Source organism: Ranitomeya imitator, chromosome 8, assembly GCF_032444005.1.
Source record: "Ranitomeya imitator isolate aRanImi1 chromosome 8, aRanImi1.pri, whole genome shotgun sequence".
Lineage (NCBI taxonomy): Eukaryota > Metazoa > Chordata > Amphibia > Anura > Dendrobatidae > Ranitomeya > Ranitomeya imitator.
This window is the reverse complement of record NC_091289.1, coordinates 49524584-49590064: the sequence shown is the minus strand read 5'-3', so window position 1 is coordinate 49590064 and position 65481 is coordinate 49524584. Positions and strand designations below refer to the sequence as shown.

General features: G+C 45.8%; 1 protein-coding gene across 4 annotated transcripts; it reads right to left on the bottom strand.

Annotated features, from left to right (window-relative positions):
- Positions 1 to 5608: 5608 nt before the first annotated feature.
- LOC138647690 (protein shisa-4-like) lies at positions 5609 to 35320 on the bottom strand. 4 transcript variants are annotated; one of them, XM_069736889.1, is made up of 5 exons: positions 35168 to 35320; positions 20156 to 20318; positions 19640 to 19761; positions 11666 to 11806; positions 5609 to 8555 (listed from the first exon to the last, which is right to left on the bottom strand). In XM_069736889.1, exons 1-5 carry the CDS (start codon positions 35223 to 35225, stop codon positions 8521 to 8523), a joined length of 519 nt encoding a protein of 172 aa, XP_069592990.1. In that variant the 5' UTR covers positions 35226 to 35320; the 3' UTR covers positions 5609 to 8520. The 4 variants fall into 4 exon arrangements, with proteins under 4 accessions (XP_069592990.1, XP_069592989.1, XP_069592992.1 ...); XM_069736888.1 differs by having other exon boundaries at positions 11624 to 11806; positions 35168 to 35314; XM_069736891.1 differs by having other exon boundaries at positions 11624 to 11803; positions 35168 to 35314.
- Between the last annotated feature and the right edge of the window lie 30161 nt (positions 35321 to 65481).

Genomic DNA, 65481 nt, shown 5'->3' with positions numbered 1-65481 from the left:
TTCCCCAGGTAGAGCCACTTTTGAGCTACAGAGAAGCAGCACTGGACTGTTGCTAAGTGGTCCCAAGTACTTTTTTCTGATGAAAGCAAATTTTGCATGTCATTCGGAAATCAAGGTGCCAGAGTCTGGAGGAAGACTGGGGAGAAGGAAATGCCAAAATGCCTGAAGTCCAGTGTCAAGTACCCACAGTCAGTGATGGTGTGGGGTGCCATGTCAGCTGCTGGTGTTGGTCCACTGTGTTTCATCAAGGGCAGGGTCAATGCAGCTAGCTATCAGGAGATTTTGGAGCACTTCATGCTTCCATCGGCTGAAATGCTTTATGGAGATGAAGATTTCATTTTTCAGCACGACCTGGCACCTGCTCACAGTGCCAAAACCACTGGTAAATGGTTTACTGACCATGGTATTACTGTGCTCAATTGGCCTGCCAACTCTCCTGACCTGAACCCCATAGAGAATCTGTGGGATATTGTGAAGAGAAAGTTGAGAGACGCAAGACCCAACACTCTGGATGAGCTTAAGGCCGCTATTGAAGCATCCTGGGCCTCCATAACATCTCAGCAGTGTCACAGGCTGATTGCCTCCATGCCACGCCGCATTGAAGCAGTCATTTCTGCCAAAGGATTCCCGACCAAGTATTGAGTGCATAACTGAACATTATTATTTGTTGGTTTTTTTGTTTGTTATTAAAAAACACTTTTATTTGATTGGATGGGTGAAATATGCTAATTTATTGAGACAGGTTTTTTAGGTTATCAGGAGTTGTATGCCAAAATCATCAGTATTAAAACAATAAAAGACCTGACAAATTTCAGTTGGTGGATAATGAATCTATAATATATGAAAGTTTAATTGTAATCATTACATTATGGTAAACAATGAAATTTAACACTATATGCTAATTTTTTGAGAAGGACCTGTAGATAGGAAGGTGCACCGAACTGTTTGGCCGCACGAAGGGTGCATTGATCACTTGTACTTCATGTGAACAGTCATTCTGTGCTGATATGAGTCCCTTTAAGAAAAGACGCTCCGGATTTATTATTTTAAGGGAATACAAGACATCGCAGGAGAGAAAACAGGCCAAAAGTCTTCGAGAAAGTCTTTCCAGAAGGGTAAAATAAAAAACCCAAGATCAAGTGTGGATTCAGAATAACATCATGTCTGCAAATTGAGATTTTGGTCTTAAAAACAGATGTACCCTCATCAGACTGTTGGGCCGCTTCATTATTTCATTTTTGCCAGTTTTCTGGCTTTAAAAAGTTAAATATTTTGTGAGTTTTTACCCTGGCTACTTTTCAATAATGTGGCTAATACTCAGATGAGTGTGGCAAACAACATACAAAAAATTAACTACAATTTCCTCCAGAAAATGGCGTAAATTATAACAATCAGTACAAAGCACCTCTTAATAAATTTGACTTACTTTAGTGGACTTTTCTTCAAAATGGACTTAAAAGGTATTGCTGCCTTCCAGGGAAGTTGGCCGCAAACTGTATAACACACTTAAAAATAGACTTAGCAGGTAATCACCATTCCTGGTGCCAGGGCCAGTTCCCACCACCCTTCACTGGGTCGCGCACCAGCTCCCAGACACTGCTCGAGTCCTGGTGATTTTGCTGAAGCAGTGACGTCACAGCAGCACACATCAATGCTCTAATCAATCACTGAGCTCAGAGGCTGTGCCAAGGTTAAGATCATCGCTACAGCAAAAGCACCAAGACCGTAGCAGTAGTTGGGAGCTGGTGATTGACCCAGAGAGGACTTTAGGTATTTTACAGTCTGGGGCACACTTTTCTGAAAGTGGGCAACTCCTTTAAGAAATGACAGTCTTGATGAATGTTCACATTGGTTTAGCATGACAATAAAGAGAATTAATCACTAACGACACAGCATTTATTCTTAGTTAGGCCAGACATCCATTTTCAGTAGGCCAAGAGACATAGGCTGAACATTATTGAATGTTTTTCTTCGGTTGGTCAGACTATTGACATACGAGTCTGAACGTTGACTATTAAAATTGATGTTTGTGAATGCCTGCTGTTTACCGCTTATATAAGCTCCTACAAGTTATCGTGTTGATATCCTTGGAAGACAATGACAAAGGGTCATTGAACAATCGGTTTGCCAATATGTTGATTACCCATTGTACCAGGCCATGCAGTTTGTTGACTGCAAACATTATGGGATAAACTAAGAACCCTCGAACAATGAGAGATGAGCTCCTGCCACCTTCCCCCAATCCTGTGGAAAAATGCCTGACTAACAGCAGTGCACTGCCTGTTTCCAAAAACATTCTATCAGACAGCAGCCAGGACACCATGGCTACATCAAGACTCTCTGCAGAACAGCAGCCAAGACACCATCAAGGGGAACACTGATTTGACATTCTACAGGAAGCCAGCTTAAGGGACCTTGGCCCTAGCTGAAAGAATACAGATCTGTTTAATTTACCATCAATGAACCCATGCAGATGTTTGGGGAAGTTAGGATTGGGACCCTCCAGTCACTTGGCCCCATGGATACGCTTGCAGAAGCCAAGATTGGGACCCACCGGTCACCGGGCTACATGGAGATGTTCAGAGAAACCAGGATGTGATCCTCTGATCAATTGGCCACTTGCCTCAGTGAATTGTTAGCTTCCTAAGCTTGTCGTTATCTCCTCTCGGTGGGTGCCCACCAAACTCAGGATGCCACTTCAACGTAGCTATCCAAGCAAAGGATTTTACAAATGTGCTGGTGATCATTGCAACACATGTGAATTTGCTGCAAATAAGAAAAAAAAAATTGTCTTCCATAAGGCACAGTACACATTCATTCATCAACTGCAACTCAGGCCATGTGGTTTATTGCATTGAGTTGCATCGAGTGCCGTGCAGGCAACCTCAAGTACATTGGTTGTACAGCCAGAAAATGAACAAAAAGGATTGTTGAACATATTGCAAACATCAAAAATAACTATAGTCAGTAGCGTAGCTACCGAGGGGCAAAGGGTGCGGGCGCCCCGGTGCTCTTAGGGGGCCCACCTGGAACGACGCCATTGTAACTATTGGCACGCGCAGCATTTACATTATGCGGCAGAGCAGGGAGAATCGATCTCACTTCTCTGCCGCCCGGCTGCTATGGGGCTCTGAGCAGGCTTTGGGGCGATGCCAGTAGTGGGCCCCCCGCCGTCATCGGAAGATCAGCTCTACCGGCATTTAGCCGATACAGCTGATCGCATTGATGGGAGGAGCGCTGCGCTCCTTCTCCAATCATCCTTCTGTCAGTGTCGGCGTCTGACGTCGCCGACACTGACAGCGGGCGTGATGAGGTCACTGCCCGGCGCCCACTGTCAGGACATCAGCGGGAGCAGCGCAGGAACCAGGAAGAAGAGAGGTATTTATTTATTTTTATGGGGGCTGCTGCTGCCTTATTACAGGGTCTGACTATGGGGGTACTGCATTATTATAGGGTCTATGGGGGCTGCCTTATTACAGGGTCTGACTATGGGGGCTGCCTTATTACAGGGTCTGACTATGGGGGTGCTGCATTACAGGGTCTGACTATGGGGGCTGCCTTATTACAGGGTCTGACTATGGGGGTGCTGCATTACAGGGTCTGACTATGGGGGCTGCCTTATTACCGGATCTGCCTATAAGGGTGCTGCCGCATTAAAGGGTCTGACTATGGGGGCTGCCTTATTACAGGTTCTGACTATGGGGGTGCTGCTTTATTACAGGGTCTGTCTATAGGGGTTGCCTTATTACAGGGTCTGCCTATAGGGGTGCTGCCTTATTACAGGGTCTGACAATGGGGGCTGCCTTATTAAAGGATCTGCCTATAGGGGTTGCCTTATTACAGGGTCTGTCTATAGGGGTTGCCTTATTACAGGGTCTGCCTATAGGGGTTGCCTTATTACAGGGTCTGCCTATAGGGGTGCTGCCTTATTACAGGGTCTGACAATGGGGGCTGCCTTATTAAAGGATCTGCCTATAGGGGTTGCCTTATTACAGGGTCTGTCTATAGGGGTTGCCTTATTACAGGGTCTGCCTATAGGGGTTGCCTTATTACAGGGTCTGCCTATAGGGGTGCTGCCTTATTACAGGGTCTGACAATGGGGGCTGCCTTATTAGAGGATCTGCCTATAGGGGTTGCCTTATTACAGGGTCTGCCTATAGGGGTGCTGCCTTATTACAGGGTCTGACAATGGGGGCTGCCTTATTAGAGGATCTGCCTATAGGGGTTGCCTTATTACAGGGTCTGCCTATAGGGGTTGCCTTATTACAGGGTCTGCCTATAGGAGTGAACCAAAACCCTAGCTACGCCTCTGACAATAGTACATACTTAGGAGCGGTAAAACATTTCACCTTTATACACAAAGGAAATCCAATTTTGTTTTCGAAGAACTTAAAAAAAAAAAAATCAAACAACCAGTTCGTGGAAGAAATTGGCAAAAATCTTTAGCCCTCAGAGAGGCACTTTGGATTCTTGACTTGGACACTAAGCTTCCAAAAGGAATGAACTGTAAAAAGGACTTCTTGTATTAACTAATCAATTTCATATTAATTAGCAATATCAATACAGTATGTACCGTATTTTCCGGCGTATAAGACGACTTTTTAACCCCTGAAAATCGTCTCAGTCGGGGGTCGTCTTATACGCCGGGTACGGCGTGTGCAGGGAGCGATCCTGGATAGTTCCCAGGGTCTGAAGGACCCCCCCCCCCATTCCAATCCCATGTTTGGCTGCAATCACCAGCATGATTGGCACATTCCTGATATCTCCAACCGAGATCTCCAATTGCAATGGTGTGGTGAGCTAATCCCTATATTTATTGCTTTCACAATTGGGGGTAGTCGGCCCTGGAAGCCCCAGAGTTGCAGCTGATCTAATCCCAGCGAGTCAGCGGAAGGGTGTCATTTTGCACCATCTTAGGTATTGTGCTAGGACTGTTCTATATGTTGTCTGTTGGTGGTTCAATAAAGTATTGCCAAGCTGTGTTGTCTTACCGTTCTGCCCGCGGGAAAGCAGAGTGGGCGTTCAGCGGTATGACCCTGGTCCATGCGATCTCAGGCCAGCGGACGAGAGTATTCACTGACCCTCATTTCTCCACAATCACTCTTCTATAATGATCGGAGGGACATGAGGAATGACGAGTATGTAACATTTATATTTTAGGCTCCGAAAATAAATAGGACCATATAGGCATGAGAAGCAAGTTTGAACCCCAACTGTAATAAAACTGGTGCAAAAGATTGTAGTTAATTTCCAAGTACCCATTGCCTCTGAGCTGGATTTTTTTTTATAATATGACAGATTACACATTGAGATCTCTGGCCGAAAAATTGTGTTCTGGTTACTGATCATTCAAGCATTTAGTAGTCGATACTAGACTTCATTAATAGGACCTTCCAACATGTCTCAAGTCTTAGGTCACACGATTCTCAGTATCAGTGCGGCATTGTTCATTTTTGATCCATCGTTCATTACATTCATAGTAGGTGTGTTGAATGGGGGGTATTTAGCGATATCTGAATGTAATGACACCTATACAAGAACAGCAGTGAGTCCATCTTGTTATAATAAAAAAAAACATATAGAATTCTTAGAAGATAGAAGTAGTATATCGAATCAAAGAACCATCCACATTTATTGTCAAAATGAGTTTAACAGAAACATCACAAATCAGGACACAGAAATTCAACAGAAAAAAAAAACTAATTTCCAGCAAGGTGAATAAAAACTTATTTACAAGACTCTACGTCACACAGAGACATTTTGCTTCAGGCGCTTCTCCAAAGTTGCTTCCGTTTAGATCTCCCGTCAGATGTTTTAATAGAATTGGGGAAGATGCAAAAGCAGATTGGGCATATTTGATGCCAAAAGTGCACGTGGGAGTGTTTCCGACATCATACTATTACTTTGTTAAGCATTTCCACTAATTTGTCATCTGCATCTCTGCCATCATATCTGGGTAACAAAGCCAGAAAAGTTTTTGAAATTTGGGAGGAAGATTTGAAGAGTTTTATCTAAAAAAAACAAAACAAACAAAAAAAAAAAACTTAAGGTACCGTCACATTAAGCGACGCTGCAGCGATATAGGCAACGATGCCGAGGTCCCCGGGTGACTGTGAGCGCCGGCCGGCCGTAAAGCAGAGCACAGCGGTAACGTCACCGCTGTGTTTTACGGCCGGCGCTCAGTCAGTGCGGGAAGCTGACTGCGAGGGATGCGACAGACACCGGAATGTAAGTATGTAGTGTGTTTTTTTTTTTTTTTTAGGTAACCAGGGTTAATATCAAGTTACTAAGCGCGTCCCTGCGCTTAGTAACCCGATGTTTACCCTGGTTACAAGTGAAGACATCGCTGAATCGGCGTCACACACGCCGATTCAGCGATGTCAGCGGGTGATCCAGCGACGAAATAAAGTTCTGGCCTTCTAGCTCCGACCAGCGATCTCACAGCAGGATCCTGATCGCTGCTGCGTGTCAAACACAACGATATCGCTAGCGAGGACGCTGCAACGTCACGGATCGCTATCGTTCTAAAGTCGCTCAGTGTGAAGGTACCTTTAGGGTATGTGCACAGTTTGTTGCATTTTTGGGGAGCAGCTCCTCATCAAAAAAACCTGTGGAAACCTTTTCCAATTGAAAAGCTTTTTTTTTATTTTCCTGAAAAAGTTTTGAAAAACATCTGGTGGAAAATGGAAAGTGTATGTCACTTCTTTGAAGTGGATCCTTAAGGAAACCTCTCTAAATTAGGTAAGGTCAAATCAATAGATTCCAAAAAAAAAAACCTCTTCAAAAATTCCCCAAGGGTATGTGCACAAAACATCTATTTCAGGCAGGTTCCACCTAAAATCTGCCTGAAAAAAAACAAATGCAGCAAAAGTGCCCCCCAAAAATAAACATAATCCCAAACAAAATGTCAAAACGACATTGTGCACGTTACTACTTTTAACCACTTCAGGGATTGGAAAAGTTGAATGTTAAAAAAATGGCACACATTCTTCTGGCACCTTCTTACTTAACATTAAAACGTGAAAGCTGCCGCCACAAGAACGGCTGGCTTTTTCCTGACGTGGCTTCACCTGGGAAAACTCGTCCAAAACAAGAGAATTTTCTGAATCAGTTTCTGCTTAAAAACTCATGGTTTTTGAAGATCTCAAAAAAACTACATGCTTTTACCACTCAACTTGAACACTTTGGCCGGTTCGACAGACAGTATGGCCACCGATTTCCTGTCCTCCAGCAAAGTGCAATTCAGACATGTGAATGGGAATCCAAGAAAACGACATTAAGGCACATTTTTTGTTTCTAGATCAAAGCCACAACTCGCCACATGCCCAGACAACAAGAGATTGTCAGCTCATGCTGAAAGTTGTTGTTTCTAGCAAGGTCACAGGAGACTACTGCTCTTATCTTCTCAAGACAGTAGCAGAAGGAACAGCAAATCATGGTCATACTCAGCTCTTTTTCTGCAGTAAAAAAAAAAAATTCCCTCTAGATTATTTGGTAAAAGGCAAATATAAAAACATCCTTTTCTAGCCATTCCTTATCCAAAGGTTTCTTCCTACACCAAAAATAAATACACCACTTAAATGTACTATACATTGCCACCACCGGTTTTGTATGACACCAGACAATTCTTAGAAATAAGAAATAGTAAATAAAATGGACTCATTCTGTACGTTTGGTGAAAAGAAAAAAAAAAATCTTAACGTTGACAACTGCTGCTATAAAACATCAAGAGAACACATCATGCTACAATTATGGTGCAACCAGCAGCATGAAGGTCACGAAATGTGTCATGGAAGATCACGACCATGTATTACACACGTAATACTAAATACATGGAACGCTATAGGGACTGGTTTGCAGTAAGAAAACAAAATGCCATCTATATAGTAACTTTTTGGGGGGTTTCACTGCGTTGTTCAATTTTTTAAATGTTTTTATCCCTACAAATTTAGGTATTTTTAGGTGCAAATTGGTCCCAACAAGCATGTCATCCTGATCATAGGAAACTAACCACTATCCAGCTGCAAGAAAGGTAAACTCAATTTCTTGAGTTATGGTCCCCTTGGGCTAAGACTCCCCCCATTTTTGTTCTTCTATTCCAACTTCTATCTGACACCTACCGTCCATTATCAATCTTTAATTTTTCCCCACCAGCATTCCTCGCCCATTCCAAAGCTGTAGAAGAATTCATTGCAGTTGTGTTATTTAATGGTGTAGAGCCTGTACGTCCTGTGATAAAGGCGTCCAATACTGCCAATATCTGGGGACGTTTCCTCTACATTCATGGCTTGTTGCATTATACAGTTTTTACATTTACCCTCTCTCCCCCTCCCAGTAACACGTTAAAAAAAATATATTTGAGACAAAATAATTGTGCAAAGAGGCACAGAAACAATAAAACAATGGGTACAATTATATCACACAGGCAATCCTGGAACCAACTAAAAGATGTAACTTGTGTCTAAGTGAGTGAAGATGAAGTCGTATCTGTTGTCCATCCAGACTACAACTTCGCTCTGTTTATGGCATTTCTTCAAAAGCCTTGTTATCTGCACCTGTAGGAAGAAGATGGAGTTAGGCAAGTGAAAGCTCAGGAGATGTACAAAAATAAAAAATATCGGAATATTTAACTTGTCCAACATTAAAAGGTCCGAGTATCAACCAAGATGTTTGGACTTGTATGCCTCATGACCCAAAAATCAATAGCCTCACATATACCTATGAGGATGTTGAGTTTAGGACCGCGAGGCCAGACACAGGACCGCGAGGCCCGACACAGGACCGCGAGGCCTGGCACAGGACCATACTTGGACCATGAATGTTGGATGTGTTAGGCTAAGTTCCCACTATGAGTTTTTGCTGCCGCATATTTTGCAAAAAAAACAAACAAAAACAAAATAAAAACAGAGTATTACAGTTCCAGCAAAGTAGATGGGTTTATAGAGATTTCATGCCCACTGTGCTTTTTTTAAACGCAGCTAAATTGACCTGCGGTATGCGTTTGAAACCTGCAACCTGTCAATTTCTCTTGAGATAAATATGCATTCTATTTGTGGATTTTCAGGACTTCTATGAGATGAGGAAAATCCACAGGTAAAAGGAAAAAAAAAAAAAAACAGTAAAAACCTATGTAATCTGCACATGACTATCAATAAGGTTTTATAAAAACAAAGTAATAGAAAGTGTCCCAAACAAAGCAGTTTTATGTAAAAGCATAACATACCAAAAGCCGACAAAAACCGCATGTAAGAAAATAAAAATTGCACTCAAACACACAATTTAAGAAAAAAAAACAACAGAATTTAGCCAATTGGTGCAGTAATGCTGCAGAAAATATGCAAGATCAAAAAGAAAACTACTTGTGGGAACTTAACCTTAAACTGACCTGTGGGTAAAATCCCTCCCTGTATGATCCCTATTATTTGGATGGAATGAACATCACAGCATGAGATACAAAACAAGAAAAAAAACAAACACAGCGGTATACAGGGCATCATCTGGTTAACGTTCAGAACTTAAAGGGGTTTTCCCACGAACAAAGTTACCGTAATATTGAAATTGATATTAATCAATAGATTTTGGAACAACTTCCACAATTGGATGTATTAAAAAAAAAAATGTTCCTGTGCCAAGATAATCTTATACATGTGCCCCTGCTGTGTACTGTGTAATGGCCGTGTCTTACTGTACAGGGACATGGACTGATCGTACCACAGCTCCCGGGCAGGATGCAAAAGAGTATACAGACATTAAGGCAGGGGACCACAGCTGACTCTTTCGGTGAGATAACACATTATTTTAAAAACAGACAGTGTTTTATTAAAAAAAAAATATATATATTTGCGATCCCGTGCTGTAATGACTGTATACTTTTGCTTCTCCCTGCCCAGGAGCTGTGGTATGATCAGACCATGTTCCTGTACGGTCAGACACGGCCATTACACAGTACACAGCAGGGGCTCATTTATAAGATTATCTCGGCACAGGAACATTTTATTTGAACACATCCAATTGAGGAAATTATTATTATTCCAAGATCTATTAATTAAAATGTAACTTTGTCGTTGGGAAAACTCCTTTAAGGCCACGCGCACAAGGCATCTTTTAGACAAGGTGGTACTCCCATAGTCTTTGAAGTAGAAGACAAAGAGTGTTTTTTCTGAAGTCCTTCTCTTTTTTCTTATACATTTTATATATCAAATAGTGATGCCTGAAAAATGGACCCATCACAGATTTTGAAGGCCGAAGCAGGTAAAAGATGTTAGAAACGACAGAACATGTGCACAGCAAGTCGTTTTGACATTGCAGTGCCTATGTACATTATTTTTCATTTCTATTGAGCACTTTCTCAGGTGTGGAAGTGGAATCTGCCAGAAAAAGACGCCTGTGCACATGCCCTCACAGAATAAAGCGTTTTTGTTTCACCCAATGATGCACGCCCTGTGTTATTTGCTGTAGTATGTGCCGAACCAAGGCAGAGCCCATGCATAAGAGTCCGACAATCATCTTTATTTTCACTGAGCCAATTTTTCTTATATTAAAATGGAATTTGTCAGCAGGTATTTGCTATGTAATCTGATAGCAGCATGATGTAGGAGCAGAGACCCTGATTCCAGCAATGTATCACATAAAGCAGTTGTGATAGGATCACGATTTTCTCTGCTGCAGATCTAGCAGAGCTCTGAATGCCGAGCCCTTTATATTCCCACCCACACCACTGCTTAGCAGCTGTCAATGCACAGTGTTCACAGAAAGCTGGTGTGGGCGTGGCTGGACCAGTAAGCACCAGACATCTAGTCCAGTAGCAATAATCTGCTGATAAAACACTGATTTTATTAAAACAGCAAAACCCAGCCTAGTAAGTGACACATCGCTGGAATCAGGGCCGCTGCCCCTACATCATACTATTCTCAGATGACATAACAATAACCTGCTGATAGGTTCCCTTTAAATGGAACCTGTCACCTGAATTTGGCGGGACCGGTTTTCCGTCATATGGGCAGAGTTTTCGGGTGTTTGATTCACCCTTTCCTTACCCGCTGGCTGCATGCTGGCCGCAATATTGGATTGAAGTTCATTCTCTGTCCTCCATAGTACACGCCTGCACAAGGCAATCTTGGAGGACAGAGAATGAACTTCAATCCAATATTGCAGCCAGCGGGTAAGGAAAGGGTGAATCAAACACCCGAAAACCGGTCCCGCCAAATTCAGGTGACAGGTTCCCTTTAATTATACAAGGTAAGGTATATAAAATAGTTGCTCACCCTAGAGAATCACACTGAAGATGCACACCCTATAAATGGCATTTAATATGGGAAGCTTGTGTGATGTATCCTTATTTATTAGCATTTCCATGAGTTCCCTAGGGGGACTACATGGGCAAGGAGATGGGACAAATTCATGAGCACATTCAGAAGTTGTTTCCAGCTGTCCAAACGTCAAGGAAAACTAAGATTGTTAACATAGGCCTGAATGTGGACGTTTTTCCATTATCATGCTTGTGGCTGCAAAATATGGACATACAGCATGCAAATAAGAGAAGCCGACACAATCACGACAAATAGGGAAGGTTATCTTTGGCCATGCTTGGAAATACTGCATACTGACTAAAAAGCCTACTTACCACCTTATTTAGTCGGATAGCTGGCATAGCCACTTGGCTCACCTGGATATGGTGGTGGACCCTGTCCAGCATACATAGACTGGTTTGCCACCGGCATGTATCCTGTAGCCGGTGTGGAAAATGGCATTTGTACCATGGGCTGCTGGCGAACATTAGTGACCGTCATGTTAGTCACATGAACTGCTGAAAAGTCAAGGGAAATAATTATAAAAAAAAAAAAAAAAAAATTAATAAAATGACAAAACTAAGGTTTCATTACGTAATGAACCTGACGGCTGTTTAATAATGCCGAATGTACGGGAATCAAAAAATACTGACAGGCTCTAATTACCAAAATCTCTAAGCGTCGGAGCACCAGACAAGAGTCCACTGAGCTTAACTATGTGCAAGAAAGGCTCATTCACACATGCGGTATTCCATATATGAGAAAAACTGACAGTTTCATCAGCAAATTTTGGTCAGTTTCATCCGTTTTTCTCGTACGTCAAAAGGAAAAAAACCAAATATTCCCGATTCTTCTCATATATAACAGTCTCTGAAAATCAGACCACAAACGGACATCCGAGAGCGGTCCGATTAATTTCACAGATCCATAGACTTACATTGCCATTTCCTATTCGACACTCGGATCAAAATCTGACAGGTCTACGTGATTTTGCACAGACCACTAGGTACGTGGAAAATCACGGACATGTGAACAACCCCATTCACTATAGTAGGAGACATACGAATAGCGTTCGCACATGAAAAACAGATATCTGAAAAAGGGGAGATTATCAATCAAGCCAAGCTGTGGAAGGAGAAACTGAGGAAGCCACCCTGTGGACAAATCTATGAGAGCCCGACACTTATGCTTCAGAAAATCCAAATCTCTTATGCTTTATATCATCCTCACAAGGTCCAGCTCCGAGTTTCTCCCGGTGTTTGTTATCGACAGCGCTGCAAATGTAGCATCAGTGCTGCAGTCAGTGGCAGAGACTCAGCGTCGGACCTAGGGAGGACAAGTAACCCCTAAGGACAGAGGTTTTCTGAACCCGGGAAACCCTCTTAAAGGGAAGGTGCCACCAGTTTTCTCGTATTTTGTTTTTTAGTGAAATTAAGCTTAAAATAGTAATTAAAATGTATTAATGCAATGTTTGCACTGTTTGCAAACATTTCTATATGAAAAATATTATATATTTTTCTACAAATATACATATTTACCACTAGGGGGAGCATTTTCCGTTTTAGACCTCAAGCAGCTATAGTAAGATTTAGCAGCTCTGCCCCAGGGATATTAGACCACCCAAAAGGAGAGGGAAATGGTGATGTCAGCAGTTACTGCCCCAACAGTAAGAATGAAGAGCAGCATCACAGGGCAGCGCCATTTTGTGTGTGACTGCCCTGTGACCTGCTGTCACCAGCAGTTACTGCATCAGAGGCACAGCGTGTTTACAGAGGAGCAGAACACAGTGGGCTCAGCAGCATCTGGACCCAAGAAGAGTGAAGACATGTGGTGTGAATGGAGCAGCATTGGGAGCTGTCTGGGAGCTCCAGCTCTGCAGTGAATAGCCAGGCATTATGGAGGGAGGGGAGAGATGCATTGTATGGCTAAGGCCGGGGTCACACTAGACCGTAATACGGACGAGTGCAATGCGATAAAAAAAAAAAAATCGCATAGCACTCGTCCCAATGTTAATCTATGGGGCAGCTCCCATCATCCGATATTCTCTCGGCCGTATTCAGGATCCGAGTGAAATCGCAGCATGCTGCAATTCTCAGCGTATCTCGGCCGAGAATCGCCAATGAAAGTCTATGGGGGTGAGGGGAAAAAAAAAAAAAAAAAAAAAAAAAAAAAAAAAAAAATCGCACAGCACACGGACCATCAGTGTGACGTGCGAGAAATTCTCAGGCATTGGGCAGGTGACAGGAAAGGCTCAGCCATTATTTGCTCATTTTGCAAGTGTGTGAGAAAATCTCACCATACGGATGTCACACGGATGCCAAACGGATCATGGGATGCGAGAAAATCGCATCCTCGCACTGCACACGGATCACTGTTTTGGTAACATTTGTGCGATTCTCGTCCATCAAAAAACGGACCTTTTTTATACGTTGTGTGTGTCCCCGGCCTAAGAGTGACTGATGGGAGAGAAAGAGACGTGAAGTATGATGAGTGAGACATATGGAGTGTGATGGGGAGATACACCTTGAGGCTGTGTGCACACGTTCAGGATTTTTCGCATTTTTTTGCGTTTGTTCGCTATAAAAATGTGATAAAAACAATTTAAAAATGCATACATATGCATCCCATCATTTATAACTCATTCCGCAATTTTTGTGCCTATGTTGCGTTTTTTTTCTGGGGGAAAAACGCATCGCAGTAAAAAACGCAACATGTTCTGCACATGTCGTGTCTCCTCCTTTGATGTGGGCTCCGGCGCTGAGCCCACATCAAAGTCACGACATGTCGGCTGTTTTGTACAGCTGACATGTGCGCGCAATAGCGGCAGGTGAAATCGCAATTCACCCGCCGCTATTAACCTGTTAAATGCCGCTGTCAAATGCTGACAGCGGCATTTAACTACCGCTTCCAGCCGCGCGGCCAGAAATGGGCGTATCGTCCACCCCCGTCACATGATCAGGGGTTGGCGATGCGTCAGGATGTTCACCATAGAGGTCCTTGAGACCTCTATAGCTACTGATGCCGGCCCGCTGTGATCGCCTCCCTGTGGTCGGCACTCATAGCAAGCCTGTAATTCAGCTACGGAGCAGCAATCTGATGATCGCTGCTATGTAGCAGAGCCGATCAGGCTATGCCAGCTTCTAGTTTCCCATGGAGGCTATTGATGCATGGCAAATGTAAAAAAAAAAGTTTTTAAAAATATGAAAAAAAAAAAAAAAATTAAAGTTTAAATCACCCCCCTTTTGCCCCATCAAAAATAAAACAATAAAAAAATCAAACCTACACATATTTAGTATCGCCGCGTTCAGAATCGCCCAATCTGTCAATAGAAAAAAACATGACTGACATGTGCCCACAATAGCGGCAGGTGAGATCGCGATTCAACCGTTCCTCTGTATGTGTTTTCCGTCCGGCGGAAACAGCTGTTTTGACGGATCCTGCAAAAAAACGGATGAAACGTGTGGCTATCCGGCGCTAATACAACTCAATGAGAAAATAACGGATCCGGCGGAAAAAAACTGATCTGGCAGAAAAAAAAAGTAAATTGTGGAAAAAAACGGATCTGGCGTGAAAAAACGGATCCGGCGGAAAAAACTGATCTGGCAGAAAAAAAAGGAACTTGTGGGAAAAAAACGGATAAGGCAGAAAAAAAACGGATAAGGCGGAAAAAAAGGATCCGATGGAAAAAAAAAACTGATCTGGCAGAAAAAAAAGGAAATTGTGGAAAAAAACGGATCCGGCGGGTAAAAACAGATCAGGCGGGAAAAAAAAGGATCCGATGGAAAAAAAAAAACTGATCTGGCAGAAAAAAAAGGAAATTGTGGAAAAAAACGGATCCGGCGGGAAAAAACAGATCCGGCGGGAAAAAACAGATCCGGCGGGAAAAAACAGATCAGGCGGGAAAAAACAGATCAGGCGGGAAAAAACAGATCAGGCGGGAAAAAAAAGGATCCGATGGAAAAAAAAAAAACTGATCTGGCAGAAAAAAAAGGAAATTGTGGGAAAAACCGGATCCGGCGGGAAAAACCGGATCCGGCGGGAAAAACCGGATCCGGCGGGAAAAACGGATCTGGCGGAAAAAAACGGATTCTGCAAATGTGCTCGCAGGATGCGTTTTTTCCCCATAAACTTGTATTAGCGACAGATCGTGACGGATGGCCACACGTCGCGTGGTCGCGTCCGTCGTGCAACGGATCTGTCGTGTTTTGGCGGACCGTCGGCACGAAAAAACGTTCAAGTGACCTTTTTTTGTCCAGCGCGTCCGCCATTTTCTACAGCGCTGCCAAAACTCCGCCCCCTCCTTCTAGACTTCAGAATGGGCAGTGGATGTGTTGAAAAACTGCATCCGCTGCCCACGTCGGGCACAAATTTCACAACGTGCGTCGGTACGTCGGCCCGACGCATAGCGACGGACTCGTACCGACGCAAGTGTGAAAGAGGCCTTTGTGAGGGTTGAATTTAAAAAAACCAAAAAAAACCGCGTGGGCGCCCGTGCAATTTTCTGCGCCAGAGGGGGAAAGCCGACGGCCGGGGGCCAATATCTGTAGCCTGCTATGAATATCAGCCCGCAGCTGTCTGTATAGCCTTTACTGGCTATTAAAATAAGGGGACCCCAAAAAAAAAAATTGCGTGGGGTCCCCCTATATTTTATAGCCAGAAAGGCTACGCAGACAGCTGCAGGCTGATATTCATAGCCTAGAGAGGGGCCATGGATATTGCCCCCCCAGGCTACAAATACCAGTCCGCAGCCGCCCCAGAAATGGCGCAATTCCGGCACTTAGCCCCTCTCTTCCCACTCCCGTGTAGCGGTGGGATATGGGGTAATGAAGGGTTAATTTCACCTTGCTATTGTAAGGTGACATTAAGCCGGGTTAATAACGGAGAGGCGTCAATAAGACGCCTATCCGTTATTAATCCAATAGTAAGAAAGGGTTAAAAAAAACACGCACACATTAGGTAAAAAGTATTTTAATATTCTTCATTTCACCATACTTACCATACTTCAGCGCCTGCAAAAAACGTAAAATAATAAACCATATACTACCTATCCGCAGTAGTCCAATTAATATCGAGTGTCCCACGACGATCTCCCCTATAGAACAGTGACATCGGGTGATGTCACTGCTCTATAGACAGTGACACTGACAGGAGACAATGGCTCCTCCAGTGCATCACTGAGAGGTCACCTTAGGACAAGGTCTCACTTTATGGCAATTGCTGCCTGGGAAAATTTCTCATACAGCAATGGCATAAAGTGAGACTAGGGACTTTTTTTTTTACAGCGGCGGAGGAATACAGTGGTGGAAGGATACCTTCCTGCTGTCATTGTGTTCCTGGAGCCCCTAGAGAGCAGTCGCATTATCTGATGCTGCTGCTCTCCACGGGAGATCATCGTGGGACACTCGTGGATTTCTGCGGACAGGGAGTATATTGGTTGTTTGTTTTTTTAATATTTTTTTTACAGATGACACTGGCTTCGGGGAACAAAGTGACAAGTAATGGCGAGTATGAAATCTATGTTTAATGTACTGTATGTCTATATGTATGTATGAATGTATTGTATGTTGCATGTATGTGGCATGTATGTGGCATGTATGTGGCATGTATGTGGCATGTATGTGGCATGTATGTGGCATGTATGTGGCATGTATGTGGCATGTATGTGGCATGTATGTGGCATGTATGTGGCATGTATGTGGCATGTATGTGGCATGTATGTGGCATGTATGTGGCATGTATGTGGCATGTATGTGGCATGTATGTGGCATGTATGTGGCATGTATGTGGCATGTATGTGGCATGTATGTATGGAGTATTTTTTTTTTTTCATTCAACACATTAGCCGGATGATGGGACTATTACTGTCCCATAATTGGCTAATGTGTCAATCACTGTCATTATAGCAGGAATCGTCTGATGGGACTTGTAGTCCCATCGGACGATGCTTGCATACACGCATAGAGACCCCCCCACGCTGCAGAGACCCCCCCACGCCGCACAGAGACCCCCCCCCGCCGCACAGAGACCCCCCCACGCCGCACAGACCCCCCACGCCGCACAGAGACCTCCCCACGCCGCACAGAGACCTCCCGACGCCGCAGAGACCTCCCCACGCCGCACAGAGACCCCCCGATGCCGCACAGAGACCCCCCCACGCCGCACAGAGACCTCCCCACACCGCAGAGATCCCCCGACGCCGCACAGAGATCCCCCCCGACGCCGCAGAGACCCCCCCACGCCGCACAGAGACCTCACCACGCCGCAGAGACCCCCTGACGCCGCAGAGACCTCCCCACGCCGCTCAGAGGTCCCCGACGCCGCACAGAGACCCCCTCACGCCGCCCAGAGACCCCCTCACGCCGCCCAGAGATCCCCCACGCCGCCCAGAGATCCCCCCACGCCGCCCAGAGATCCCCCCACGCCGCACAGAGACCCCCCCACGCCGCACAGAGACCCCCCCGACGCCGCAGAGACCCCCCCCACGCCGCCCAGAGATCCCCCCACGCCGCCCAGAGATCCCCCCACGCCGCCCAGAGATCCCCCCACGCCGCACAGAGACCCCCACGCCGCACAGACCCCCCACGCCGCCCAGAGATCCCCCACGCCGCCCAGAGATCCCCCACGCCGCCCAGAGATCCCCCCACGCCGCCCAGAGATCCCCCACGCCGCCCAGAGATCCCCCACGCCGCCCAGAGATCCCCCCACGCCGCCCAGAGATCCCCCACGCCGCCCAGAGATCCCCCCACGCCGCACAGAGACCCCCACGCCGCACAGACCCCCCACGCCGCCCAGAGACCCCCCCCACGCTGCCCAGAGATCCCCCACGCCGCCCAGAGATCCCCCCACGCCGCCCAGAGATCCCCCCACGCCGCACAGAGACCCCCCCACGCTGCACAGAGACCCCCCCGACGCCGCAGAGACCCCCCCCACGCCGCCCAGAGATCCCCCCACGCCGCCCAGAGATCCCCCCACGCCGCACAGAGACCCCCACGCCGCACAGACCCCCCACGCCGCACAGAGACCCCCCCCACGCCGCACAGAGAGGGAGAGTGACACAGGGGGAGAGTGCAGTTTACCGAGATCACTGGGACTCTGTGCAAGTGGGGAGGCGGAGACAGAGCAGGAGAAGCACACAGGGCAGAGTGTGAGGAGCAGAGGATGTCTGCCCAGAACGTGCAGTGCCTGGAGTACAGAGGAGCAGTGAGGGCTTCTTCTCTCCTGTGATAGAGAGTAAGTGGAGCTCGGCAGATAGCACAGGGCTCTAATAAAATGGCAGCTAGTCACACCTACAGCAGTGAGTTGTGCAGCCCACAGAGGCGTGCCCAGCTCACTGCTAATGCTGCTGCAATGTTACAGATGGGGTCCGAGCCGGTCTATTATCTCCTATGTCCATGGGGTGCCGTAATCTGACACTGATAGTGCCCTGCTACTGCTGCAAAACCACGATGTCAGCCCCCAGTGCATTCTTTCTACTCATATATCACACGAAATCTGTTTTACATGCATTCAAATCTGGGTTATAACAGCATGTTATGCTACATTACATTGATTAATTAATGATCTACAAACGCGGTACCTTCCCTTTAAAGCTTTAGTGCTCAATGAAGAAGTTGTTTGTCTTTAGTTCCTGAATTCTGTGGTTTTAGGCAGCAAGACATAGCATAGTTGAAAGGTTCCCTATCAATGGGATTGCGTCTGTCAAGTAGTAACCTATACATGGCATGCTAAAAATAAATACACCACAAAAAAAAACACCTTTCTTAAAGGAACCCTTCATTTATCAGATCCGTAATAGCGCAGTTCTATAAAATGCCTCTCATGTGTCTATGTGCCACTAAAACTAGTAATGACAAAATCACGTGTTTCATAAAATCAGAAATATGTCAGGACTGTTTTACCATTGAATATACTGGTATGATTATATATGCCTTAAAACAATAATAAAAAAAAGTCGAGCTGTCCATTTTGTTTATATAGCTTTCCATAGACAGTGGGGACCCAGATCCTGCTCGGCCCTCATCTATTTGTATGTCCGCTGACACATAGGAAGGTGAACTACAAGAGTTTGGTACACCTTGTCGCGGTGAGATGGCTTTTACGCTTTTTTGATCACAGTAGTGTTAACCGACTACCCCAATGTTATTTACATGTAGTATTCATTTACTACAGAGGATTTGCTCATTTTTTTTAACCTTCAGTTCTGTCTTACATGGCCACAGTGTGAATGTGCGCTTATGCATTGCATTTATGAGCCAGAGCATATGTTGGTATTTTTTTGGTTTTCCATTACATACATTTTCTCTAAGTTGTGTCTTAAGTCCAAGCTCTACATTCAGATTAGATTTACTTACGCTGTGAGCGCCGAGGACAGCAGAGTCCAAAGCACATGCAGAGAGATTTACAGCAACAAGCGATAACGCCGGCAACAAGAATGAAGAAGAGTACGATGCCACATCCAACCACAAAGTAAAGGCTATTGAAAAAGGGGAAAAAAATAAAATAAAAGCCTAGTTCATTTAAATACAATTACCGGTATATATGCTCTACCCTATTCAATTCTCAGTTTATTTATATACAATCATTATACATGCTTTGTCATATTCAATTAAAATTCTCATTTTTAATAACTATATAAAAAAGGTATTAAACCCATTAGATGAATTATTCATGAAATTAAACAAAAAAACAAAACACAAGTATGGAAGAAACACACTAAAAAAAATACCAATAAGGAATTTAGATTGTGAGCCCCAATGGGGACAATGATGATGAATGATGTCAGTATAGTGTTCTGGAATTAATGGCGCTATAAGAGTAAAATAATATTAGAAGACCATAAGTCTTGATTGCAAAAGAATGTAAATTACTTGTTCAAAATGCACATGAATTGGGACTGGTCCAGTTGGGTGCCCGGTAGAATGTTGCAGTATCGGTTTGTGCAGGATCCGGCGCAGAATGAAAGGACACAAGTCTGCCCTCGATGGAGCGTAAAGTCAGATCCCACGTAAGGCGCGCAGTCATCACCGAACACTAGAAAATATACAAGAATTACATAAAGCTTCACAAGTATTACATCAACGGGCAGCATTTGTGGTTACCGAGAGCCCACATATTACTTTTATTTCTCCAATTTACAGCGGGTGCGCTGCGTAGGACAGAAGAAAATGTTTTACTTCTCCATTTTCTAAATTTAGAGAATCCTGCCATATAACAGATGTGAGCAGACGAAAGGGAAACATCTGTGCCTCCAACCCTTCAAACAACATTACATATTGGATCATATCAATGAAGGTCAGAAGACAGATACCGGAGAGGTCCACTCATATTAGATTACTCACCATGGGTCTTATTGATCTTCGCAAATTTGAGTCATTGCTGCACAAAAGCCATTTCAGAGTTATACCGTATTTATATTTTGGAAGGTATATGTGGGAGGTGCATATGGGGTTGCAGGCTATTTGGGAGGGTGAATGTGGGGTTGCATGCTATAAGTGAGGGTGGGGTTGTAGGCTGTAGCTGTGGGGGTACAGGTAACATGTGAGGGTACACATGTAGTTGTAGGCTATATGTGAAGTTGCAGGTTATCTGCTCCCTTTAAGAACGAAGAGAGCGGTGGTGCGCATGATCCAAGGCTCTTCAGAACAGCAAGGCAGTCGGACCCCCCCAAGCAATTGTCCGCTATCCAATGGACATGAGAACAGCCCTTTAAGCAATAGAACACTATAGTACTGAAACTGGGCTGCAACCGAGAATGCAAGAGCTAATATTTCATTGCCTCTACAATGTATCCACCTTTAGGCATGAGTTTGACTTAAATCATACCCGTTGGAAGTTCAATTTGCATAATTTCCCCTGCAAAATTGTGATTATTGGCAAATATACGCCAACAAGATCCCTCTCCCCCTCCATTATCATAGTGATGCCACACAGATCACTTCCCCAGTGATCAGGGAATGAGAAGACAGCAACACAATACACACAGACACCGCTCGGTATTAGTAGCCATTTCACTATTATTTTTTAGGTCTTCACCCTCTGCTCACTCTCAGTTTAGACAGCACTACTTTCACACTAGCGTCGGTATGGGGCCGTCGCCATGCGTCAGCCCGACGTACGGACGCACGTTGTGACAGAAATGAGGGCAGCGGATGCAGTTTTTCAACACATCCGCTGCCCCATTGTAATGTCCGGGGAGGAGGAGTTCCAAAAACACGACACATCCGTCGCACAACGGACGCGACGTGTGGCCATACTTCGCAATGCGTCGCTAATGCAAGTCTATGGAGAAAAAAACGCATCCTGCGGGCACATTTGCAGGATGCGTTTGTTCTCCAAAATGACGCATTGCGACGTACACCAAACAATGCTAGTGTGAAAGTAGCCTTAGGGAGCTGCAGAAAATAAAAAACGTAATCCTATTAAAAAAAGAAGTTGTTTAGAATAAAAGCCTAATTTTCATTATGTAATTTTTTGGCAATCCATCTACTTCAAAGGGTTAATCCTGGCCTCTAATTTCAGGAGCGCACCGCTTCCCTGCCTCCAGGCTTCCAGTTTCTGGTGGGATGGTAGGCTTCTGAAGTACAGGACAGCAGCAGAAGTCTGAACTATGCACTCCTCCATGCAGCAATCTACCAGCTTCAGAGCAGCGCTTACAAGCTCTAACACAAAGCTTTCACGAGCACGCTCTTTAAATAGGAAACCGACAACCTCTTAATAGACTGCAGAAATAGCCGACAACCTAGCTAACAAACTGTACATAAAAGGGGGTTGTCCACTACTCGGACAACCCCCTACTCAAGCCATACCTTTTAAAATAAACACTCATTTCCGGTGTTGGCGCAATTCCGGCGGTGTCGATGCCATCTCTCCTGATCGTATAACAGTGTGACATCATGCGAACCCTGCAGCCAATCAGCGCCAATTCTTTCTCTCCGTTTTCGGACAAATTGCTTACTTAGAGACACTGCTACTGTCTTCCTCCGGATGTATCCGTTACGTCCGAAGGAGGGGAGAGTGAAGCAGACTGATTAGCCGCAGGGTGTCTTGTGACTTCACACTTATCGCCAGGAGAGAAAGCATTAACACTGTGGAAAGACAGTCAACATTGAGTGTGATTTTAAAAGTAGGAACGTATGGATTGAAAAGGGGTTGTCCGAATAGTTGACTCCTTTGAAGCAGTAAAAATCCCTCCATTCTTGAAAAAACCGAAAGGATTTTTGCTAAGAGAAATTGTAAAATTACTTGTTTTTACAAATACTTTGTAATTTTACAAAATGAAGAGAAAACCCCTTAAACTTTATATTTATCAGTCACGATTCAGCATGGATGAATATTTACAGATCTCACACTTTACTTTTTATTTTGCCATAACAATGAGTTCAGACAAGGAGTAATTTTGAAGTGCAAATTAAATTGCAGTGGTGTCCTACAGAAAACATGCTGAAGGCCAAGATAAAATATGAGTCATCCTCAAATATTCGCCGTTTCTGCCCTGTGAGAATAAAATGGATTCCCAATAAATGTAACCATATATTTGCACTTGTATGAACACGTTGATTTTCCAGGTCATATTCATAAAGACTAAAGACTGATACTCACAGACACCAGTTTTAATAAGATACTGTAGGTGCACCGAATTTATTCTGAGGCAAAAACCTAATAAATTTGGTGCATCTATTGACACCCACAAGGCAAACAGTAAAATCGGCGTAGAACAAAGGGTAGTGTACATTTGGGAAAAAAATTTACCGTATACCAGTTTCTGGCATAAATTATAGTGAATTTTCTTAGCTATGAAAAGCTGCGAACCTTCAATTTGCCAGTAAGTTGTTGAGAGACGTGAAAAGTTGGGAAACGTTGCAACCGATGAAAAACGCTGTCCACCACAAGTGGTCGTGGATTCAGCCGCATGGAGAACCTCAACGTGGGGACGAACACCAAGCCAAAGCCAGCACAAATTCACACCTGCTCATAGGAGCCATAGGTTTAATCTTCAATCCAAATTGCAAATTTTTTTTTGTTTTTATTTTTTTTTTTTTTAGAGACAGGTGGCTTTTAAATAAAAATTGGTGCAATTCGCTACAACAAAAATAGGTTTAGACTTGTTGCTGAAACATCAGTCTTCATAAATGATGACCTATATATTCCAGGAGTACAAACTTACTTGACAACTGTACTGAATTTGCTGGCAATTTTATAGATATACGCCCAGAAAATCCCGAGTGGTTCCACATAGATCTTTATTTTAAACACAATTATTCATATCTTCTCTACAGCAAACGCTGCTGCAGGGAAGATATGAATCGCGGCTTCAGCACCAGATGCTGGTACGTGTGGTACCCAGTGGGCACTTCCGGTACCGATTTTTTCCGGTACCGGAATTATCTGGACGTGTGAGACTGGCCTAACATAGTGCCGTCAAAATTTTTCACAGACCCATAGACTTGCATTGCCTATTTTGAACCCACACTCGGATCAATATCAGGCAGGTCTACGAGATTTTGCACGAATCGATCAGTCGTAAAAAAAAAAAAAAAAAAAAAAAAAATCAAGGACATGTGAACAGTCCCATTCATTATTACAGGCACGAATGCCATGTGTGAAATACACTGATATCACACATGCAAAAAAAGCAAAAAAAAACGGAAGGTCTGAATGAGCCCTAAATTGGGATATTTCCAGGTGGGTTTGGAGCCACTCCAGGGTGGGATTTAGAGGGAGTGTCCACTACTTGGACAACCACTTCTTGATCTAAATATTTGATAGATATATATATATATATATATATATATATATATATATATATATATATATATATATATATATATATATATATATATATATATATATATATATTATACACTCCTCAAAAAAATAAAGCAAACACTTAAACAACAGAATATAACGCCAAGTAAAGCAACACTGTTTGACAATCAATTCACATGCTGTTGTGCAAATGGAATAGACAACAGATGGATATTACTAGCAATTATCAAGGCACACTCAAAGGAGTGGTTCTGCAGGTGGGGACCACAGACCACATCTCAGTACCAATGCTTTCTAGCTGATGTTTTGGTCACTTTTAAATGTTGGTTGTGCTTTCACACTCGTGATAGCATGAGACGGACTCTACAACCCACACAAGAGGCTCAGGTAGTGCAGCTCATCCAGGATGGCACATCAATGTGAGCTGTGGCAAGAAGGTTTGCTGTGTCTGTCAGCGTAGTGACCAGAGGCTGGAGGCGATACCAGGAGACAGGCCAGTACACCAGGAGATGTAAAGGGGGCCATAGGAGGGCAACAACCCAGCAGTAGGACCAATACCTCTGCCTTTGTACAAGGAGGAACAGGAGGAGCACTGCCAGAGCCCTGCAAAATGACCTCCAGCAGGCCACAAATGTGCATGTGTCTGCACAAATGGTTAGAAACCGACTCCACGAGGATGGTCTGAGGGCCCGACATCCACAGATGGAGTTGTGCTCACAGCCCAACACAGTGCAGGACACTTGGCATTTGCCACAGAAAACCAGGATAAGCAAATTTGCCACCCGGCGCCCTGTGCTCTTCACAGATGAAAGCAGGTTCACACTGAGCACGTGACAGAGGTGACAGAGTCTGGAGATGCAGTGGAGAGCGATCTGCTGCCTACAACATCCTTCAGCATGACCAGTTTGGCAGTGGGTCAGTAATGCTGTGGGGTGGTATTTCTTTGGAGGGCCGCAGAGCCCTCCATGTGCTCGCCAGAGGTAGCCCGACTGCCATTAGGTACCGAGATGAGATCCTCAGACCCCTTGTGAGACCATATGCTGGTGCGGTTGGCCCTGGGTTCCTCCTAATGCAGGACAATGCCAGACTTTATGTGGCTGGATTGTGTCAGCAGTTCCTGCAAGATGAAGGCATTAAGCTATGGACTGGCCCGCCCGTTCCCCAGACCTGAACCCGACTGCACACATCTGGGACAGCATGTCTCGCTCCATCCACCAACGTCACGTTGCACCACAGACTGTCTAGGAGGAGATCCCTCAGGAGACCATCCGCCGCCTCATCAGGAGCATGCCCAGGCGTTGTACAGTAGGGAGGTCATACAGGCACGTAGAGACCACACACACACACACACACACACACACACAATACTGAGCATCTTTTCCTTGTCATGAGAATTTCCACTGAAGTTGGATCAGCCTGTAACTTGATTTTCCACTTTGATTTTGACTATCATTCAAAATCCAGACCTCCACGGGATATTCATTTTGATTTACATTGATAATTGCTATGTTGTATTGTTCTGAACACATTCTACTATGCAATGAATAAAAATTTGCAAATGGAATATTTTATTCAGAGATATCTAGGATGTGGTATTTTAGAGTGCTCCCTTTATTTAAAAACAAAAAAATATAGTTCTTACCGATAACGGTATTTCTCTGAGCCCATGACGGCACCACGGAGAGAGGGGATCCGCCCACCAAGGACAGGAAACCTACGGATAAAAAGGCGGTACCACTCTCCTGCATCAGTTGTTTACATAGATAATGATGGGAGACTACTAAGACATTTGTAAAAATTTTAACTGTTTAGCATAACAAGATACCGCGTGACTTTAAATTATAATAGACTATGGCACTATTCCATGTGTGCACCCATAAGTGAAGGGAGGGAATGTACGGGTGCCGTCATGGGCTCAGAGAAATACCGTTATCGGTAAGAACTATATTTTTCTCTGATCGCCCATGACGGCACCACGGAGAGAATTACATAGATAGTACATTCAGGGAGGGACCACTGCCTCCAGAACCCTTTTACCAAAAGTAAGGTCTGAAGAGGAGATTAGGTCCAATCTATAGTGCCTATAGAATGTGGATGGTGAGGACCAGGTAGCAGCTCTACATATCTGGTCTATGGAAGCTCCGGCCTTCTCCGCCCAGGAAGTTGCTACTGCCCTTGTTGAGTGAGCTTTAACCTCCCCGGGAACGGGCATCCCACTTGCTGAGTATGCTAGGCTGATGGCGTCCGTGATCCATCTTGCTATGGTGGCTTTAGATGCTTTTTTCCCCTTCCGGGGACCCTGGAAACACACAAACAGAGAGGAATCCTCCCTACTCTCTCTAGTGACTTCTAGGTAATGTAAGAGACATCTCCTTACATCTAGTGTATGTAGATTTTGTTCCTCCTTATTTTTAGGATTGGGACAGAAGGAGGGAAGAGATATCTCTTGAGACCTGTGAAATTTTGAAGCCACTTTCGGGAGATATGCTGGGTCTGTTTTTAAAACAACCCTATCCTCTAGAAATTGTGTGTGAGGAGGCCTGGCTGAAAGGGCCTGCAAGTCGCTGACCCTACGGGCAGAAGTAAGGGCGACTAAAAGAGCTGTCTTGAGGGATAGCGTTTTTATTGTAGATTCATGTAATGGTTCAAATGGAGGACTAGTCAGGGCTTTAAGGACCAAATTTAAGTCCCACTGAGGAACCACTTTTACTGGCAGAGGCCTAGATCTTCCTGCCGCCCTAATGAATCTAGAGACCCACCTATTTGAAGCCAAGTCAAAATTAAATAGAGCACCTAATGCTGCCACATGGACTTTTAGGGTACTGGTGGCTAACCCCATTTCCAACCCGTTTTGCAAGAACTCTAAAATGGCATTAATAGGAATTTCTTTCCCTATTTTAGCGCCTGAAACGGACAGGAACTTTTTCCATATTTTGCCGTACTGTTTTGTTGTAACCGGCTTCCTACTTTTCAACAGAGTTGAAATTAACCCTGAAGAGAACCCTCTGCTTTCTAATATTTTCCTCTCAAGAGCCAGGCTGTCAAGTGTAAGTTCTTGACCCGCGGATGATAGATTGGGCCCTGTGACAACAGATCCTGTAGGTCTGGCAATACCCAAGGGTCGGATATCGACATCTTTCTCATCCATGAGAACCAAGGTCTCTTCGGCCAGAACGGGGCAATTAATATGACCAACGCCCCGTCCTCCCGAATCTTCCTCAGCACTGCTGGAATCAAAATGAGAGGAGGAAAGGCATAGACCAGATGGTGACCCCAAGAAATCAGGAAAGCATCCAGGGCTACTGGGTTCCCCATGGGAGATAGAGAGCAAAAGGCGGCTACTTTTTTGTTTAAATGGCTCGCGAAGAGATCTATTTTGGGAACCCCCCATTTCTGAGTGATCTGGGTAAATATGCCTGGATTTAGTTCCCATTCTCCCTGTTTTAGGCTGGAACGACTGAGGAAGTCTGCCTTGTAATTGTCTATCCCTTTTATGTGTAGACTTGTCAGGGATAGAAGGTTGTTTTCGGCTATCTGAAGTATCGAGTTGGCCACTTCCATTAGACTTTTGGAACGGGTACCCCCCTGATGGTTTATATACGATACTACCACCTGATTGTCCGACATCACCCTCACATGGTGAGATTGAAGGACCCCCAGGAATTCCTGAAGGGCAAATTTTACTGCCAGGAGTTCCTTCATATTGGAGGAATTGTTTGCAAGGGACGGGGACCAAATGCCCTGAGCTACAAGGTCGCCCAGATGAGCCCCCCACCCTGAGGGGCTTGCGTCCGTTGTTAGGACCTTTGATATCGGGATTACCCATGGAACTCCCTGGGAAAGATTTTCCTGCAATGTCCACCAAGTTAGAGAGAGATTGGTGCGAGGAGACAATGTTAACCGCCCGTCTAAATGCTCTCCTAGGCGGATTTGCTCGGACAGTAGCTGCCATTGGAGATCCCTGGAATGTAGTTGGGCCCACTGGACTGCCGGGATGCAAGAGGTCATAGAGCCTAACAGTGACATGCCCTGTCGGAGAGTTATAGAGGGGAGAGATTGTACTCTTGATGCTAAGCTTTTTATCTTTTGTAATTTGCCCTCTGGGAGCCGGCATTCCATTTTTCTGGAGTCTAGAGTGAGACCTAGGTACTCCTGAACCTGAGAAGGCACCAGTTTGGATTTCTCTAGGTTTATTAGCCAGCCCAGGTTTTTTAGAGATTGAATCACTAAATCTAGCTGATTCTTGCAATGTTGCTGGGAGGAGCCTATCACCAGGAAATCGTCCAGATATGGAACGATCAGGGTGTTTTCTTCCCTGAGGTGAGCCATTACCTCCGCGACCAGCTTTGTAAAAACCCTCGGGGCTATTGCTAGGCCGAATGGAAGAGCTGTAAACTGGAAGTGTCTTAGGACTCCCTTGATGTGGATTGCCATTCTGAGGAATCTCTGGTGATCCTTGTGTATTGGGACGTGATAATATGCGTCCTTCAAGTCCAGGACCACCATGAAACACTGAGGAAACAGCATTTTGATTGATGACTTTATCGTTTCCATTTTGAATGCTTGAACCTCTAAGTAATTGTTTAGATTCTTCAGATTGATAATGGTCCTGAAGGAACCATCTGGTTTTTTCCTCAGGAATAGAGGGGAATAGTACCCTTGCCCTCTTTCTTGAGGGGGAACTTCTAGGAGTACTCCTTTTTTTTACTAACCCCACAATCTCGTTTTCTAGAGTTAACTGTTCTTCTGCTGAGGATCTGGTAGATGTTACCTTGAAGGAGGGACGAGGGTACCTCTTGAATGTTAACCTCAGTCCTGATTCTATGATGTTTAGGATCCAATGACTGGAGGTGATCTTTTTCCAGGCTGGGAGAAAGAGAGATAATCTCCCTCCCACCTGGGGTGAACCTTCATTGTGGAGGTTTCTTGCTGTCATTGAGGTTTTTATTGAAGATAAATCCTTTATTTTTATTTTTCTTATCGTCCCACTTCCCCTGGCCTTTCCCTGGGTTCTTACGGAAAAACCTCTTGTTCCGAAAGGGCTTCCGATAAGAGGGGAGACCCAGAGAGGGGAAGGACTTTTTCTTGTCCCCGGCTTTCTCTAAGATGTCGTCTAGAGTCGACCCAAACAGAAACTCCCCTTCACAGGGGATGGTACAGAGTTTCGTTTTCGTTTGTAGGTCGCCTGGCCAATTCTTAAGCCAGAGGGCGCGCCTGGCCGCATTAGCAAACACTGCTGCTCTGGCGGATAGCCTGATGGAGTCGGCCGAGGCATCGGCTAGGAAGGCCGCAGCCCCCCTCATTACGGGTAATGTATCCAGAATTGAGTCTCGGGAAGTTTTCCCCTTTAACTGACCCTCTAGCTGGTTCAGCCAGATCATCAGGGAGCGCGAAGTGCATGCAGCTGCAACTGCCGGCTTCAGGCCTCCTCCCGCTGCCTCCCAAGAGCCCTTGAGAAATGCATCTGCCTTTTTGTCCATTGGGTCCTTCAGAACCCCCATGTCCTCAAACGGGAGGGCGAATTTCTTTGAGGCTTTAGCAATTGCCACGTCTAATTTCGGGGCCTTCTCCCAAAAGGAGCACGATTCTTCCTCGAAGGGATATTTCCTTTTTGGAGTTAAGAGAGTCTTCCTCATGGGCTTTTTCCATTCCTTCTTAATTAGGGCTGCAATTGCTTCGTTAAGCGGAAAAGCTCTCCTCTTTTTCTGTTCTAGGCCTCCAAACATAATGTCTTGTACTGTTTTTTTAGGATGGGAGTCTACCAACCCCATGGTGCTTCTTACTGCCTTTATGAGGCCATCAGTATCCTCTAGTGGGAAACAGTTATGTCCCCCCGAGGAAGAAGTAGATGATGAGGATGAGTCGGAGGAGACGGAGGACGCTGAACTCTCACTACCACTTTCGGATTTTGAGGCTGGAGATGGAGACCTATGCCTGGTCTTTCTCCTTTTTTTTCCACTTTTTAGTGACCTAAAAGTGTCCTCTACTTGTTCTTTAATTAGGCTCTTAAGATCTGAAGCAAACCCTGGAAGGTTTTCAGACACAGTTTGTTGAATGCAAGTATTGCATAGTCTTTTATCACATGTAGGTGGAAGGTCCTCTCTACAGATGGCGCAACTTTTGTGTTTAGTTTTAGCTACGCTTTTCCTCCCCTAAAAAGAGACAAATAACAATCTTACTGTCTCTGACATTCACGAAGATCCACTTACCACCTCCAGGACCCATAAATACCGATTGGGGGTTCTCTGCCTCTGGCTTTCTCCCCGACGCCGTACTGGACTCCTTACTGTGTTGAGACCTTTGGCGTTCTTTGCTGGTGTCCTGGTGCACTTTCTGCTGCCGCCTTTTTTGCTGCTGCTGCTGCTGTGGCGATACTGCAGGTGGAGGTGATTCGGGCGGAGGTGATGCTGGGTCACTCATACTGCTGCTGGTCTGCGTGCCTTGAACTCGGCTGAGTTGTCGCTCCTATTCCCCTTGAAGCTCCTGCCTATTACTGCAGAGCCACCAAGAGGATGAGGGTTCTACTATTTGAACCCTCCCGCCGCTTCCCTGCACCTGCGCAGTAGCGACTGATCATATGAGGAGCGGTCGGCGCCTGCGCAGTAATCCGACTCAAAAAACACGCTCTAGCGGTAATCCGCGCCATCCGACCGGAAGACCCGCCGGCGCCTGCGCAGTGCGCATCAAGCGCCCCGCCGAAACATACCGGCGGCTTCAGAAGCACCCCCGGCGCCTGCGCAATGCACACCAAGCGCCCGGCTGGAGCCACGCCGGCGCCTGCGCAGAGCGCGCCCCGGCCAGAAGCCCCGCCGGCGCCCACGCAGTGTACACCAAGCGCCCGGCTGGAGCCACGCCGGCGCCTGCGCAGAGCGCACCAAGCGCCCGGCCGGAAGCACCGCCGGCGCCTGCGCATACCGGCGCTCTGCAGACCTCGCGAGACCCAGCTGGATACCGGGCCTGCGCAAAGCAGCGCCCGGAAGCAGATATGCGCTGCTGACCGGCACCCCCGGTCCTATGCAGCCCCAGTAGCACAATACCTGCACGCCTGATGGCGATGCAGTGTGCAGACTGACGCTTGATTTAGGGAGGGTCGTGCTGCACCTCCCGCAACCACAGAGGGACCCCCCTGGATGTTGCCGCTGCTGCATCTTACCTGGGGAGGTGACCGCGAACTCCTTGTCACCTCCCCCGCACACCCTGTCGGCCCACTGGCTCCCAGCGGTGGCGCTTCGGGTCACCACCCTAGCCGAGGCAGAGGGACCCCAGCTGCCTGAATCGGACTGGTTGGCCCCGGATCCAACGACGAACTGGTAAGTCCGTAGGTCTCCCATCAAGGACAGGAAACCAACTGATGCAGGAGAGTGGTACCGCCTTTTTATCCGTAGGTTTCCTGTCCTTGGTGGGCGGATCCCCTCTCTCCGTGGTGCCGTCATGGGCGATCAGAGAAAAAAAACAAACACATATATATATACCATTCCAGTGTCAGCACTCATGGTCCTGGGGCTTATAGTAATTGTTAGAACATAATTGGTACATGCTGTATCTGAAAAACACACATAGAACACATAGGCGCAACACGGACGTGTTGTCGCTTCCCCAAGGCCATGCTCCCATGTGAAAGCCCAGGAGGCGTCCGCACAAAAATACACAGTAGCAATTTGCTCCATTTGTGCATTTTTGGTGCAGATTTGATGCCACTTTTTTTTTTTTTTGGGGGGGGGGGGTTTAGTACTATGTAAACACTGGGATTCTGCACAGAAATACATAATTAAGGTTTTTTTAACCTACTTTTTTCAGTTTCCCATAGAAGCCTATAGAGAACAAATGCACAAAATACAAAACAAAAAACGCACAAGTTAAGCAGCGTCTTTAGATACACAGTGGGCAGGAATGTTCATGACTTCTCTTGAACTATTAAACGAAGCAGAATTTTGGGAAATAACTCAGTGGGGAAAAAAAACGCAAATTACGCTACATGCGAATATTGCCTAAAGCTTCTTTCATACTTTGCTATTTAGCAGGTTTTTTGTCTTATAAATAATGCCATGAATCTAATGCATTTTTTTATAGGTTCTTCCCCCCTTCCCTATAAGAAAGTCTATGGGAACATGCCATACACATTGGAATTCTGGCATAAAAAGATTTGAAAGTAAAAAAGTTTTGGTAACTGCCGCTCAGCTCATTCAAAATAAGCAGCGGGATTCGCTATTGCACAAATCTTACTCCAGTTACTGGAGTAAGATTTGTGGAGCGACGTACGTCACTCATCCGATGCTCCCGATTCATTAAGATCCACCTCTTAGGCTACGTGCACACGTCCGGAATTGCCACGGAAATTTCCGCGGCAATTCCGCAACTGTGCCGTGAGTAAAACGCATGCAGAATTGGTATGCGTTTTCCCGCTAAACACTAGCGTTTTACAAGCGTAATTAGTTTGCAGAATGCTAGCGTTTTCCAAGCGATCTGTAGCATCGCTTGGAAAACTGATTGGTTGGTCACACACTGGTCAAACAGTGTTTGACAAGTGTGACCAACTTTTTACTATTGATGCTGCCTATGCAGCATCAATAATATAAAGATCTAATGTTAAAAATAATAAACAAATTAATAAATCGTGATATTCTCATCTTCCGGCGTCCCCGGCAGTCTTCCCGCTCCTCGCGATGCTTGCGTTCCCAATAATGCTCGCGAGACCGCACGTAATCACTGGGAACAGAAGCATCACGGTTTATTTATTTATTTTATTTTTTTTAACAATTATATGGTTCCCAGGGCCTGGAGGAGAGTCTCCTCTCCTCCACCCTGGGTACCAACCACACATGATCCGCTTACTTCCCGCATGGTGGGCATAGCCACATGCGGAAAGTAAGCGGATCAATGCATTCCTATGTGTGCGGAATCCCCGCGATTCTGCACAAGTAATGAACATGCTGCATTTTTTCCCGGAATGCTATTCCGCTGCGAAAAAAAAAAAAAACACAACATGTGCACAAAAATTGCAGATTGCATTCTAATAATAGGATGCTTAATGTATGCGTTTTCGCGGTTTTATCGCGAAAAATCCTGAACGTGTGCACATAGCCTTAAAGGGAACCTGTCACCCCCAAAATCGAGGGTGAGCTAAGCCCACCGGCATCAGGGGCTTATCTACAGCATTCTGTAATGCTATAGATAAGCCCCCAATGTATCCTGAAAGATGGGAAAAAGAGGTTAGATTATACTCATCCAGTGGCTGTCCGGTCCGATCGGCGTCGCGGTTCGGTCCGGCGCCTCCCATCTTCTTAGGATGACATCCTCTTCTTGTCTTCACGCTACGGCTCCGGCGCAGTTTGTCTGCCCTGTTGATGGCAGAGCAAAGTACTGCAGTGCGCAGGCGCTTGGCCTCTCTGACCTTTCCCGAAGCCTGCGCACTGCAGTACTTTGCTCTGCCATCAACATCATTACACATTTGGAGCATGCTCAGTCATTTGACGGACAGCGACGGATCCTGCGTCCATAGGCTTCCATTCTAGCCAACGGCAGACGCCGCTGGATCCGTCGCTGTCCGATTTTCTGACGCAGACAAAAAACATTTTTTGTACGGTTTCTCCAGACAACGGATAAACAAATTCTGACGGATCCAGTGCACGACAGGTAAAACGCGAGGCTATCCGTTGCTAATATAAGGCTACTTTCACACTAGCGTCGGTACGGGGCCGTCGCCATGCATCGGCCCGACGCACGTTGTGAAAGAAATTAACATTGTAATGTCTGGGGAGGAGGGGGCGGGGTTTTGGCAACGTATGCGCGGTCGAAAATGGCAGACTCGGCGCACAAAAAAACGTTACATGTAACTTTTTTTGTGCCGAGGGTCCGCCAAAACACGATGCATCCGTTGCACAGCAGATGCGACGTGTGGCTATACGTCGCAATGCGTCGCTAAGGCTAGGTTCACATTGCGTTAGTGCAATCCGTTTAGTAGTTTGCGCAAACGCAATGTCCAAAACGGGATTGCGTTTGGGAATCCCACTAGCGCAGATACCCGATCTGCGCTAGCGAAGAACGGACCCTGAACGTTGCAAGCAGCGTTCGAGGTCCGTCCGAAAATAACGGCACATCGCTGACGCATGCCAAAAATGGCATACGCTAGCGATGTGTTAGCGATCCGTTAGCACATTGCGGTCAATGGGTGCGCTAACGGATCCGTTACATAGCGTTAATTGCGCCAATTTCGACATGTAACGGATTCCGTTAGCGGACACCCACTAACGCAATGTGAACCCAGCCTAATGCAAGTCTATGGAGAAAAAAAACGCATCCTGCAGGCACATTTGCAGGATGGGTTTTTTCTCCAAAACCGACGCATTGCGACGTACGCCAAATAACGCTAGTGTGAAAGTAGCCTAAGTCTATGAGAAAAAGACAAATCCAGCGGGCAAATTCGCTGGATCCGTTTTTTTTTTTTTTTTCCTTTACAAAACGACAGATTTTGACTGAAACTAAAAGACTGAAGTGTGAAAGAGGCCTTAACATTGTTCTGTTGCTTTCAAGCCAACATCTGTTTGCCACAAGAAAGCAACAGGAAAAACAGCCAAAAAGACAAACAGCATTTTTCTGAAACTGTAACGTGTGAAACCATCCATAAGCATGTCTTACAAATACAATCACAAGTGTCCAGGAACAAAGGGGCCTTAGCGGCCATAATATACTAGGAGTTTATTGCAGACCTTCTCTACAGGACAGGCACTAACTATACTGTCAGTATTAGGCCTCGTTCACACGATCAGTATTTGGTCAGTATTTTATATCAGTATTTGTAAGCCAAAACCAGAAGAGGAAACCTATAATAGAATCGTGTCACCACTTCTGTATTTATCACCCACTCCTGGTTTTTGCTTACAAATACTGAGGTAAAATACTGACCAAATACTGCTAGTGTGAACGTGGCCTTACGGTCACTGTATACGCAGTCGATCATCCCCCACCAGTCAGTGCAAAGTGATGTGGACGCCATTATTTTGCACTTTTGCAATGACTCCTATCCTTTGCCCCCTCAGCCATGCTTTCCCGCCACATGATATGGATAAAACTTACAATGAGCGATGGAGTCTGTCCAGCCTGGCACTGATACCCACCTAGCGGGGTGCCCACCAGGCACAGGGCAGCCACCAGCAGGACCCCTTCTGTTTGCATGATGGACGCTTTTTGCAGAAATCCTGACCTTCTTGGTGGCCTGTGCTGCTTTCTGCAAACCTTCCTGCTTGCTGTGCCCCTCCTACAGTGAGCTGAGGCACAGGGAGGAGAAGGATGGATGGGAGGAGGGGGATCTGACTATTAACTGTTTGCATGCTATGTTGTTAGCTACGTAGTCAATGGAAAATGGAAGGGTGCTGGCAAAAATAAATGTAAAAAAAATAAAATAAAATAATAACAAACGCCTAGGAAACAACCAAACGTTGCTAAAAAAAATGCTAAGAATAATAAATATATAGACAGCAGTGCGTCAGGCTTCAGAAGCTGTGAAACCGAAAAAAAAATGAGATTTTTCCATTTTTCAAGCGGCTTCTGTGTGAAAGCTGCTCACTAGTTTGTGTGTAAAGTTAAAATAAAAAAAAGATGCTGACAGGAAAGATGCTGTGAAAACAACCAAAAAAGACACCAAAAGCAACGCTGCTCCAAAAGTCAGCGGGCACGCTATCATAGCAAAGACGGCGAGCGCAAATACCCAAAGGATACGCGCACACAATGTCTTTTTCAGAGGAATTCTTCATGGAATCTGCCTGAAAATGTGCAGCATAGCTGCCGCAAAAAAATAAATATCATGCACAGCAATGTAAAAGCGACATTGCTGTGTGCAGGAGTCGTATTTAGTTACTGCATTTCGTTTAACCACTTCAGGGTCGTTAAGTATAAGAGAAACTTTGCACTTTATATCTTTCTTTATCCATAACAGAAAAACACTGGTGATGCCACACCGATGGTAAAAACGGACACAGGGACCAAATACTGATGACACAGATGATAAAAACGGACACAGGGACCAAATACTGATGACACCGATGGTAAAAATGGACACAGGGACCAAATACTGATGACACACATGGTAAAAATGGACACAGGGACCAAATACTGATGACACCGATTGTAAAAACTGACACAGGGACCAAATACTGATGGCACCGATGGTAAAAATGGACACAGGGACCAAATACTGATGACACACATGGTAAAAATGGACACAGGGACCAAATACTGATGACACAGATGGTAAAAACGGACACAGGGACCAAATACTGATGACACAGATGGTAAAAACGGACACAGGGACCAAATACTGATGACACAGATGGTAAAAACGGACACAAGGACCAAATACTGATGACACAGATGGTAAAAATGGACACAGGGACCAAATACTGATGACACAGATGGTAAAAACGGACACAAGGACCAAATACTGATGACACAGATGGTAAAAACGGACACAGGGACCAAATACTGATGACACAGATGGTAAAAATGGACACAGGGACCAAATACTGATGACACACATGGTAAAAATGGACACAGGGACCAAATACTGATGACACCGATTGTAAAAATGGACACAGGGACCAAATACTGATGGCACCGCTGGTAAAAATGGACACAGGGACCAAATACTGATGACACAGATGGTAAAAACGGACACAGGGACCAAATACTGATGACACAGATGGTAAAAACGGACACAGGGACCAAATACTGATGACACAGATGGTAAAAATGGACACAGGGACCAAATACTGATGACACACATGGTAAAAATGGACACAGGGACCAAATACTGATGACACCGATTGTAAAAATGGACACAGGGACCAAATACTGATGGCACCGATGGTAAAAATGGACACAGGGACCAAATACTGATGACACACATGGTAAAAACGGACACAGGGACCAAATACTGATGACACAGATGGTAAAAACGGACACAGGGACCAAATACTGATGACACAGATGGTAAAAACGGACACAGGGACCAAATACTGATGACACAGATGGTAAAAACGGACACAGGGACCAAATACTGATGACACAGATGGTAAAAACGGACACAGGGACCAAATACTGATGACACAGATGGTAAAAACGGACACAGGGACCAAATACTGATGACACAGATGGTAAAAACGGACACAGGGACCAAATACTGATGACACAGATGGTAGAAACGGACACAGGGACCAAATACTGATGACACCGATGGTAAAAACAGACACAGGGACCAAATACTGATGGCTCACTGATGGTGAAAATGGACACAGACTAAATACTAATGACACACTGGGTAAAAAAGGACACAGGGACCAAACACTGATAATAATCTTTATTGTTTTATTTTTATGTAGCGCTAACATCATTGTCCCCGTTGAGGCTCACAATCTAAATTCCCTATCAGTATGTTTGTGGAGTGTGGGAGGAAACCGGAGAACCCGCAGGAAACCCACACAAACACGGGGAGAACATACAAACTCCGTGCAGATGTTGTCCTTGGTGGGGTTTGAGGCTTCAGTGCTAACCACTGCTCCACCGTGATGACACAGATGGTAAAAATGGACACACGGACCAAACACTGATGACACAGTGATGATAAAAACAGAGCACACACTGATGGCACCGACGCCGTTTTTATCACATACATGTTTTATACGGACGTGTGAAGGAGGCATAGGACAGTTTTGTGGGGGAAGAAACTTGTTACGCTAAAGAAGTGAATCACAAATCTGTAATTTTTCCAGTTTCTGCAACTCTTAAAAGTCGTTATGACTTCGTGGGAAGGACAGAGCCTTCCACCGCCCAACACATGCGCTAGAAGTTACACCAGAAATAGCTGATGTAGATTTGCCTGTCTGGTGCAGAGATTTGCCCAATTTCTTATCTTAGGCTGGTTTCACACTTGCGTTTCAAAACGCACGCGTTTAAAAAAAAACGCATGGTGAAAAAACGCATGTAAACGCATGCAAACGCTGCGTTTTTTTGACGCATGCGTTTTTGCATGTGGTGAAAAAAACGCAGCGTTTTGACGCGTTTACATGCGTTTTTTCATGCGTTTGCGTTTTTTAAACGCATGCTGAGAAATGTGTGACAGCTGCCAATCATCAAAATAAAGTAAAAAACCCACTATAAACAGAAATAGTTAGGGTTCATAACCCTAACCCTAAAGGGATCCTAACCCTAACCCTACCTCTAACCCTAAGCCTAAAGGGATCCTAACCCTAACCCTAAAGGGATTAGGGTTAGGGGTAGGATCCCTTTATGGTTAGGGGTAGGGTTAGGATCCCTTTAGGGTTAGGGGTAGGGTTAGGATCCCTTTAGGGTTAGGGGTAGGGTTAGGATCCCTTTAGGGTTAGGGGTAGGGGTAGGGTTAGGGATAGGGTTAGGGATAGGATCCCTTTAGGGTTAGGATCCCTTTAGGGTTAGGGTTAGGATCCCTTTAGGGTTAGGGTTAGGATCCCTTTATCACCTTTATGGTGGGGGGTGGCATATCAGTGTGTTTTCTGTTTTTTTTTTTTTTAATAAAAATGCATGCGTTTTTAAAGCAAACAAACGCATGTGCTTAAAAACGCATGCGTTTCCATTGACTCCAATGTATTTTTTGACACAAAAAAAAATGCATGCGTTTTTATGTGTCAAAAAAACGCCTCTCAAAAATACAAGTTGCATTTCTGAAAAAGAACGCATGCAGCAAAAAAAGCATGCATTTCAAAACGCGCCCAAACGCGTACAACAAAAAACGCATGCGTTTTCAATGTTAAATATAGGGAAAAAAACGCTGCAGACAAAAACGCAAGTGTGAAACCACCCTAACTCCACTCAAGTTCATAACAAAATTGCCGTATAACCTTAGACACCAGTCCTAATGGTTTCCTGTGCCTGAAGGAGCCCAGTGCTGGGTCCACGCAGCCAAACACAGAAGTGTCTACGATTGGTGGTGAATTGATACAAACTCTTTTTATTCTTGTTCTTTCTCTTGGATCTTTTCCAGCCTTAGGCTATGTGCACACGTTCAGGTTTTTTTGCATTTTTTCGCGGCAAAAACGCTAAAAAAACGCATTAAAAACACATACATTATGCATCCTATCATTTAGAATGCCTTCTGCATGTTTTGTGCACATGATGTGTTTTTTTCCGCGAAAAAAAGGCATCGCAGTAAAAAAAGCAGCATGTTCATTAATTTTGCGGATTTTTTGCGTTTTTCCCGCTATTCTATGCATTTGGGAAAAAACGCATCAAAAACGCATCAAAACGCATGCGGATTTCTGGCAGAAATGTCCAGTTTTTGCCAAGAAAATTTCTCCAAGAAATTCTGACGTGTGCACATACCCTAAAGGTATGTGTCCACGATCAGGATGGCCGGCGGTTTCGTCGGAGCGGCAAACCCGCTCTGTGCTAAGCTCCGCCCCCTCCTGGAGACGCGATGATGCTGGATGTGTTCATTGCACACATCTGGGATCATCGCACCACACCATAGGGCCCTGTGTTATACCTTGCGGCGACGCAGCGTCGCCGCAAGGTATACGGACATGCTGCGATCTTAAAAGACGCGCCGCATGTCTGGAGTTGCAGGGCCGCCGCGTGCGTGTTACCACGCATAGTGGAGACGGGATTTCATTCAATCCCCTCCACTATGCTGTAACATCTGGACGCTGCGTGTTTGACGCTGCGTCTCTATGCATACTCTTACGGTATGTTTCCACGTTCAGGAAACGCTGCGTTTTTGACACTGCGTTTTTCCGCAGCGTCAAAAACGCAGCGTCCAGATGTTACAGCATAGTGGAGGGGATTTAATGAAATCCCGTCTCCACTATGCAGGAAAAAACGCATGCGTTTTGCCGCAAAAACACACATGCGTCGAGTTTTTTTCAGAGCGCAGCATGTTTCTACAATGAGCAAAAAACGCCAGAACACTGCAGGTGACCTGCCAGTGACCTCAGGTGCAGATTTGGTCAGGATTTTACCTGCATAAAATCCTGACCAAATCCTGAAGCAATCCTGAACGTGGAAAAATACCCTTACAATTTGGTAACAGACTGTATGAGGAAGCGTCCATGCTCCATGCTCCTTGCTCCATGCTCCCTCCTTTTTGTAGGCGTGATGCTGCAGTTCTATCCAGCAGGAGCAGCAGATCCTGAGAATTCAGGCCCTAAGTTTCGTTTCTCTGTTTTCTCTGTGGCTTACAAGAAATAGGCGGCATCTTATGTTACCTGTTTCCTCACTACAGAATTTCCTCTTGTCCTTTGTTCAGCGTAATGAACAATGAGTCAATAGTACATTTTCAATGCCAACATATTATCTTCCCTTTTTGCACCACTTTGTGCTTTTAGTTTGGAATAGTCCATAATAATTACATTGTTTAACTTATTCATTACGCCTTTATCACCTAAAAGCACCTGAAAAAGCACAAAACAATGAACACACGCATTTCAGTGTAAAAAGTACTAGCTGCTCATGTGTTAAAGGTTTTCAGCATCTTTTTACCACTTCAGGCAAAGGCGTACCGCCAATAGCGGAAGACAACGCGGCCGCTATGGGACCCGTAAGTTGGGGACCCCACCCTACATCGTAGTTTCAACTGTATATGTAACCTGGATGTTGATACAGTTGAAAACAATGGAGGGAGCCGTCAGCTGACATTCCGTCTACCATCATCCCCCCTCAGTGTCTGAGCTCCTGACGTCTCACCCCACATCACTACCGCGAGCCCTCTGTGCCGCGCAGAAGGTCAGAAGATGCGCTACAGAGACTATAGCAGCGGGGAACGGGGAGAGGTGAGCACTTGTTTATTTATGGAGTCTAGCGCTGCTGCCGGCGCCCCTGCATGGTGTCCATTTCCCCCTATATTTAACCCCTTTACCCCCGAGGGTTGTTTGCATTACTTGCATTTATTTATGTAAAAAAAGGAAAATTTGGAAAATTTTGCAATTTTCAAACTTTGAATTTTTATGCCCATCAAACAGAGAAATATGTCACACAAAATAGTTAATAAATAACATTTCCCACATGTCTACTTTACATCAGCACAATTTTGGAAACACTTTTTTTTTCGTTAGGAAGTTATAAGGGTTAAAAGTTGACCAGTGATTGCTCATTTTTAAAAACAAAATTTACAAAACCATTTTTTTTTTAGGGACCACTTCACAGTTGAAGTCACTTTGAGGGGTCTATATGGCTCAAAATACCCAAAAGTGACAACATTCTAAAAACTGCACCCCTCGAGGTACTCAAAACCACATTCAAGAAGTTTATTAACCCTTCAGGTGTTTCATAGGAGCAGAAGCAACGTGAAAGGAAAAAATTTACATTTATTTTTTTAGTCACAAAAATGATATTACAGCAGCAATTTTTTTATTTCCCCAAAGGTAAAAGGAGAAAATGGACCACAAAAGATGTAGTCCAATTTGTCCTGAGTACGCCGATACCCCATATGTGGGGGGAAAACACTGTTTGGGTGCATGGCAGGGCTCAGAAGGGACGAAGCGACGTTTAACTCTTTCAAGCTAAAATTAGCTGGAATTGAGATCGGACGCCATGTCGCGTTTGGCGAGCCCCTGATGTGCCTAAACAGTGGAAACCCCCCCACAAGTGACCCCGTTTTGGAAACTAGACCCCCTAAGGAACTTATCTAGATGTGTGGTGAGCACTTTTATCCACTAAGTGCTTCACAGAAGTTTAAAATCATATTTTTTCCACAAACATGATCGTTTAGTCCCCAATTTTTTATTTTCCCAAGGGTAACAGGAGAAATTGGACCCCAAAAGTTGAAGTCCAATTTGTCCAGAGTACACTGATACCCCACATGTGGGAGAAAACTACTGTTTGGGTACACTTTGGGGCTCGGAAGGGATGTAGTGACGTTCTGAAAACCAGACTTTGATGGAATGGTACGCGGATGTCATGTTCTGTTTGCAGAGCCCCTGATGTGCCTGAACAGTAGAAATCTCCCACAAGTGACCCAATTTTGGAAATTAGACCTAATTGGGAACTTATCTAGGTGTGTGGTGAGAATTTTGAACCCCCAAGTGTTTCACTTAAATTTTTAACGCCCTGGTGTGAAAATAAAATATCCTATTTTGTCCTACAAAAATTATCTTTTAGTCCCCAATTTTTAATTTTCCCAAGGGTAACAGGAGAAATTGGACCCCCATAGTTGTTGTCGAATTTGTCCTGAGTACGCTGATACCCCACATGTGGGAAAAAATACTGTTTGGGCACATGTCTGGGCTCAGAAGGGAAGTGGTAATGTTTTGGAAAGCAGACTTTGTACGATATACACGGACAGCTTTTTGTACCACACCTTGGCCTTTCTCAAAGCACTGTAGGGTTGGAGCAGTTGATCAGAGAGATCAACGCCCCCTATGTTTTTGTTGTACCCCAGTACACAGTCAGGTTTGCTGACCTGTGTAGAGGTACCCCATACAGTGCTGAGGGTGCTGCCATCACCGTGTATGGTGGTCAAGAGAAGGACATCCCTCTTGTCCTTGTACTTGACCACCAGAAGGTGGTCGCTACATTGGGCTCTGCTGTCACCCCTTCTGAGCATCTGCCCAAGTAGCGTTTTCGAGAGGCCTCTCTGATTTTTGTGGACAGTACCGCAGGCTGCGGTACCTCGCGCAGAGAGGGATTTGTAGAGTGGTATGCTGGAATAAAAGTTATCGGTGTAGAGGTGATAACCTTTATCCAGCAGTAGGTGCACCAAATCCCACACAATTTTCCCACTTACTCCCAGGACAGGGGGACACTCAGGGGGTTCAATCCTGGTGTCCTTCCCTTCGCAGACTCTAAAGCTGTAGGTGTACCCTGAGGTACTCTCACACAGCTTGTAGAGTTTGATTCCGTACCTGGCCCTCTTGCTGGGCAGGTATTGATGGAATCTGAGCCGCCCCTTAAAATGAACCATGGACTCATCCACGCAGATGTCTCCTTTGGGCACATACACTTCACCAAACTTTTTGTTGAAGTGTTCGATGACAGGCCGAACTTTGAACAGACGGTCAAAGTTGGGGTCATCTCGTGCGGGACACTGTGCATTATCAGAATAATGCAGATACTTATGGATGGCCTCAAAACGCGTCCGGACCATAACCATTCAGAACACTGGAGTGTTGTATAAAATATCAACACTCCAATATTGCCGAATTTCTGGCTTCTTCAGGAGCCCCATATGAAGGATCAGGCCCCAAAACTGCATCATTTCAACTGCGTCTACAGGAGACCAGTTAGAATATGATGAACCGGTGTTTTGCTCCAAAAATTGACGAGCATACAAATTAGTTTGCTCCACCATGAGGTTAACAAAATCCTCATAAAAAAAAGACTTTGAAAAAGACTATTTCTGCGAGGCCGGTGGTGTCAAACCTTATTCCTGATTCTGCCACAAAATCAGGAATCAGTGGCTCGTAAATTTCGGGGTTCGAGGTCCATACGGGGTCCAAAGAAGGGGCGCGCTGGTTCATCTTCAGGAGTGGGCCCTGCCTCATCTTCATCTTCATGAATGATGGGCACTTCTTCCGCGACGTCTGCGTGGTGGTTCCGCGGGGCCGAAGGAGGAAGATGAGGAGTGGGAAGAGGATGAGGAAGAATCAGAAAAATAAAGAAAAGTGGGATCCTCTCCCTCGCTATCAGTGTCGGAGGCAAGGAAAGAATATGCCCCCTCCGCTGAATAGCGCTGTTGGGACGAGCGGGACATTTTTTTTGTGAGTATGGTGCTTGGGTGTACTTTATTGGTAACTATGTGTACGTGGGGGGGGCGGGGGGAGTGTTTGGTGCAAACTATTCTGAAAAGAAAAAACTAAAAGAAAAAAAAAAGCAAATGGGGAGAGAAAAATACCTGTGAAAGGAAAAATCTAAAACAGCAGGCCCTAGCTCTGATAAGTGAACTGCGTCACTTATCAAAGTTCAGCGGCTGCTGGGTGTGCGAACGGGGATGTGAAAAAACGGCAGGCACGAGAGCTCTGATAAGTGAACCGTGTCACTTATCAGAGTTCGGTGGCTGCTCGGTGTGCGAACGGGGATGTGAAAAAAAAAAAAGAAAAGGGAAGGCACAGGTTAGACGCGGTGGCTGGGTGAGCGCACGGGGATGGGGAAAGAAGGAAAAGGGAAGGCACGGATTAGACGCGGTGGCTGGGTGAGCGCACGGGGATGGGAAAAAAAGAAAAAGAAAAGGGAAGGCACGGATTAGACGCGGCAGCTGGGTGAGCATACGGGGATGGGGAAAAAAATAGAAAAGGGAAGGCACGGATTAGTCACGGTGGCTGGGAGAGCGCACGGGGATGGAAAAAAGAAAAGGGAAGGCACGGATTAGACACGGTGGCTGGGTGAGCGCACGGGGATGGAAAAAAGAAAAGGGAAGGCACGGATTAGACACGGTGGCTGGGTGAGCGCACGGGGATGGGGAAAGAAAAGAAAAAGAAAAGGGAAGGCACGGATTAGACGCGGCAGCTGGGTGAGCGCACGGGGATGGGGAATAAAATAGAAAAGGGAAGGCACGGATTAGACACGGCGGCTGGGAGAGCGCACGGGGATGGGAAAAAAAAAGAAAAGGGAAGGCACGGATTAGACGCGGCGGCTGGGTGAGCGCACGGGGATGCTCGGCGGCGCTAAGGGGGTGCACGAGTGTTGATCGGTGAACTGCGTCATTAATCGACGCTCGGCGGCTGCTAAATTTGGGCACGGATACGGCGCAAGGTGGAGGTGGAGGGAGAAAGGGATGGGGGGATGAAGAGAGATTGGGCCGGGATCGGGGTATCAACACTTACGGTTGTAGTCTCTCTTCTTTCTTCTGTCTTCTTTCTTTTTTCTTTAGCAAGAATTGTGGTGTCACAGGCTACTGTGGCACCACAAGTCTCAGCACAGGAGGGGATCTCTCGGCGTGACCGCTCTGCAGGAATCCTCACCAAGTGTGAGGATTCCTGCCGAGCAGTCAGACAGGTCAGGGGCAGGTGAGACAGGTCACAGAGCGGTCACACCGCTGCTGTGACCTGTGATTGGTGGGATCGATGATCACATCGATCCCACCAATCAGAGGAGGCCCTGGTGACGCTGGTGTTGCTAGGCACCAGCCTATGATCGGAGCTCACAGCTCCAATCATAGGCAGGTCACTGGCAGGTCACCATCAGGGCACAGCGCGGTCACACCGCTGCTGTGCTTTGTGATTGGCGCGATTGACGATCACATCGATCGCGCCAACAGTAGCTGCAGGCTCCAGAGTATGATCTTACAGGCAGGCCACAGCAGGCAGGCTCCGGAGCAGGAAGTTACTGGCAGGGCACAGCACGGCCGTCGTCTTTTGGATCCACTGTTCTCCCTATATGTTCTGCTATTTATATGATGCCAGAATAAAGACTGAAAAAGTCTTCTTCTATACCAATATATTAGATTATACTCACCTGGGCGGGCGGTCCGATCCGATGGGCGTCGCGGGCCGGTCCGGGGCCTCCCATCTTCTTACGATGACGTCCTCTTCTTGTCTTCACGCTGCGGCTCCGGGGCAGGCGTACTTTGCCCTGTTTTTGACATGTGCGGCAGTTTTTCCGCATCCGTAACGGATCACTTATGGCAACAGTGCGTTCGGCCTCATACATTCCCTATGGGACTTGCGGACATGTGCGGCACTTGCGGTTTTGCCGCAATCCAGCAAATGCGGTACTTGCAGCAACAGGAAAAAAAAATGCTGCTAGCAGTGTTTTTTTGTCTCGCCTCAAGTGCAAAACCTCAAGTGGCGCACATGTCCGCAAGTCCCATAGGGAATGAATGAAGCCAAACGCAGAGTTGCCGGCCTGTAACAGATACGTTACGTGGCAGATGCGGAAAAACTCAGTATCTGCCGCGAACGGAGAAAATCGCTGATGTGAAAGTAGCCTTAGCAAACCTTTCCAGTTGTCATGTGAGAATCTGGTGAATCTCATACACATTAGGGCAGTCTCACACGTCCAGATAATTCCGGTACCGGAAAAAATCGGTTTCGGAATTATCCGTGTCCGTGTGCCCCTACGTTTCTGTGGCACATCAGTGTGGCACACGTGCGGCACACGTGTGACGCCCGTGTGCCCACTGGGCTGCGCAGCCCCCCAGAGTCGGAAAATCTCGGGTCTCAAACATGATTTAGGTCGTTTTTTACTGTCCCCTGTCACGGTGATCACAAACAAAAATCCGGTTTTCCATTAATTTCTTTCTCCTCTGATATGATCTAGCATACCAGAGGAGAAAGAAATGGGTCCCCCGAGCCCCCCCAATACCTCCCCCATCCCGGGATCTTCCTGCTCTGTCCCCCATCCCTCGATATCATCTTCCTGGAAGAAAATGGCAGGCGCACGCGCAGTGCTCCCACCGAGAGCTGCCGACCGATACCCGGCAACAATAAGAGATTTTTCCTATTGGTTCATTTTGATTTGTGATAGACCCTATCACAGTGATCAAAATAAATGTTAATTATTTCCTTCCACATTGCTTTAGTTCTCATGGAACACCTGAAGGGTTAATATGATTGATGAATATGGTATGGTGTCACTTTTTTTGTATTTTCTGTTATATTAACCCCCCAAAGTCACTTAAAAAGTGAGGTGGTCTCTAAAAAATGGTTTTGTATAGTTTATTGGAAAAATTAGAAATCGCTGGTCAACTTTTAACCCTTATAACTTTCTGACAAAAAAAATGTTTCCAAAATTGTGCTGATGTAAATTAGACATGTGGGAAATGTTATTTATTAACTATTTTGTGTGATATGACTCTCCAATTTAAAAATTTGAAAATTGCAAAATTGTTGCCAAATTTCCATTTTTTTCATAAATAAACGCAAGTCATGCCGACATTTTTTTACCACTAACATGAAGTACAATATGTCACGACAAAACAGTCTCAGAAACAGTGGGATCCGTTGAAGTGTTCCAGAGTTATTACCTCATAAAGTGACAGTGCTCAGAATTGTAAAATATGGCTTGGTCATTAAGGTCAAAATTGGCTTGTCACTGAGTGGTTAAAGGCTCGCTCTCACCCTCGTATAAATTGGACAAGTGCCATCCCATTTTTTATCGGCTTGCGCTTGGAGCAATGTTATTCAATGGGGCAGTGCTGATGACCATTTTTTTTCACTGACAGAATCGGTCTATGGCCGGGATCACACTTGCGAGTGTGATGTGAGAAACTCGCAAGAGTCTCTCGCATCACTACCCGGAGCTGCCGTCGGCACTTGGGACCGGGGTGTGCGGCTCCATAGAAATACATGCAGCCGCGGTGGCCTGACGGTGAAAGGGAGCAGTCGCACGTTAACAGAGCTCCGGTTCTGAGGCTGATTCCCAAAGGAATTCTAGAGCTCCACAGAACTATAAAGACCCCTACTACCGGCCTAGGGGCGCAGCAACCACCCGAGGAAGTCCCGGAGGACAAGAGGAGCACTTTCCCCCGTGCAGAGGCGGTATCTCCCTGAGGAGACAGAGAGGCAGCACAACCGCCGCCATCTTGGGAAACTCGCGGGTTGAGAGCGCGGCGAGGCGCCACGGCGCTGAAGAGGTACTTACCACCCTGCCGCTCCTGCGACGCCCCAGACCCCCGCTGTTTGCCGACGCCCTGACGCTCCAGTGTGCCCCACGATCCTTGGAGGTAGGCGGACTTGTGCACCGTGAAGCTCCGGCCGCTGTCCCCTGCTAGCGGGATCGGGCTGAGGAGGTGTCGCACTCTCTGGAGTGAGAGCGGAGTGGACCCGCTGTCAGTCGCGGCGCTGTGTAATTAGACCAGTCTAACTGCATTAAGGCTGGGGAGGTGAGCCTCGGCGGGGAGAGAGGACCCTGAGGATTTCCCGCCATTCCCGGCGCCATCTTGCCGTCCCTGTGGGGGGCTTAAGAGCACATATGTGTGTGCCACAATAAGTCTGGGACCAGCACTCCTACAAAACGCACCGCTGCACTTCCCCTACCGCTGACTGCGCCCCACACACTCCTGGGCTGAGATAGAAGAGGGGTAAACGTAGTACTAAACGCTGCACTAACAACCTAATGCGCAATTAATACCCATCTTCAGCCTCTGAGTGTAAACCTCCCCCTGTGCGGCAGGGGTCCTCACGAGACTTATTACTATATAATACAGCAACCCTTGGGCTGATCAGGGGGAAGAACCGTCTCTGAATTTTGGGGAATTCTTTCCACCCGTACACACTGGGATAGTGAAAGCGCTATAGAGGACAGACACATAGCGACACCTAGTGCTCAGAACAAGAACTGGTGCCAAATTCTAGCAAATTCAAAATAAGCTCAGCAGGATGCTGGGATAGGTCCTCACTGATCTAATGATAATACCGAGTGTCCAAATTGAGTTTTAGCTCAGCGCACAGTACAAGGATAAGTTTAAAATCCTCCTCTTTTGTCCACATTATGTTTAAAAAATTCTAAACCTGCATGGATGAGCGGTGATTATAGAAGCTAACATCTCTTTCACTAAGCAACTATAATGGTGAAGACAAGCAAAGAGCGTTCCAAAAGTTTATCTCCAGCCCTCTACCAGGGAAAACAGGGAGAGATGGAGAAGTTTCTCAAACATAAAGCAACTGCCAAAGCTGCGATTAAGAACTCCAATCCGAATACGGGCACTGAGGACATGGTTGAGGACTCTGACTCCAGTGTGGAAGCTTCTGAGAGCGACTTCCCCCAATCAGACTCAGGAAAGCTTTCCAGATCGTTCCTTAAGAAATCTCTGTCTCAGGCCATGAAGCCCTTAATAGCAGAAATAGCGGGCATGAGAGCGGATCTTTCCCAAATAGGAAATAGAGTAGATTCGCTTGAAAATGCTCAATCCACTATTGTCAATCAATCTAATTCAATGAAAGACCACTTGGAGTTCCATAGGCACCAGCTAAACAACGCAGCTCTAGCACTAGAGGACCAAGAGAATCGGAGTCGGAGAAAGAATATTAGAATAAAGGGCTTGCCCGAAAGTGTATCCCAGGAGATACTTGAGAAGGCCACTAAAGAGATTTTTGCTTTGCTGTTACCACAGGAAAAATGTGATCAGATCATAATTGAAAGGGTACACAGGTCGCTGAGGCCAAAACCTAGGCCCACAGACCCACCGAGAGATGTCATCTGTGGATTGCTGAACTATCTAGATACTTCCGCTTTGATGATGGCCTCCAGAGATAAAAAATCACTTTGCTACGAAGGCTCTCCCATACAAATTTACCAAGACTTGGCTCCATCTACTCTGATGAAGCGTAGGGTCCTGAGACCACTGCTGGACACCCTGCGTTCCAAAAAAAATCCTTTATAGGTGGCTCTTCCCCTTTGGCCTGGCGATAAATGGAGGAGGGAAGCAGATCATCGTCAGAGGCCCTGACGACCTCTCTGGAGTGTGGGAGACCTTTGACCTTACTCCTCTAGATATCCCTTCCTGGCTTCCTATGGACATGGATCCATATTCGCCTCCCCCCCCCTGAGAGCTATCTCGGGGGAACACGGTGACTGGACTCCGGTCAAGAGGGGGGCCTCCCCCAGACAGGGGAAGGCGGGAAATAAAAAAAAACTTCCCCCGTGAGCCTTTCACTTTTCATGTCATTGATTTGCTATTTTTGTAAACCACATTTGTCTTCTACCGTTGTGGTGATCTTTATCAACAGTTATATATGGTTTTTGGATGTTAATTAATTACTCTTTATATTTGACAGTTCACCGCATGTGCATGTGATGGGACCCACCCTATCTGCTATAGGAGGACCCCCTGGCCCCCGCTCCTGCGGCAGATGGGCAGTTTGTCTGTATATTGTTGTTCCCCTTTCTTTTCCCCAGTTGATACATGTTCCCTTGTCCTATGAGAATTGGTACAATTGCAACTTTCATATTATAAAATACTCAAAGCTAGGGTTGAGCGACCTTCACTTTTATAGGATCGGGTCGGGTTTCACGAAACCCGACTTTTGGAAAAGTCGGGTCGAGTGAAATCGGCCGATCCTATAAAAAAGTCGGGGTCGGGGTCGGCCGAAACTCGAAACCCAATGCAGTGCATTGGGTTTCCATGGTTCCCAGGGTCTGAAGGAGCGGAAACTCTCCTTCAGGCCCTGGGATCCATATTTAAGTGTAAAATATAGAATTAAAATAAAAAATATCCTTATACTTACCCTCTGACGCGCCCTGGTACTAACCGGGAACCTTCCTTCCTTAGAATCAGCCTTCCAGGACCTTCGGTGACGTCGCGGGTGACGTCGCGGCTTGTGATTGGCCGCGCGGCCGCCCATGTGACCGCTCGCGCGGCCAATCACAAGCCGCGACGTCACCCGCGACGTCACCGAAGGTCCTGGAAGGGCTGATTCTTAGGAAGGAAGGCTGTCGGAAGGAAGCAGGGCGCTTCCGAGGGTGAGTATATTCCTATTAGGTATATACTCACCCTCGGAAGCGCCCTGCTTCCTTCCGACAGCCTTCCTTCCTAAGAATCAGCCCTTCCAGGACCTTCGGTGACGTCGCGGGTGACGTCGCGGCTTGTGATTGGCCGCGCGAGCGGTCACATGGTCGGCCGCGCGGCAAATCACAAGCCGCGACGTCACCGCGACGTCACGGCAAGGTCCTAGAAGCGCGGATTCGAAGGAGGAAGGCTGCCGGTTAGTACCAGGGCGCGTCAGAGGGTAAGTATTGCAATATTTTTTATTTTAATTCTATATTTTACACTTTAATCTGAATTCCGATACCAATTCCCGATATCTTAAACATATCGGGAATCGGGATCGGAATTCCGATTCCAGATTCAAAAGATCGCCGACTTCATGGCCGACCCCCCACTGGGGTCGGGTCGGGTTTCATGAAACCCGACCTTGCCAAAAGTCGGCGACTTTTGAACAATTTCGACCCGTTTCGCTCAACCCTACTCAAAGCCTCTCCACTTGTCCAGCCATGACTAGCTGCAGCTCCCCGGCCAATATTGTCTTGGCCTCTTACAATGTAAAAGGCATCCGATCCCCAAATAAAAGAAGTCAAATTTTGAGATTCCTACACTCTAAAAAGACAAGCATTGCCTCCTTACAGGAAACACACTTCAAACATGACAGAGTCCCTGATATGTCTAGGTCTTACTTCCCCCATTGGTTTCACAGCACAGGCACTTCCGCCTCTAGAGGCGTCAGCATAATCATAAGTAAAAAGTACCTTTTACGTTAAAGGACTCTCTGTCAGACCCGGAAGGTAGATTTATTTTCCTTAAGGGCCTTATTGCAAATACAAAAGTAACACTGTGCAACCTCTATGCTCCAAGCCAGGTGGGATGGTTGTGTAAAACATTACAAACTCTAGGGCTGTTTTCAGAGGGAGTTGTGGTGGTAGGAGGCGATGTTAACCTTCCTCTTAATCCGTTCTTAGATACATTGTCTGGGAAATCTCAAATAGCTCAGAAAGCCCTTAGAAAATTGCATCTTTCCTTACAATCATTAAATTTAATCGACACCTGGAGGACTTTACACCCCGAAGATAAGGACTACACCTTTTACTCGTCCCCTCACAACACATACTGTACCACAGAATAGACTACCTGCTAACCCCGTTGTCTTATCTCCAATTCATTAAATCGGCTGCAATCGACAACATGACCCTGTCAGATCACGCTCCCATATTTCTAGAAATGAGCATTGCTTCCCTACCCAAACGGACAATGACCTGGTCCCTAAACGAAACCTTATTAGATTCTGTTACCCATACAACTAAGCTAGCAGATTCCCTTCAGTACTTCTTTCAGGAAAACACAAATTCAGGACCTCAAACCACCATTATTTGGGAAACGCACATAGCAGTCATTAGGGGCGAACTCATAGCTCTAGGCTCATTTGTCAAAAAGGAAAGATCAAAACAAATACTCTCATTAATACAACAAATCAACTCCCTTGAGAGGACCCATAAGAAATCCCTAAGCAAGATAATACAGAATGAGTTGCTGGACTTGAGGGGCGCGTTGAAAAATCTGCTTAACCTACAGTTGGCTAAATTGTATATGAGGAGCCAACAAAAATTTTACTTACACGGTAATAGAGGTAGCAAATTAATGACTTCTTTACTTAAAAAACGCAACGAACGAAAGTTCATAAACCGCATCTTGGCTACTGATAAGTCATATAAAGATAAGACTGTTATGATCTGGTGGCCTTGGAGCAGCATGAGACGTACTCTGGAGAAGGTGGTCCCTGTACTGACCGCAAACCCTGAACCTAGCAGCCCAACTAGAAGTAGCCGTGGGGGGTACCTAACACTCCCTAGACCCCTCGGCACAGCCTAAGATCTAACTCCCCCTAAAGACAGAAACAGGAAACCTATCTGAGCCTCCTCCTGAGACAGCACCAAATTGTCCACCACATAAACCCAAATCTGCTGCAACCTGTCGACCACAGAATCCACACCAGGAAGGTCAGAAGGCTCAACCTGCCCAGAAGAAAAATGAGGATGAAAACCAAAATTACAAAAAAAAGGCGAAACCAAAGTAACCGAACTAGCCCGATTATTAAGGGCAAACTCGGCCAATGGCAAAAAAGCCACCCAATCATCCTGATCAGCAGACACAAAGCATCTCAAATAGGTCTCCAAGGTCTGATTAGTTCGCTCAGTCTGGCCATTTGTCTGAGGATGAAATGCAGAGGAAAAAGACAAATCAATGCCCAGCTTGGCACAAAAGGCCCGCCAAAACCTAGAAACAAACTGGGAACCTCTGTCGGACACAATATTCTCCGGAATACCATGTAAACGTACCACATGCTGAAAAAACAACGGAACCAAATCAGAAGAAGAAGGCAATTTAGGCAAAGGCACCAAATGAACCATCTTAGAAAATCGGTCACAGACAACCCAGATAACCGACATTCTTTGAGAAACAGGAAGATCGGAAATAAAATCCATAGAAATATGCGTCCAAGGTTTCTCAGGGACCGGCAATGGCAAAAGCAACCCACTAGCGCGGGAACAGCAAGGCTTAGCCCGCGCACAAATCCCACAGGACTGCACAAAAGAACGCACATCCCGTGACAAAGAAGGCCACCAAAAGGACCTACCAACCAAATCTCTGGTACCAAAAATCCCAGGATGGCCAGCCAACACAGAACAATGAACCTCAGAAATCACTTTACTAGTCCATCTATCAGAAACAAACAGTTTCCCCACAGGACAGCGGTCAGGCTTATCAGCCTGAAATTCCTGAAGAACCCGTCGCAAATCAGGGGAGATGGCAGAAAGAATCACCCCTTCCTTCAAAATGCCGACCGGCTCAGAACCCCAGGGGAATCAGGAAAAAAACTCCTAGAGAGGGCATCCGCCTTAACATTCTTAGTACCAGGAATGTACGAGACCACAAAATCAAAACGGGAGAAAAACAGGGACCATCGAGCTTGTCTAGGATTCAGCCGTTTGGCAGACTCGAGGTAAATCAGATTCTTATGATCGGTCAGGACCACAATACGGTGCTTGGCCCCCTCAAGCCAATGTCGCCACTCCTCAAATGCCCACTTCATAGCCAACAACTCCCGATTGCCGACATCATAATTGCGTTCCGCAGGCAAAAACTTCCGAGAAAAGAAGGCACACGGTTTCATCAAGGAACCATCAGAATTCCTCTGAGACAAAACGGCCCCTGCCCCAATCTCAGACGCGTCAACCTCAACCTGAAATGGAAGAGAAACATCTGGCTGACGCAACACAGGGGCAGAAGTAAATCGGTGTTTAAGCTCCTGAAAGGCAGAAACAGCCGCGGAAGACCAATTCGTCACATCAGCGCCTTTCTTGGTCAAATCGGTTAGAGGTTTAACCACACTGGAGAAGTTGGCAATGAAACGACGATAAAAATTAGCAAAGCCTAAGAATTTCTGAAGGCTCTTCACAGATGTGGGCTGAATCCAATCATGAATGGCCTGAACCTTAACCGGATCCATTTCTATAGATGAGGGAGAAAAAATGAAACCCAAAAAAGAAACATTCTGCACTCCAAAGAGGCACTTTGACCCCTTCACAAACAAAGCATTATTACGGAGGATCTGAAATACCATCCTGACCTGTTTCACATGAGACTCCCAATCATTGGAAAAAATCAAAATATCATCCAAATATACAACCATGAATTTATCAAGATAACTCCGAAAGATATCATGCATGAAGGATTGGAACACAGATGGGGCATTAGAGAGTCCGAATGGCATCACAAGGTATTCAAAATGGCCTTCGGGCGTATTAAATGCAGTTTTCCATTCGTCACCCTGCTTGATATGAATAAGATTATATGCCCCTCGAAGGTCAATCTTAGTAAACCAGCTAGCCCCCTTAATCCTAGCAAACAAATCAGTAAGCAAAGGCAAGGGGTATTGAAATTTAACCGTGATCTTATTCAAGAGGCGATAATCAATACAGGGTCTCAAGGAGCCATCCTTCTTGGCAACAAAAAAGAACCCCGCTCCCAACGGTGAAGAGGATGGCTGAATATGCCCTTTCTCCAAAGACTCCTTAATATAGCTCCGCATGGCGGTATGTTCAGGCACAGACAGGTTGAAAAGTCGGCCCTTAGGGAACTTACAACCTGGAATCAAATCAATAGCACAATCACAGTCCCTATGCGGTGGAAGGGAACTGGATTTGGGCTCATCGAATACATCCTGGAAGTCAGACAAAAACTTAGGAACTTCAGAAAAGGGGGAAGAGGAGATTGACATCAAAGGAACCTGATCATGAACCCCCTGACAACCCCAACTAGTCACAGACATGGATTTCCAATATAACACCGGATTATGTAGCTGCAACCATGGAAACCCCAGCACAATATCATCATGAAAATTATGCAATACCAGAAAACGACAATCTTCCTGATGGGCTGGCGCCATGCGCATGGTCAGCTGTGTCCAAAACTGAGGTTTATTTTTAGCCAATGGTGTAGCATCAATGCCCCTCAAAGGAATAGGGTTCTGCAAAGGCTGCAAGGGAAAACCACAACATCTGGCAAATTCTAAGTCCATTAAGTTCAGAGCGGCGCCTGAATCCACAAATGCCATGACAGAAAATAATGATAATGAGCAGATCAAGGTCACAGATAACAGAAATTTAGGTTGTATAGTACTGATGGCAACAGAACAAGCGATTCTCTTAGTACGCTTAGGGCAATCAGAAATAACATGAGCAGAATCGCCGCAGTAAAAACACAACCTATTCTGACGCCTGAATGTTTGACGTTCAGCTCTAGACAAAATCCTATCACACTGCATAGGCTCAGGACTCCGCTCAGAGGACAATGCCACTGTGTGCACAATTCTGCGCTCGCGCAAGCGCCGATCAATCTGAATGGCCAGAGACATAGAATCACTCAGACCAGCAGGCGTGGGGAACCCCACCATAACATCTTTAACGGATTCAGAAAGACCCTTTCTGAAAATTGGCGCCAAGGCATCCTCATTCCATTTAGTCAGTACAGACCATTTTCTAAATTTCTGGCAATACAATTCTGCCGCTTCTTGACCTTGACACAGGGCTAACAAGATTTTCTCAGCCTGATCCACAGAATTAGGCTCGTCTGTTGTGAATTCTGTGATCAAGCTCCCTCCTGTGGTCACGAGTGGTACTGCGGCTTCTGAGTTTCCTTCCTCAGGTGATGAGGTTAAGTCGTTAGGTGCTGCTCTATTTAACTCCACCTAGTGCTTTGATCCTGGCCTCCAGTCAATGTTCTAGTATTGGTCTTGCTTCCTCCTGGATCGTTCCTGTGGCCTGTCTGCTCAGCATAAGCTAAGTTCTGCTTGTGTATCTTTTGTTGCTATATTTTCTGTCCAGCTTGCTTTATTGGTTTTTCTTGCTTGCTGGAAGCTCTGAGACGCAGAGGGAGCACCTCCGTACCGTTAGTCGGTGCGGAGGGTCTTTTTGCCCCTCTGCGTGGTTGTTTGTAGGTTTTTGTGTTGACCGCAAAGCTATCTTTCCTATCCTCGGTCTATTCAGTAAGTCGGGCCTCACTTTGCTAAATCTATTTCATCTCTGTGTTTGTGTTTTCATTTTACTCACAGTCATTATATGTGGGGGGCTGCCTTTTCCTTTGGGGAATTTCTCTGAGGCAAGGTAGGCTTATTTTTCTGTCTTCAGGCCTAGCTAGTTTCTCAGGCTGTGCCGAGTTGCATAGGGAGCGTTAGGCGCAATCCACGGCTACCTCTAGTGTGGTGTGATAGGATTAGAGATTGCGGTCAGCAGAGTTCCCACGTCTCAGAGCTCGTCATATGTTTTTTGGTTATTGTCAGGTCACTTTGTGTGCTCTGAAATTCAAGGTCCATTGTGATTCTGAATTACCTATTCATAACAGTACTGGAGGCCCAAAGTACTATGCTTCTCAATAGAGGGAAAAAAGAAGTTCTGAGACCATTTTTTTTTCTTTGCACTGTGTTTTGCCTTTTTTTTCCCCTAGACATTTGGGTGGTTCAGGACACAGGTGTGGTGATGGACATTAAAGGTCTGTCTTCATGTGTGGATCTTCTCACTGCAAGAGTACAAAATATTCAAGACTTTGTGGCTCAGAATTCTATGTTAGAACCAAGAATTCCTATTCCTGATTTGTTTTCTGGAGATATAGCTAAATTTCTGAGTTTCAAAAATAATTGCAAACTGTTTCTGGCGTTGAAACCTCGCTCCTCTGGTGACCCAGTTCAACAAGTTAAGATCATTATTTCTTTATTACGTGGTGACCCTCAAGACTGGACATTTTCCCTTGCGCCAGGAGATCCTGCATTATGTAATATTGATGCGTTTTTTCTGGCGCTCGGATTACTGTACGATGAACCTAATTCAGTGGATCAGGCAGAGAAAAATTTGCTGGCTCTGTGTCAGGGTCAGGATGAGATAGAGATTTATTGTCAGAAGTTTAGAAAGTGGTCTGTGCTCACTCAATGGAATGAATGTGCTTTGGCAGCAATCTTCAGAAAGGGTCTCTCTGAAGCCCTTAAGGATGTCATGGTGGGATTTCCTATGCCTGCTGGTCTGAATGAGTCTATGTCTTTGGCCATTCAGATCGGTCGACGCTTGCGTGAGCGTAAATCTGTGCACCATTTGGCGGTATTATCTGAGCATAAACCTGAGCCTATGCAGTGCGATAGGACTTTGACCAGAGTTAAACGGCAAGAACACAGACTTCTGAATGGGCTGTGTTTCTACTGTGGTGATTCCACTCATGCTATCTCCGATTGTCCTAAGCGCACTAAGCGGTTCGCTAAGTCTGCCACCATTGGTACGGTACAGTCGAAATTTCTTTTGTCCGTTACTTTGATCTGCTCTTTGTCTTCCTATTCTGTCATGGCATTTGTGGATTCAGGCGCTGCCCTGAATTTGATGGACTTGGAGTTTGCTAGGCGCTGTGGGTTTGTCTTGGAGCCCTTGCAGTGTCTTATTCCATTGAGAGGAATTGATGCTACGCCTTTGGCCAAGAATAAGCCTCAGTACTGGACCCAGCTGACCATGTGCATGGCTCCTGCGCATCAGAAGGATATTCGCTTTTTGGTGTTGCATAATCTGCATGATGTGCTCGTGTTGGGGTTGCCATGGCTACAAGTCCATAACCCAGTATTGGATTGGAAATCCATGTCTGTGTCCAGCTGGGGTTGTCAGGAGGTACATGGTGATGTTCCATTTCTGTCTATCTCATCATCCACCCCTTCTGAGGTCCCAGAGTTCTTGTCTGATTACCGGGATGTATTCGATGAGCCCAAGTCCAATGCCCTACCTCCGCATAGGGATTGTGATTGTGCTATCGAGTTGATTCCTGGTAGTAAGTTTCCTAAGGGTCGACTGTTTAATTTATCTGTACCTGAGCACGCCGCTATGCGGAGTTACGTAAAAGAATCCTTGGAGAAGGGTCATATTCGGCCGTCGTCATCGCCATTGGGAGCAGGGTTCTTTTTTGTGGCCAAGAAGGATGGTTCGCTGAGACCTTGTATTGATTACCGCCTTCTAAATAAAATCACGGTCAAATTTCAGTACCCCTTGCCGCTGCTATCTGATTTGTTTGCTCAGATTAAGGGGGCTAGTTGGTTCACCAAGATAGATCTTCGTGGTGCATATAATCTTGTGCGTATTAAAAAGGGCGATGAATGGAAAACTGCATTTAATACGCCCGAGGGCCATTTTGAGTACCTAGTTATGACATTCGGACTTGCCAATGCTCCATCAGTATTTCAGTCCTTTATGCATGACATCTTCCGAGAGTACCTGGATAAATTCCTGATTGTATACTTGGATGATATTTTGGTCTTCTCGGATGATTGGGAGTCTCATGTGAAGCAGGTCAGAATGGTGTTCCAGGTCCTGCGTGCTAATTCTTTGTTTGTGAAGGGATCAAAGTGTCTCTTTGGTGTTCAGAAGGTTTCATTTTTGGGGTTCATTTTTTCCCCTTCTACCATCGAGATGGACCCTGTTAAGGTCCAGGCCATTTATGATTGGACTCAGCCGACATCTCTGAAGAATCTGCAAAAGTTCCTGGGCTTTGCTAATTTTTATCGTCGCTTCATCTGTAATTTTTCTAGTATTGCTAAACCATTGACCGATTTGACCAAGAAGGGTGCTGATGTGGTCAATTGGTCTTCTGCTGCTGTGGAAGCTTTTCAAGAGTTAAAGCGTCGTTTTTCTTCTGCCCCTGTGTTGTGTCAACCAGATGTTTCGCTTCCGTTCCAGGTTGAGGTTGATGCTTCTGAAATTGGAGCGGGGGCTGTTTTGTCGCAAAGAGGTGCTGATTGCTCGGTGATGAAGCCATGCGCCTTCTTTTCCAGGAAGTTTTCGCCTGCTGAGCGAAATTATGATGTTGGCAATTGAGAGTTGCTGGCCATGAAGTGGGCATTCGAGGAGTGGCGTCATTGGCTTGAAGGAGCTAAGCATCGCGTGGTGGTCTTGACTGATCACAAGAACTTGACTTATCTCGAGTCTGCCAAACGGTTGAATCCTAGACAGGCTCGTTTGTCGCTGTTTTTCTCCCGTTTTGACTTTATGGTTTCGTACCTTCCGGGCTCTAAAAATGTGAAGGCGGATGCCCTGTCTAGGAGTTTTGTGCCCGACTCTCCGGGTTTGCCTGAGCCGGCGGGTATTCTCAAAGAGGGAGTAATTGTGTCTGCCATCTCCCCTGATTTGCGGCGGGTGCTGCAAAAATTTCAGGCTAATAAACCTGATCGTTGCCCAGCAGAGAAACTGTTTGTCCCTGATAGGTGGACGAATAAAGTTATCTCTGAGGTTCATTGTTCGGTGTTGGCTGGTCATCCTGGAATCTTTGGTACCAGAGATTTGGTGGCTAGATCCTTTTGGTGGCCGTCTCTGTCGCGGGATGTGCGTCCTTTTGTGCAGTCCTGTGGGATTTGTGCTCGGGCTAAGCCCTGCTGTTCTCGTGCCAGTGGGTTGCTTTTGCCCTTGCCGATCCCGAAGAGGCCTTGGACACATCTCTATGGATTTTATTTCAGATCTCCCCGTCTCTCAAAAAATGTCGGTCATTTGGGTAGTTTGTGATCGCTTCTCTAAGATGATCCATTTGGTACCCTTGTCTAAATTACCTTCCTCCTCTGATTTGGTGCCATTGTTCTTCCAGCATGTGGTTCGTTTACATGGCATTCCAGAGAACATCGTTTCTGACAGAGGTTCCCAGTTTGTTTCGAGGTTTTGGCGAGCCTTTTGTGCTAGGATGGGCATTGATTTGTCTTTTTCCTCGGCTTTCCATCCTCAGACAAATGGCCAGACTGAACGAACCAATCAGACCTTGGAAACATATCTGAGATGTTTTGTTTCTGCTGATCAGGATGATTGGGTGTCCTTTTTGCCGTTGGCTGAGTTCGCTCTTAATAATCGGGCCAGCTCGGCTACCTTGGTTTCACCGTTTTTCTGCAATTCTGGGTTCCATCCTCGTTTCTCTTCAGGGCAGGTTGAGTCTTCGGACTGTCCTGGTGTGGATACTGTGGTGGACAGGTTGCAGCGGATTTGGAATCATGTAGTGGACAATTTGACCTTGTCCCAGGAGAAGGCTCAACGTTTCGCTAATCGCAGACGCTGTGTGGGTCCCCGACTTCGTGTTGGGAATTTGGTTTGGTTGTCATCTCGTTATATTCCTATGAAGGTTTCCTCTCCTAAGTTTAAGCCTCGTTTCATTGGTCCGTATAGGATTTCTGAGGTTCTTAATCCTGTGTCTTTTCGTTTGACCCTTCCAGATTCTTTTTCCATCCATAACGTATTCCATAGGTCATTGTTGCGGAGATACGTGGCGCCTGTGGTTCCATCTGTTGATCCTCCTGCCCCGGTTTTGGTGGAGGGGGAGTTGGAGTATATAGTGGAGAAGATTTTGGATTCTCGTGTTTCGAGACGGAAACTCCAGTATCTGGTTAAGTGGAAGGGTTATGGTCAGGAAGATAATTCCTGGGTCTTTGCCTCTGATGTCCATGCTGCCGATCTTGTTCGTGCCTTTCATATGGCTCATCCTGGTCGGCCTGGGGGCTCTGGTGAGGGTTCAGTGACCCCTCCTCAAGGGGGGGGTACTGTTGTGAATTCTGTGATCAAGCTCCCTCCTGTGGTCACGAGTGGTACTGCGGCTTCTGAGTTTCCTTCCTCAGGTGATGAGGTTAAGTCGTTAGGTGCTGCTCTATTTAACTCCACCTAGTGCTTTGATCCTGGCCTCCAGTCAATGTTCTAGTATTGGTCTTGCTTCCTCCTGGATCGTTCCTGTGGCCTGTCTGCTCAGCATAAGCTAAGTTCTGCTTGTGTATCTTTTGTTGCTATATTTTCTGTCCAGCTTGCTTTATTGGTTTTTCTTGCTTGCTGGAAGCTCTGAGACGCAGAGGGAGCACCTCCGTACCGTTAGTCGGTGCGGAGGGTCTTTTTCCCCTCTGCGTGGTTGTTTGTAGGTTTTTGTGTTGACCGCAAAGCTATCTTTCCTATCCTCGGTCTATTCAGTAAGTCGGGCCTCACTTTGCTAAATCTATTTCATCTCTGTGTTTGTGTTTTCATCTTACTCACAGTCATTATATGTGGGGGGCTGCCTTTTCCTTTGGGGAATTTCTCTGAGGCAAGGTAGGCTTATTTTTCTGTCTTCAGGCCTAGCTAGTTTCTCAGGCTGTGCCGAGTTGCATAGGGAGCGTTAGGCGCAATCCACGGCTACCTCTAGTGTGGTGTGATAGGATTAGGGATTGCGGTCAGCAGAGTTCCCACGTCTCAGAGCTCGTCATATGTTTTTTGGTTATTGTCAGGTCACTTTGTGTGCTCTGAAATTCAAGGTCCATTGTGATTGTGAATTACCTATTCATAACACTCGTCATACAACAACCCCAATGCCTGAAAGAACGAATCAACATTAAGCAAAGCAGGATTGCCAGGTTCCAGGGAAAATGCCCAATCCTGTGGGTCACCACGCAGCAGAGATATGATGATTCTAACCTGCTGAATAGGATCACCAGAAGACCAGGGTCTTAATGCAAAAAAACAGTTTACAGTTATTTTTGAAACTCAAAAATTTGGATCTGTCACCAAAGAATAAATCAGGAGTGGGAATCTTAGGTTCTAAGGCAGGAGTCTGAACAATGAAATCTGAAATACCCTGTACCCTAGCAGCAAGCTGATCCACCCGAGAAACTAACTCCTGAACATTCATGTTCATACTAGACTCCATAGCCACCCAGAGGTAAAGAGGGAGGAACAGACCAAACAGGCTAAGGAAAAAAAAAATGGCTCAAAATCTTTCCACCCTTCTTCTGAGATGCAATTAACTCATTGTTGGCCTGTTGTACTGTTATGATCTGGTGGCCTTGGAGCAGCATGAGACATACTCTGGAGAAGGTGGTCCCTGTACTGACCGCAAACCCTGAACCTAGCAGCCCAACTAGAAGTAGCCGTGGGGGGTACCTAACACTCCCTAAACCCCTCGGCACAGCCTAAGATCTAACTACCCCTAAAGACAGAAACAGGAAACCTATCTTGCCTCAGAGAAAATCCCCAAAGGATAGATAGCCCCCCACAAATATTGACTGTGAGAGGAGGGGGAAACAACATACGCAGATATGAAATCAGATTTTAGCATAGGAGGCCATACTAGCTAAAAAGAAAGAATAGAACAGAGTACTATGCGGTCAGTATAAAAACACTAGAAAATATCCACCACAGAAAATACGAATCACCACATCTGACTAAAGACATGGGAGGTATATCTGCATCTCCAGAGAAATAGCTAGGCTGCAAAAAATCCTTCACAGATCAAGCTGGACAAGACAAAAACATGAAAATGCACAGAACTATAAGGTCCACTGCAGGTGGACAGCAAAAACAAAGCCAGGAATTATCTTTGTAGAAAAACACAGCAAACTGGAGAGACCAGCAGGGAAGTGAATCCTTCAAGAACAATGGACAACTGGCACTGACTAAAGGATCCAGCAAAGCTATATACCCCAGTCAGTTTTGCAATTAGTAGATACACCTGTCCACTCCTGCAGTCCAGGCACAACTGCATTACCCTCTACAACCACCGGAGGGAGCCCAAAAGCTGAATTCACAACATAAGACTACTGATATTGCTGAAGAGTTTCGTTCTTTTTATGAAGGCCTCTACAATTTACCCACTTCGCCACAGTTGGGAGACCCATCTGAAATCCTTATCAAAATAAAAGACTTTCTCGCGCCCCTCAGGCTCCCTAAAATTTCGTTAGAAGGACACCAGACATTGTTGGCGCCTATCTCTTCTAAAGAGATACTGGACACGCTAGCACTGATACCCAATGGGAAGGCCCCAGGCCCCAATGGCTTGCCTATTATTTATTATAAAAAGTTTATTAAACAGCTTCTACCTCACTTAGTATCACTGTTCAATTCACTCTTAGAAGGTCAACCCTTGCCTAGACAGTCCCTTGAAGCCTTCATCTCTGTAATCCCTAAGGAGGGGAAAGACCCTACAGCCTGTTCGAGCTATAGACCTATTTCCCTCCTTAACTCAGATATTAAGCTCTGGGCCAAGATTTTAGCAAATAGGTTAAGCTCTTTCCTACCAAAGTTGAATTATACAGACCAGGTGGGATTCGTGAGGGGGAGGGAAAGAAAAGATAATTCAACCAAAATTATTCAGGCTATTGCGTTTGCTAAGAGCAGAGGGATTCCATTGGTCCTCCTCTCGACAGACGCGGAGAAGTCATTTGACAGGGTGAGTTGGTGTTTCATGGAACAAGCTCTGATGAAGTTTGGCTTTCTACCACGATTTATTGACGCCATTCTCTCCCTTTACTCACAACCTACGGCTAAGGTACGAGTGAATGGCACCCTGTCAAGTAGCTTCAATATTCACAATGGTACGAGACAGGGATGCCCACTGTCCCCGACTTTGTTTATTTTAGTCATGGAAACACTAATACAAAAAATAAGACAGGAAGCACTGATCGGAGGTCTGAAAATTGGCTCGCTAGAGTTAAAAACTTTGGCCTTTGCCGATGATCTGCTTCTCTTGATCACCAACCCTTCCCAGGCCTTCCCAGCAACTCTAGACATCCTTCGTCAATTTGGACACCTATATAATTTTAAAGTTAATACTGCAAAATCCTTAGCCTTGAGTATTTCTCTCCGCCACTCATGTCTTGCTGATTTACACTCACTATGTCCCTTCTCCTGGGCTATGCACTCTATAAAATATCTAGGTATAGATATCACAAAGAACCCTAGTCTCCTTTTTCAAGCGAATTACTCGGCCCTAATCAAAAAGGTGCAAGGCCTACTGAAAACTTATAATTTGCCCACTCTGTCATGGCTAGGACGTGTCAATGTCTTCAAGACGTATATTATGCCAATTATCTTGTATACGTTAAATATGGTCCCGATTAATATCCCGCAAAATTATTTTAAAAATCTTAAATCTCTAATATCCAAATTCATCTGGAAACAGAAACCAGCTAGAACCACATATAGATTTCTCTCCCGCTCGACTTTGTCTGGTGGTTTGAGATTACCTGACCCAACCCTGTATTTCCGGGCAGTGATGGTTGAAGATTGTGGCTGGTTTTGAGAGAGGCGACCGTGACAGTATTGACTTAACATTGTTGGGACCAAAGGGGATACCTTACCTCTGGTCACTGGCTAAACCTCCCAGTGAACTCAGACTAGACGATGTGACCCTAACTATACTCAAAATCAAGCGTTTGCTAAATAAGGACCTACCTTCGGACTCCTTCCCCTCTATGTTTGCCCCCATCTGCTCTATTCCATATCTGTTAGACCCCAACTATAGGGACCCATACGGATTGTGGTCCTCTCTCCCTAGGGAGCTGCTGAAGAACTTCTACAATGAAAAAATTTAATATAGAGAAAACTGGCCCCCAGGCTCCTTGATGCAGTGTAAGAGGGTGAACTGTAGTCCCACTGAGAGGGCACTAGGACCCTGTGGTTTTTGCCCAGAGACAATGTGTGCTGCGGGGTGGGGTCTAGTGTCTCGAGTGTAAAGTGAAAGTAGGAAGTGAGAGCTGAGAGAGAAAAGGCGGGAAGAAAAGGAGAAGCTGCTGTGAGATCTTAAAAAGAGACTGTGTGGATTTACTGCAAGTGTTTTTGGAGGAAAAGAAGCTTTTGAGAGACTTTTTGTTGCTAACGTTTCCCTGGAGAAGAGCTAACCTTTTGTTTAACTCTATGAGAGACTTGTGTTGCTAACGTTTCCTGGAGAGGAGCTAACCCTTTATCTAAGAAAAGACGGAGACTTTGCTAAGAACCCAGTACGAATTTGGAAGTCTGTGGATTCCCTGTGCATTGAGTGGAGGAACAAGTCTGGACAGACTGCTGATACAGAGACGGACGGATTGTCGTGGAACCATACCTAGGAGCTACAGAAGCAGAGACTACATCGTGAGACCACTAACTAAGTCCCCGGCGTTTGGGCTCGGCATCGGCCGACAAGACAAGAGGAGCTTGCTGTAACTTATTGGCGCTGAAGATATGAACTGGCTACAGCCTCTGCGGATTCCTGCCTGAGAGGAAATCCATCTCAGGATACGGTACCATAGTTATAGATACCCGGGTATCTCTGCTCAGAGTGTTAAATTGTTACTTTAGAGGTGTATCTTATATTAGAGTTGTGTAAGTTATACTCAATGTGCCATTCCAGGGGCTCCCTTAATAACACTACATTCAATTTACACTTGTTCCTGTTTTTAGTTGCCTGTTAGGTAAATTTCTTACTAGTCTGTTGTAGTACACAGTTCTCAGGAGACCTTTGAGTGGCACAGTGATTTCAGCTGCTGCTGAGCTAGTGTATCTTTGGGGTGCATCTGCCTTAATATTCTCCATATTACCTTGATTAATTTGCCTTTGAGTAAATACCGTTGGAGATTTCTGCCTTGGTCTTGGTTTGTGACTCACTGGATCTTATTCGGACCTCTGGTCATTACAGCAGCCCAAAAACTTTCTGCAGACACAACACCTCAGACGTACGCTTCTTGACTTCAAAAAGAGGTTCCCCCGGGGCTCT

What these genes read in the sequence shown, in the direction of transcription:
- LOC138647690 (XM_069736888.1), bottom strand. Translation starts at nt 35,225, where the DNA reads ATGCAAACAGAAGGGGTCCTGCTGGTGGCTGCCCTGTGCCTGGTGGGC. An exon ending in TTCATGTGCATTTTGAACAA is followed by an intron (nt 19,762 to 20,155) that starts GTAATTTACATT and finishes CTTTTTCAATAG; the next exon opens with CCTTTACTTTGTGGTTGGAT. An exon ending in CTGTCCTCGGCGCTCACAGC is followed by an intron (nt 11,807 to 19,639) that starts GTAAGTAAATCT and finishes TTGACTTTTCAG; the next exon opens with CAGTTCATGTGACTAACATG.